The following is a 71,238-nucleotide window of genomic DNA, read 5'->3' as shown; positions in this document are numbered from 1 at the left end:
ACGGTCACAAACAGTGTGGATAAGGTGGCTGAGGAACAACAGAGCATTATTTGTTATACATGAGAACTGACGGGTGCCTGGTGAAAAGAGCAAGTAGCAGATTTATTTTAAAATAAACAAGGGGAAGTACTTATTCACACAATGCATAACTGAATCGTGACTCATTGCTGCAGGATGTTGTGGAGGCCAAAAGCCTACACAGGTTTAGAAAAACTCAGGGAAAAGAAGTCCATGGAGAGCTATTAAATGAGATAGTTCAGATGCTACCTATAGCTTACAGTCCCTAAAGCACTGGTTGCTGGGAACTAGGCTGGGATGGGATAAGCAGGAAATAGGTAACTCTGCCATGTTTCCTACCTCTTCCCCCAGGAATCTGCATCTTGTTGGTGTCAAAGAGAAGACCGTGTTAGATGGGCTTTCTGACTTAGCAGGCATTTATGTTTTGCAACACAAGCTTATTTGTGAAACAAATTGTGGTGGTATTGATGACACACCTATGGGGAAGATTGCTTTGAGGGGATCTGCTCTGTGTGTGTGTGATGTGTGTGGATGCCTCTGGTACTGAATAAATTGATGGTCAGTTATACGTCTGAGTGTGGGAGTGCCATTACTCATTTGCTTTGCTTCCAGACTGTGTGATAGGCAATTGTGAGCAAAATCACAACTGACGAGTGCTGCTTTTGTCACATACTTGGGGTTTTACTGTGAAGGTGAAGGGCATAGTGCTCAGCCAAGGACCAGGGTCCAGCTAGTTTTGATGCTTGATGTTCTTCAAAGAGGTAAGTGAAGGAAAGAAAATGCAAAAGGCTATTTAAATGTCACCTACAATAGGCTGTCTAAATACAGGCTTGACATCTCATTGTTGGAAAGCCATGGTCTGACAGCCCCAGCAGTAGATGGAGTGAATAGCTCCCTTGCAGAGCAGCAAGAAGCCTAAATGTGACCTTGAAAGTTTCTGCTCTCCAGCTTATAGCAGCTCATGTGGGTCCCTCACACTAAGGGTAGTCCTTGCTGTGACCCCTACCAGTCTATGGCCCACCACTAACCTCAGAAATGTCTGAAGACTGGGCAGAGCACTCACCAGACTCTCATAACAGTTTTGGATAGCCTGGTTTTCCTCTAGCATCTCTGTCTGTTGGCTACGCCTCTGAAACACAGAGGGATTAAAGTGATTAGACCTCAAATTGGTAAGGAGGTTCTTGTTCCCATCCATTGCTCAGCCTCTCAGGAAGATCGCTGCAAATTTCATCTCTGTGTTTATTTAATCTACGTAATCAAATCCGTAAGTCCCTGTAAAGCTTTTATGTCTGAAGATGGCTCTGCCTGCATGGGAGGAACGGGGAGATTCGTGACTAGGCTAGAGAAACAGTGAGAATTACAAAACTGCTGCTTTTATTCTCCTAAAGCAACTTCATCTAAGTGTATCCCAGTCCCCACTGCAAAGTGTGAGTACATTACACCAGGGAATGGTGGCCAGGTAAATGCAGGGTAAATAATTTTATAACCACAGAAGAGAACAAGCCTCTAATATTGTACAAAACACAAACATCCCTGCAGAGCAGATGGGCCTTCAGCTGTGAAAAGCATTTTTTTTCTGAATTTCAGGCAGTGAGGCGGAGAGACCTGAATGACAAGAAAGGTGTGATCAGGTAAAACCCAGGAGCCAAACTTGAGAAGATGAGCAAATACCACAGCGTGGTGGCTTTTCTCCCACAGAGCTAAGTCTTTGTTGTTGTATTGGTGATCTGTAGTAAAACATTTTCTTCTCTCTCTTTGCCTTGGCTCATTGGATGGAGATTAGCTGAACCATCCAGTTCTAAAAACATGGAAAAATCGTGTTTTTTCCTGTGGTTCACTCTCTCCTGGCCTTATGTGTAGAAAAGGGATATGCCCATGTTTGATCTGGCTTGTTTCTCCTGTCAATTCTCTGAAAATTTTATAGAAATTGGATCTGGTCATGTTCCCCCCTAAAAGTCTGGAAAAGTTACTGATCAGTCAGATGAAAGCAGCTGTACAAATTAGCTATCAGGTTCTAAATGTCTGGCAGCCTGACAGTGCTAGTATCAATCAAGTTAGCAGTTTGATATTTTACTCATTCTGCTAGATTAATGAAAAAACTGAATTGCTCTGCTTATGAAGAAAGCCACCAGAAGTCATCTTCTCACTACTTGAGTTGCTCTTTGCCCAAGGAGACTTCGCTAACATTTTGTTTGCAAGTGCTCTGTTGTGGAACTATGGCTTATCTCCCCATGCTATCTGAGAAGGTGATTTGTTATGCAGTATTTTGGCGAGATGAAACAAATTACAGGAAATCTAGCTTAGATGGATGGGAACTCTGGCTGACACTGGGTGGCACTGAGTCCATACTGAATCCCTCAGGTTTTAATTAAGGGGCCTTTTTGCTTTCTTGTTCAATTTCCCTGCTTTAAACCATATGGAATTAACTGTTCTTGGATGAGGGAGGGATGAGGTGCAGAAACTCCACCAGCTTTGTGCTTTCCTTGTCCTGACGGAGCTGAGTCCTGAAAGGTATCACAGCTCTTGCTGCCAGTGGTCCCTTCTCCAGGCATTATGAGGTGCTGCACTAAGCCCTAGACTTTAAGTCCTTAAAATAAGAAAATCATTAAAGAAACCCCATATGTCAACAATAAATAGAAGTAGTGTATTTTCTTAGGCAATTCACTTCTGAAAAAGGAACCCTGTTCTCTGTTAGTTCTGAACTGAAGACCATGGCAGAAGACCTTGTCCTGGCAGAACCCACCAGGAGACTGATCCTGTCCTGCCCACGTGCTCCTGCTGCCAAAGTGCTTCACATCCAGCCCCCAACAGCGTGGCACCACAGCAAAGACACTGTCACTACCAGCCATATCTGAGTTGAAGGCCATCGAAGGGGACAGGATGAAGGAGAACTGATTCTGGGGAAAGTGACGTCCCTTTTAGCTTTATGCCCTCTGCAACATAAGAAATCCTCCTGATACAATAGTTCTACAACCTTCCTTTTTACGCTGTTCCTACCAGCAACTCCACAGAAAGCCCCTAACAGAATATACACACTCACAGCTCCCAGAAGTTTTGTTTGAGGTGACGTTGTTAAAAGTTAAATCCCTTATTCCACAACCAAAAAGAGATTGCAGTTAAAGACAAATTACTTAAGCCATTGACTTTACCATGTTGGCCGCGCTGCTTGAAAAGACAGGATGGGGAGCTGTGACTGCTCCTACCTCCTCCTTGTGACTTGCTACCTCCAGAGCCTGCTCACTTCAACAATCTGAGCACATAAAACCCACAGACAACAATTCCAGTGACTGGAATGTCATACGCCGGGATGCGAGAACTGTGCAGAGCCTCCAAAGACGCCCTCTCTAGCCACCTTTCATTGCATCCAACTGTCCTGGGACACCTCTGCACTGTGGGATGTGCACTGTGTGTCATCCCGTGAAGGCTTTAGGCTCGTTTCCTTAAGCTACAGTAAGACCCCTTTAGACTAGATCTATGTGGCTGTCTTGTCTTAATGGAAAAAAAGCACTACATTTCTTACATTACTATTTTCTCCAGGTTCAAATAGAATTTGTTCTGCTCCGTAATGCAAAATTTTACCAGTTTGAACTGGCCTGATTGCTTATCCAATTACATAATTGTTTCAACTACAGAAAGCTAAATAAAGAGTTTCCAGAGATTTTTTTTTTAGGGTTTAAAGCACTACAATTTAACTGAGCTTTAAAAAAAAAAAAAACCCTTATGCTTTGGAAGATGTTAACTTTGGCTCCTAAAAGGGATTAGCCATAATGCTAAACACATGTTATCATAACTCAGGAAAACAGAGACACACAGACTCTTTTTTTTTCAGTGATTTTGGACATTGTCTCCATGTGTAACTCTATACATAAATAAGAATTCTTTCTCTCTCACCCCACCCATGCATTTTTAATATTGTCTCTGGAAAGAGTTTCCTTAAACACTTCAAGGAAGCTGCTGCTTCTCCAAAGACTTTTTCCTGCCTCCCTCCTTAAATCAAGAACTTGGGTGGCCTCTTTTCTGATAAAGGGCGTTAGCCCTGCGAGCTTTGGGGTTTCAGCTCTTTCTCTGAGCATCTGTCCTGGCTTATGTCTGCACACGTGGTGAATGAAGCAGGTGCTCTAGAAAGACTCCAGGAGAAAATGTTATGCCAGCAATGTTCCCATAGCAATAACGGCAATGAGCAGAAATTTAGAACTACCTTGGCAGCAACACTCATGAGCACTTTTGATCCAAAGACTGCTGCATTTTAAAAATTGCTGGTTTAGGAATGTTTTGGAGCCCAGATAGCTCTGGCAATGCCCCAGTAACCTCAGTGCAGTTGCTTCTCACTCTAGTAGGGCACAATTTGGACAGTGGGTCACTGTTCCTCTCAATTGCACTGATCTATCCTTGATTTAAAAGGTCTGAGAGGAGAGAGTGTTTAGTGGAAAGGATAGTTAGGGGTCTGGAGCACATGATGTACGGGGAGGAACTGGGCTTGTTCAGCCTTAAAAAGAGAAGGCTCAGGGCAATTTTACTGTGTCTTCAACTACTTTATGGGAGGGTATTGGAAGATGCAGCCTGACACTTCTTGGAGGTACATAGCAATAGGACAAAAAGCAATGGACATAATTAGGAGAGTGAGAAACACCAATCATATAAGGCAAAACATTTTTTACTATGAGGACAGGCAAGCACTGCGCAAGCAGGTTGCCCAGAGGATGGGAAACCTCCATCCTGGAAGACAGTAAAAACCTGGATGAGGCCCTGAGCAACCCATGTAGTTGGTCCTGCTTTGAGTGAAGAGCTGGATTAGGTGACAGCTAGAGGTCACTTCCAACCTGAATTTTTCAGTGTTTCTATGATTTCTCATGTATTGTTCCTTTTAATTTTCTTCTGTGCTGGGTCCTTGGGCTCCTTGTAGAAGGAGTACGTCCTCAATGTGTAATCCAGAGTCACCACGTTGCTGCGGGAAGAACAGAAAGAATTGTATAAACCTCATCCACATGCAGCAGGCCCTTCCTAGAGCTGCCAACCTCTGCTCCCATCCACTTGGGATCCGTATGGGTACCCCATCAAGAGAGGGACCTCAGCACTTTCTTTCATAGGAATAAAATGCACTCTTTTCTTTCAAAACGTGGGAGACAGCATCATACTGAGGAAAGTGTTTTATGCAAACTCTTCTGTGAGGGGTGTTCAGAGTATTTAAGACATGGGGCACCCAGTGTCAGTCTCCGTCTAGTGGTTCATCACTTAGACTTTCAACCTGATTTTCAACCTCTGTTCCCAGGACTATCTGTGCACTATGTGTGAATTCATCTACATGAATAGATCCAGGAAGAAAGTTAATACTATAGGATTCCTGACCCTCAAGAGATTGCCTTAGTCTTAACATTTGTATTTGCTCTTTCTGACAAAAACATATCTTGAATACCTTTCATGCACAAGAGGCTTTCTCTTTGAAACTCGGCGGTTAGGGCAGTGTCCTAGGAAGTGGGAATGCCCCTGTAGGTATAAATGAATAATGAACCTGGCTCTCCTATCATCCTGGTGAGTGCATTGCTGATGGCGTCTTCACTTCTAGGGGGACAACGCTGAGTTTGCTATTCTGAGGTGGCCACAGTTGTCTGCACTTGGTGGGAGTCCCTTTCTGTAGGAGTCTCCTCAGTGTGCTAGGAGACAGCCTCCAGTATCAAGCTCGTGAGATGTACTTGGACAAGGGCCTTATTTGTAGATCTGCAGGACCAGCCCATGATGGTCAAAAGTCAGAGGAACTTTAATGTCAGGAAATGAAGGACCTTTGATGTTTAGATACTCTGGCCCTTGGTATCTACTGCGGGAGGATTCCCCATTTAAATGCCTTATCAGTACTTTATTGGGTGACTAAGACCTATCCAGTGGGGATTTTAGGTACCTTATCCTTATGTAGGCTGCACAGTTTCACTCATGTACTTGGCCCAATATGTTGAGTGTGTGATGGATGCCAGCATCTGCTCCATCTCCCAGGTGGTACCCAATACACAGAGGCCAAGGACTGCTCACACAGCTCAGCTTGAGTGCTAGGTTTTTGGCTGCAACCAGGCTAGAAGATAAAATGGGCCACAGGCTGTTCCTGGTCATGGCATTGCACAGTTCGCATTGATACAGCTCACTTCTCTTACTGCCCAGGATGTGGTGGCTATGACCAAGAGGCCTGGAGGAGCAACGTTGACCCGCTAACTGTGGACGCTGTGAGGAAACCATGCTGTGGTGCCCACCAGCAGCTTAGTGATGAGCATGATCATGTACAGTGCTCAGACCCAGGGCTTGTCCTATTTATTCACAGAGAATGAACTTTCAGCTCAAACTACAGAGGCCCATACTTCTATTTATGGAGGTGGCAGGTTTACTTTGCAATGTACCAGCATCCCTTGGGTGATGTTCTCTTTCTGCTACATTTTCTTGCAGGTAAGGATTGATAAAAGGTCTCATTTTTTAATTTCTTTTTAGGATTTACTCCTGATGGTGAATAACAGGTATACCAATGCTGGCCCAGCTATGAGCACAGACTATCACCTACACAAAGGTAATCGGCGTATTGGATTATAAAGTCTTTGATGACAAACAGTATCTTTCCAGTGGCTAGAAAGGTACCTTCCAGCCAAACCAGTCTGAACCCTCACCAGCTTAGTGCTCTCTTTTTGATCTCTCTATCCCTGTCTCTTAAGTTAGGGCTTGCTTGAGAATTTATTCATACTTGTGCTTCTACCTCCAGTGCCAAAAAGTGGGTGGTTTGACCAAATCCTTGCTACTTGAAATCCTGCTGAGATACATCTGAGAGAGGAAAAACCAGATGAATCCAGCAGATAATGTTATAGCTGGAAGTGAAAAGAATCAACATTCTTCCAAAGTTTTGAATGGGAAATACAACTACTGATTGTAATTATGAAGATGAGCAGCTCTAAAAAGTATCTAACACCTTCAGCTCATGCAGGTATTTCAATGTCAGCACATAGCATGATATATTCCATGTATGACAAATATCATAGCATGATATGCATGTGGTGGATTATGTATATATATAGTTTGCACTAGGGATGCACCATACAAGTTACATCCAAGCATTTCATTCATAAAATCAAGACCATTCATTTTCTCACAATTTTGCAGGCAGAGAGCAGCTCTCCTCGCATTCCTCTCTGCCCAGCTCTAGCCCAATTCACCTCTGGGAGTCCTGGAAAAAAAAACTTTTGGGCCCTGATTCATTGTGATTGCTTGACGGAGGGTCTGCATCTCCAGAGAGGTCACCTGAGCAGAAGTCTGCCCATGTGGAGCTCATGGGGCACCAGCGCCCAGGTCAATACATCTCTGGAGCACAGATGTCAGCTGGGAAAGGCCAAGTCTGAAAATTACTAGAAATGTTTCATAAATAACATGGAGGATAATTAATGACCCTATTATAAAGACACAGCTATGGAAACAATTGCAAATTGATTTTTGGCAGACTTTTTTGGCAGAGTTGATCTGAAATAGCAGAGAGGGTCTCCTGGGATCTGGATCTGTTTGCTGCACTACTTCTGGGGAAGCCGAAGGTCTGTACAGAGCACCAGATCACTGCTGACCCACAAAGACAGGTGGCTTGGGACCAACCTGTTATTTAGTCTTCCTCCTCTAATGGGATTAAACTTTCTGGCATCCTATGCAGAGCATGAGCCTCGAAACTTCACCCGCCCTTTCTATGGGCAAAACCCAGACTCATACTGACAAATGAGCAAATGTGCAGACTTCTGTTAACGTGCTACAGGGATCTGCACTGTGTGCAACCCACTAATGGCACAGTTGGTGGACTTGGGCTTTCAAGACTGAAAAAAAAGAATGGAAGAAAAGAATGATATTCATTTCAGTATTTACACTCAGGACTTTATCAATTGTGTTAAGATCTTTGAATTTTGAATGTCTGCTCTCCTTTCCCTCTTTTTTCTCATTGCTATATTTTTGCCTTTTTCTTGTGTATGCTTTTTTCAGAAGGTAAATTAAAATTGAAAGCAACAGAGCAATGAACAGAACGTTGGAAGTAGTGTTGCGGCCCATCAGATATGGATCATTGTGTTCACATCTGTGATTATGCCACTAACTGATTTAATTCCCCAGAAGACAACAAACAACAAGGACAAAAATAACCCCCAGTATCAGACCATCGAAATATTTCTTTCTGGAAAGCTGGACTATCCCATAGACATGAACAAGTATTACTTTCAAGTCTGCCAAGCACTCCCTTGCTCTTCCTTAAAATCGCTTCTCCTGCTGCCCCTTCCAACCCCAGACTCCATGCCACTTTTCCTTCCCATGCCTCTCAAGTTTAGTCCCATGACTTGTTTGATAGGCTTACTGATGGCTTTTCCTCTGTGCAATCCAAGGACAACATTTTTAAAAGTGCCTTGTCATTTCAGGTGCCTCTTGGATATTTTAGGCGTCCAAGTGAAAACCCGTTAAAAAATTCAGATCTTTCAATCTTTTCATGCTCAGAAGCTTTGGCCGTCCTATACAGTTTGCACTGCATTGTAGGTCCCAAGTGATCTGCCATCTCATAAAAAACCCCAAACAAACCCAAAACCAGAAAAAAAAAAAAAAAAAGAGAAAGGAAAATGATGCCTTATGTGTCTATGCAAGGAAATGATACACATCCACCTCCTCTCTCAAGCAAGAAAACCATTTCAGAGTGGTTGGTTGAGTCACAGCTGCCCGTAGAGGGCTGAGCAGTGAGCTCCAGACCTGCTCACCCAGGACACCACAGAGATGCTGGCCTGTGTCATAACTAGCAAGTGGAGCTGAACCGACAGCCAGTGGCAATTTGACCACACAAAGATACACATCTGTCTGTCACTTCGTTCTGCATAAGCCCACTTTGAAATAACCATACACAAAAGCCACTGCAGCCATAGCAACTCTTTTTTAAACAAACTGCTCCTCAACGTAGTTTTTATACGTTTATGTAACCCCTTCTTAAGCAAATGTAGGGGTATATATGTGTCTATAGTTACTATTTAAACAGGCATATATACATATTGATCTATATCTGTGTACGTATATGTGCGTGTATATATATATGTACATATACGTAATGCAGAATAACGGTGATGCTCTATAAGGCACAGAGTTCTGTGAAGATGCTCGATGATTCAAAGTACTGCTCATCACCTTGTGAGGGGAGTCCCTATCTAGAGAAGGTTGGATCACTGCGTGTGCCTGTTCAGCCACCAGCCTGGCAGCAGACTAACCCAGCAGAAAAATACGGCATCGTTGTGTTCGGTGTTGGAAAGCTGATCTGGCTGAGGGGAAAGCCCAGTGAGTGCAAGAGTTAGTTGGAGGGAGCAGACAGATTGAAGGAAGGGGCATTGTGCTTTCAGCATCCTTTCATGAAATCAGTTCAGTGGATCCACAGCCCCAGCTATTCTCGAAAAGCCTTTTTCTCTCTTTTCTCTCTCCTGTGACTATGGAAAGAGCCTAGGGAAACAAGTCCTCCTTGTCTTAGCCTTACTAAATATCCCTCATAATGCTTACACTAGGATTTACAACAGCTTAACTAAACAGATCGCAGAACTGATTAAAGTCAGTCCATGGAATTCAAGACGCATGAATTTCCACAGTGTAACCACATCAGTTAGTTTTAACTTCTTGTCTTTTCTTGTCCCCTTTTGCAGCATGTCTAAAGCAGCATCGCACGGCCCTGCAGATTAAGGGTTCTTCAAGCTGTTTCTGTTATTTGAAGACAACTTGTAATGGGAGGGTTTCAGTGGAGAGCAGTGGAACAGCTCAGAGAGAATATTAACATACTTCTAAGTGGTATTATGTAGCTATGACAGCTAGAACAGCTTGGACATTTCACCCCATGCCTCTCGCAAGTCAGAAGATAAGAACACAATCCCCCTAAGGCAAAATATTGTCATATTTCTTACTTAACACTCTGTATCCATGAAAAATGCCTTTCAAAATTATTCAAATAATGGGAAAATAAACATTAAGTGTTCTTCAAGCATATGTTTTCCTTAAGATGACTATTTTGCAATTTTATATATACACTGTGAATCATTTAGTCTGATTATTTAAACTGCTGCATATACACCTACTCTTTTAGCACTATGAATCCACCTCAGAAATGTAAAATACTGGATTAATTAATTCAAAAGCTCAGCTTGCAAGTCCATAAAATGACCCGACTCATTTTTATATTACAGGACAACTGTTGGATCAATTAGAACAACCAAAGCTTGGTGTGAATTTATCATCTCATACAATTATTTCATATGTGATGATAGGGTAAATTGCTATTTAAGAAAAGGGAAGAAGCTTTTAGTATGGACTTTGTAAATCTGTTTCCTGAGCTTAGTTATTACAAAATTGTCATAAAGTTGTTACAAAATCTGGGCAAATGAAGGAATAGTTGTTCAGGGACTTCAGGGCATAGCCAGCAAATCTCTAGAAAGCACTGTTGTAAAATCATAGACTCTGGATTTTATTGAAAAAGTCTCTTCAGTTCCTGGGAAAAGCGTAGAGACGGAAAGGGGTATGGTGCTAGAACCAGTCTGCACTTCTGCACACATGTCATTTCTACTAGTTGTAATTGATTCAAGACTCTATCCATGCTACAGATCAGACATTTGAAATCAGTAATTTGATCTGGTTCATTGAATGTGGAAATCCTTGCAGTAAACGAAGCCAAATTAGCTAAGATTCTGCAGATATTTTGGATATGTAGCAAAAGAAAAGGGTAAAAATAACAGCAAAACCATGCTAGAACAGACAACTCTTACATAAAGAGTGCTCTGAATTGCAGACTGCTGGCGTGGCTGTCTGGGGAATGAGGTGCAAATCAGCCCTTTAGTCCCTTGGCTGAACCACCATCCCATGCACAGTTAAGCTTGAGAAGGGGAGCAAGTGACAAGTAATCATATTTTTATCCTCAAACCCATGGTGAGGAAAGGAAGAACCTTTAGCAGCCCACCTTGCAGCATACCAACACGTGGTTGAGACGTGGTGTCCTTGCACAGAGGTAGGTGAAACCTGGGTAGCAGATTGCAGCTCTCTGCACAAGGGGTGATCAGCCAGCAGCCACGTGCTGCTTCCAAGTAGATGAAGCACAGATTCTCTCCAGACCTATGCCTCACGTTCTCCTGGATTAGCCAAATCCACAGCTTGGAGGGCAAATAGAATATGCATGCTCAAATTGAACTAGCCAGGTTGCCCAGATACCAACCCAAGCCTTGTTCGGTCTACCAGTAGGATGGAGGGATGGCTGTTGGAGTTCCCCCAGCTCTTTGGATGCCTGTGATGTAAGACTGTCAGACTTTGGCATGTGGCTCACGGGACAAGAGGGTTACCCTCTCTCACCTGCACCGCCAGCTGAGCATGGATCTGAGCCTGCACTACTGATCACGCCTGACTGCTACTGAAAGTGGTCAACATGAACGTCATCTTCAGCAGCAAACATCCTGAGACTTACAGGGTGGACAGTCGGAGCCCAACCAACCATTTGGGTGTAGAGCATGGTGTCAGGGAGGCCTGGTCCTCATCCCTGCTGCAAAAGGAGCAGCAGTCAGCCTTGCCACTTGCTTCAATGGCCATGGGACAAAGCATTCACAGCAAAGCTGCAGTGCAGCCCAAGAGCTGCCGGAGCGTAGCAATGGCTCAGCCGCAGCTGCTGCAGGTCAGAGAGCTCCCACTGCAATGGCTCTCTGGCCAAGCTGACATTCCCCTTGCCAGCACTATGTCTGAAGATCATTTTCAACCTGTGGAATCACCTCAGCTCTGTTTTCCTATATTACAGGCTCTGCTCTGATGCTTTTCTCTTCCCACTCCACTAATGGCCTTTCAAATAGTCAGCAGTCCTGCAATGAGATTTTCTAGACATAATTTGCCCCATTGGGGGAGCATAGAAAACAAGATACTGTAACACACCCCAATACATGCAGGGTCTGCTGAGGGCCTAGAAAAATTACATTGCAGTCCTCCACGAGGCTTCTGCCTGGAAAACAGCAGCTTGAACCCGATTGTGGCTTGGAAGGACCACTTGCAGCAAATGCTGTCATGATGTGCTGATCCAGATGTGCTGGCTCTGTGCATTTGCCATCTAATGGCATTGACTTCCGAGTCTCCATTTGGGATTCTCTGCAAAAGGGTGCTTTGTGCTGTTACAGACCTTCATAAAGATGTTGTCAGACGGTCCTTACTCAGTGGAGCTCACATTGCCTGGAACTAAATTTAGCCCTGTGCTTCTATGTTGAAAGATGCTGTATAGAAATGCAAAATTTAAACAAGGCAAAGATCTAAAATATTAAAGTTACCCTACCATATTCAGTCCTGTCCTCTCTGTATTCAGAATGTTTTTGCCAACCACCCTTTCCATATAAATTGATTTAAATACAGAAACCTCAATGTCATTATTTCAAAAGAGAGGACCCAATCTTTTTTCCAATTATAGCTAATGAATCAATCTCACTGACTGTAGGGAGAACACCATCCAGGTGTTAGCTATAAACTCAAAAATCTGAAGTTTTCAAGTCACCTTATTCTGCAAGGTTCTACTCATGAACAGCATATAAAGCATCAATAACTTGTAAGTAGAGAGCAACTGGTGAATAGACAGATGGTCCAGTACATGGTTAAGTATTTTATAAAATATAATAGCTCAGTAAATTTACTTTTAAAGAACTTTTTTAGTTAACAAAATGCCTTTCCTTGACGTGTTCATATCCATATAACTCATGTCTTTCCCTGACACGTTCATACCCAAATAAATCATTTCTGTATTCAAGCTAATAATAAATTAGTGCTCTTTTATAAAATATTCAAATATGGAAAATTAATATAAAGTGTGACCAAACTTCTCAACAAGAGCTTTTTAAAAAATAAACTATTGGTGTGCCTGTACATCTCAAGTTTATAGTATGCTGTATTATTAATTTACAGAAACCGCGTGCTTTGATGCTGCCTGAATTGAACAGCCTTTTACTGCAACTGTTTCCTTTAATGTAAAATGTGTGGCATAATTCCCATCGCTAATTGCGACCTTGTGATAATATTCTGCAGAATCCTGCTAACCTCATTTACAATAGCAGAAGAAGCCTAGGCCAGCTGCTAATAGATGCGTGCTAAGCTTTTGCTGTGTTGTTGGTTTTTTTTTCTTTACCATAAATAGAAATGAACAGAGTCTAAATCTTAAAATGCAAGTTCTTGGGCTCGGGGAGAGTCTTTGCATTTGGGGAGAGTTTGGATCTAGATCCAAACTTTGAATTTCCAGGCCAGACTTAGTTGCCGCAGCAGAGGTTCTCCGCTTTTACTGCTGATTTGTTTTGCTCTCAGAAATGTGACCTCAGCGATGGAGCAATCTAAACCATTAAACACATGCTGCCCTCTGCCAGCTTTAGCTGTGATAGCGTCGTTAGCGCAGGAGGAATTGGTTGGGTACTCTCGCCTGCCCTCTTTTGATCTTTTCTGTAAATTATCTGGCCTTATGTTTATGGTGTTAGACACATGGAGCTGGAGAGCAGGCTCCTTTCCCCACCCAGCTCCTGTTAGTTCTAACCGTGTGGGTTTAAACAGGTTTCTCTTTTCAAAACCAGCTACGTTATGATCCATTTAGCTGTATTTAGTTTTCCGCTTGCAATACAGACAAAGTGAGGTTAAAGCCTACCTTCGTATTAACTGCATGCTGCAAAGAGCATCTGGAAACATGGCTCAAGGAGATGGCTGAATGAGGCTTAAATGCAGTCCAGATGCCATATGCACACTTCTTAAACATTTGTCGGAGTGTGGTACACACTGTATTTTTAGCTGTGATGGGAAGGGAGAGACAAGCCAAGAGCACCTGTAGGATGATCGCAAGGTGGGAGAGAAGGACTTGTTCCCGCCAACCCTCCAGCCAACAGCCTGCCCGGCCGCTTCGGGCTCACGCGCAGCCCAACACCATCCAGGTACCGCAGCTTCGCAAGCTGCCACCTGCCCCCGCGCCGCCCTAACGCCCAGGACACGTATTCTTGGCTCAGCCGGGCTATGAGACACACGCATCCTAAAGCTGAGTGAGAGGTCCGAGAGAGCACGTTCCCACCTGCCAGGGGTAAGAACAGGCACAGCATGGGCTCGAAAGGTCAGCTGGCAGTTTACTTCAGCTCCAGAAATTGTCACCTATTTTATTTGATAGCTAAGCCTCTGCCAGGTGTCTGTACCATGGCCGTACTGCTCTACAAGAGTGGTGGCACCATCCGGCAGGAAAGACAGATGACTGCCTTACACACATATGCAAAACTCACACAAATTCTGCCTTTTTGCCATTTAATTGCATGGTTTTATTTTCTTGCAAGAACGGCATGTATTTTTCATTCATACTGCAGTGCTACACTTCAAGCAATAAAATGGCATCTTTGCTGATGATTCATTTCATTTTACAGAGTTTGGGACATGGAGACATCCACCAGGGACTTGGTGTCTTCTTTTGGGGGCAGATAACTTTATCTATCTTTAATTCTGTTTTCCCCTGTGCCAAGTGCAGTGGTGACCACCTTTCCACCTACCTTGGAGACCTTGTGAAGCTCACTTAGAGAATAAAGAAGTGAGATCCTTGTAATTAAGGAGCTACAAAGATGCTAATTATAGAATCATAGAATCATAGGATGGTTTGGGTTCGAAGGCACCTCAAAGACCATGTAGTTTCAACCCCCCTGCCATGGGCAGGGACACCCTCCACTAGACCAGGTTGCCCAAAGCCCCATCCAACCTGGCCTTGAACACTTCCAGGGATGGGGCATCCACAGCTTCTCTGGGCAACCTGTTCCAGTGCCTCGCCACCCTCACAGTAAAGAATTTATTCCTAATATCTAATCTAAATCTCCCCTCCTTTAGCTTAAACCCATTACCCCTTGTCCTGTCACTACACTCCCTGATAAACAGTCCCTCACCATCTTTCCTGTAGGCCCCTTCAGGTACTGGAAGGCCACAATTAGATCTCCCCAGAGCCTTAAGATTCAGTGTTCTTTCAAATGCTGCTTGAAGTGGGGACTTGAGTTTTTAAAAAATATTATTATGCTAATGCTATATTTGATTTCTTTTTTTTTTTCCTAGAGATTTTTTAAGTGTCAAGTGCTATGCCTTAAAGTTGAAGCACAACACTTCTAATGGAGTGACTGACTTTTCAACAACTTCACTGAACAGCACAGATGAAATTTCCAGGCGAGCTAATTAATACACTGGTACAGCACCAGTCAGGCGTACCTCTAGCAGCTTAACTCTCAGCCAAGAGGATGAAATCCTCCAACCCTCCCCGCACCCACAGCTCACTAACAATAATGGATTTGGGACCTAATCAGGCATTAAAACAGAGGATTAGTGAGCTGCAAACTGCAGCGATCACAACTCAGTTTACAGTGCATGCAGGGAACTGGCAAAAATTACAAGGCATGCTTTCAGTAAATTAATGTCTACGTGTCTGAAAAACCCATGTAGGCAGCAGAGACTGTTGGACTTACACTCAATGCAGTATACGATGATTTTGAATGATCAGCAGCAAAAGCGACACACAACAATTGCTTAATGGGAAATTATAATAGAACAAGAAGCAAGTATACGTAGGTGAGTGTGAAGCACCAAATACAACTTGATTGTGGTACCACATGCTATTGCCATACATTTAAACTACCACCTTTCTGAAGATGTGGGATATGTAGCATCCTTCTATGAGTTCTAGCAGGTCCAGGGAGTGTAGGGCCCACCTTTGCCTGTGCTCAGAAGGGGTACTGTAAAGAGAGGATATGCTCCCAGCTTTTCTGCTTTGATTACACTCAGGGCAAGGAGAGATTTAGGCAGAAGAAAACAGCATTAAGAGAAGCAGGAGTTGGAGGTTTCAGAGCTAGAGAGATGTGTAATTGTCTGCCTTGAGGATCCTTTTCTTGGCTGGGTGGATCGTGAGAAGCAAAACTTTTAGATGGCCATTGGCTATGCCTACAGTAGCAAATAATTTGGTGCAGTTAGACTGTCTCTGTGAGGACTGTACTCACACATCAATCACTGAAAGGTGCTGAACTCCCTCCTCCTCTGGCTCCAGCTGCAGGATGTGTGTGCAGCAACTTGGTGGCTCTGGAGGGACACACAGTTGCGGGCCATGCCACCTCTCCAGGGCCATTGTTTCTGAGTAGCCGGTCAGGCACCTGGAAGGGCCATCAGCCCTGCTGAATGAATGAAGGAGCCGTTCTACCATCTCTGTTTTACACATACCACGTTTGTTCCATGGCTGTGAGGCAAAGTCATCCATACTGGGTCAGGACTGGGCAGGCGTTTTCTGATCATTGCTGATAGTTTCACGTAGGGTCTGTGTGAATGATTTCTCTTGCAGCTCATAGCCCCGGAGGAATTGCTTTTAAAGGTGTGCCAGCTCTCCTGGGCAGTCTGGTGGTGTTTATCACTTCCCTGTGGATCTGAACCCAAAGGTGTAATTCCATCAGAAGCTTTGTCCCCCCTGCCAAGCAACACATATAGAAAAGCATTGTGCTTCCTGTGTTGGAAACAGGAGTGTGCGTATGGGGGTGCTGATGCCAGTTGTGGTGAGGAGGAGGTAAAAAAGGTATCTTACCCTGGACCCATGTCAAAGCACTGTCATTTCTCCAGGTTCTCCACTATGGTGATGGAGTCCATGTGAGCAACTGATGCCACATTGTGCTTGCATGGTAGGTGCACGTCTGCCATGCTCTCACTGAAGTGTAATGGGACTTTAAGAGGATCACCTTTATTCTCCTGAAATCTGTGGACTATTTCTTACCAGTGCTCTCATACCAAGAGCAGTCATGAGGTTAGCAACCTCCTGCTTAACCTCCTGCTTCTGCCACCAAATTATTCTGCTATCCAGGAAACCTTTGTTCCTCTCACGGAATAACAAGCACTACCACTTCCATAAGGGGCCCAAGTCGCAACTCTCAGGAGGCTAAAGGAAAAAGAGAGCAGTTGGCAAATGGATAGTAAGAAAAAGATCTGATAAAAGAAATCTGGGGTTCAGCAAATGGGATTGACAACAGAAGGGAAAGCAGCTGAAGACAGGAAAGGATTTCAAACTAGAGTGTCAGCAGATGATGGAGCAGTGGCAAAGAGGTGAAGGCTGGCAGATGCTGGCAAATAAGAAGGTGCCTATGGCACTTGGCCCCTTACATATAGCACAAGAACCACTTCGGGATCTTGTGGGAGCTCTGAATGGTTTGAGAGTCTTCTTTTGGCACATGTGCTAGGTAACATGCTGGAGGATCTTAAAGCAGTGCAGCCCACGCTTTGGAAGACAGTGCTCCCATGAAGTGCCGGAGTGAAATGGCATTTCACTGCCTCTCCCCAAAAGACACCTGGTTTGTGCTCCTCAAAATCACTCGGAGAACCAGACTAGCCATAGAAGCAAATACGAGCTTTGCTTCAAAACCACACTATTGGGCTAGGCAAAAGCAGTAAAGGCAGCCACTGAACCCAGGGCACATACGTCCCTTGCACATCTAGCTTTTTTGAGAGGTGGATTACAGCTCCCTTATCTTCCACACCCAGGAGAAGAAGAGAGGGACCTAAAGTATATCTTACTCCTCCTGGCAAAGGATGTTGCCTTTTTTATGGGTAGCTCTTTCTACACTGACAGCCCTTCCATGTAGGGGTTCTGGGAAATGGCTTTTCTGTGGTCAGCAGGTAAGCAAGTGGTCTAATACCTTTTTAATGTAGTGTGTAGAGGGGATGAATTACTTCCCCTGCTCAAGAGAACTAACAGTATTGTTGCGTGCACGAAAGAGAGACAAGGGAGAGCTGCCATCTGCTGTTGGAAAGATTCTGGTTCGTCTTTTAGCCCAGGCACTGCTCACTGCTGCAGGTGCCAGTGACTCCCATCCCACTGTTCCAGCAGACAGAGCAATATTTTGTGGGGGGGGGTCCGGGAAATCCGCACCCATTGTGCATTGGGGAGAAGTAAAGTTTGCCCTCAAGTGCTGCTGTTCTCATTTCTAACTCAGGAAATGAACGATGGATTTTACTGACCTTTCGAACCATCTATACCAACAGCAAAGCAAAGCTGAAAGGTATGGCAAAAAATACTATGCTTCCAGGAAGGAGTGTAATGGAATAATCAACTACATTTTCAAATTTAAGCCATAGCTAGACAATTAAATCACCGTTTTAGACCTGATATCTACGAGGTTTTGTGGTTGTTTTTTGGTTGTTTTGGTTGGTTTTTTTTTTTCCAAAAAGCTGAGCACTCTCTATTACTATGGAAATGTAAGAATTGTTGATGTCCTACACTTCTAAAATCTGGATAGTTAGGGTGAGAAAAAAATTATTAATCATCTATTGAAAAGACAGCTCATTTAATGAAAAGTCGCTTTGAACCAATCAAAATTATTTATTGACATCTGAAAACATGTTTACTCTTACTTTCTAAATGACATTTTAAGCCAGTTTAGCTAAATGTAACTTATTCTTTTTTACAAGACATCCAAAATTTAATACAAATTAAAGAAAATATTTCAGTCATTTTAAAAGCAAGTTAATCTTGTTTAATGCTTCAATTAAAAAAAAAACCACAACTGAAAATTCTGCATACAAAGGTACTGCTTGTTTATATTTTTTTCCAAGAAAGAAAATGAACAAAGGAAAAACCATCCATATCACCCTAGTCATTTACAGGGGAACCACACAATTCAATAATTCAGGACTAGATCTTTCACAAACAAATAAAAATTCATATTACAGTGGTGTGGTGCTGATTTGCTCTGAAAGTAAATACTTTTCAGTTATTCTGTTGAGTTTTTTCATTGCAAATTGGTATTTTTCCAAAGGATAAAATGGAAAAAAAAATAATTCTAGAGTATGTGTACTAAACTCAAATAATTTTCCAGCGGGAACGGTGGCAGGAGCAGTAATAGCGGCTGCAGATGAGTGTTCAGTCAATTCAGTTGTTTGCGTTGGTGAATTTTTGAGTAGCGAGGTTCTGCTCTAGTAGATGCATACATTTAAGTGTCTAAATACAAGCTTATGGTCCATATTTGAAGCTTTTAGCATAATTACCTTTTAAATAAAGACTGTTTTTTTTTTTTTTTAAATAAAAGTGGTAGTTCAAAAAGAAATTATTGATTTAATGCAGTAATTATGGGGTAAATCCCATGGCCTGGTACATGTCAGACAACATCGTAAAACTTAGCCTCCAAACAGATCAAATTAATTTTGTCCCCAATATACTTCAGAGGGGAAAACTCTTAATCCAACTGTGATAATGATTTTAACTTATAATCAGTCGATGAGAGGGTGTCATTTAAAACACGAATTAAGGATCTCAGCAGCAGCAGTCACATTCACACTCAGCTGGGTGGAGTCAAGAGAAGTGAATTCAGAGGCAGGCAGGTGAAACCCACTTTGCAGGGCGGCCGTGCTGACTCCTCCTGATTTGAAAACCTGCCCAAAACACACCAGCGCAGATTTTTGTTGGGGTGATTCTGTGGGTTTTCAGCTGCATTTGTCTGAGAGCGGAGGCAGCAGTAGGTACATCCAGCAGATGGTGCAGCCGGTTGCTTGCTCTGCAGGGACTCGGCGTTAGCAACTGGTTTTTCCAAGGTGGGTTATAAGGTGTGCTGGAGAGAGAAATAAACACCACCATTATGTGGCAAGTCCTTAATAAAGTTACTGATGTTACTCCAGGAAGAAAGCACGACAGTTTCTTCTGTCCCTGCACTGAGGTTTCTAAGGTCTATGGCAGCTCCTGATGCTCACCAGCTCTCCCACCGCTCCACTTGCACTACTGCAAAGACAGCTTCAACTCAGCAGGGCAAGGACAAGTTTGCAAAACTCACACACCCCTTCCCCTCTGGATGCAAAGCGTAGTACGGAGAGGAGCATCTCAGCCTTTGTGCAGTCTGTAGCCTTTTCCTTTGAGCAGACAAAGGTGAAAATGTAAAGTTGTGCAAAACAGGCTCAGTAGCCGAAAAAAAAAGCTGAGCTCCCTTCAAAACTGGAAAGAGAGCTGGAACCCCAGAGGTCCCTGCAGCACAAAGTTACTGCAGCACAGGGTGATGACGCTATCCCAACAAGTGTCAGACGCTTTGGGGTGATTCACAGTCTCGCTGAGCTGGTTGGATATCCTCAGAGCTGCAGGCTGCCACAGGATGGCCACGGAGGGTAAGAAAGCAGAAAGAAAACAAATTAAAAAAATCTTTCAGAGACTCTCCAATAAAATTTCTTTGGCTCTGCATCTGGGCATTGTTCCCAAATTCAGCCTCTCGCCCTCAGATAAAGCACTACAGCCTGGAATGAGAGTCAGATGCGTGGGAGGGGAGTGCACGTATCTGTGCCTGAGCTGGAAAACATATGTACTGCAATGCCTAGAAAAAGCTTTTTACTTTGGGCCTTGCTCCAGAAAACCTTTTTCCTTGCTTTTACAAGTGTTCCTGGTGGCTTGGGACCGCCCAGATATTAAACCCAGCCCTGAGGATGGGGACGCTGAGCAGTTTTCTTCCCTGGGCCGCCCAGACATGGGAGCAGCCAGTCCTGGGCACACGGTCTCCAGCCCACGCCTCTGCTCCTCAAGCGGTGGGCGAGAAGGGGTGGTTACCCCAGGATGCGGGGTGGCGTGTGCCCAGTGACCGGACCCACGGCTTCTGGCTTTACCTGCTATGAGTGGATCAAGTCCCAGCCTCAGCAGGGTGGGGGGGCAACCAAATACCTTGGGGGCAATAGGAGAGGAATAGGAGGTCTGCTGGCTGCCGCTGGCCTATCCCTACCATTTTATTGTGAGGTAATATTACTGGGTGGATTGATTGTTACTTTTTTTAAAGTCTATATCCTGGAATTTTGTAATTAGTTGAGGATTTCAGCTATTCTCAAATTAAAAGTGGACATGAACCACCACCATCAAACCATATGCCCTTAGCCTGCCAGATCACAGGAAGATGCTGGAAAAATACTTTTGTTTTTCACCTCACGATTTTAAAATCAATCTCTTTCTGTGGAGCAGGAGCTGGCTTTGGGATCTAAACCGGTGAGGCCGTTGTAACCCAAGGGAGATGGAGGTGAAGACAACCACAGTGCCCCGGGGTAAGGCCAGAGACCCAGAGAAGTACTTGGCAAAGCAGGGAAAGGGGAGAGAACGGGAACTCGGTCAGGGCCGCAGCCAGACTTGGCTGCGGGAGGGCTGAGGCTCCTCCGCCCCTTGCTGCTCCCCGGGGCGGGCGGAGGCCGGGCAGGCCCGCGGGGGATCGGGCCTGCCGTCACGGCTGGGCACTAGCAAGCCTCTCCCGCCCGCCGCAGGAGCAGCGCCCTGGCCGAGAGCGTCCAGCGGCTCCGCTGTGCCCCCCACACCACACAGCAGCCATCCCCCGCCGGTAATGGGCCACATCCGGCACACCTAGGCCCCGCCCTCCGGCCGGTAACGGCCTCCTCCCTCCCCGCCGGCCCCGCAGCCCCGCCCCGGCACACCTAGGCCCCGCCCCTGGCGACCTGCTGGCGCGGCTCGGCTCGGCTCGGCTGGGGGCTCTCGCCGAGCGGTGGCGGCGGGGCCCTGGATCGGTGGTAAGGCTGTTTCCTCGGGGTGGCGGGGCCCCGAGCTGCCCCAACGGCCAGTGCCGCTCGGGTGCTCCCCCCGCAGCGGGGATCGCTGAGGCACGGCCGCGGCCCGTCGCTCCTCGGGGCTGTGGGGCGAGGCGGCTCGCCGTGCCCCCCCACTCCACCTGCCTCTTCCTCCTCCTCCTCCCCGGGAGCGCGGCTTCCCGCGGCGGGCAGGTGCCGGTGCCCGTGCCCGGTCACCGCCGGGGGACTCGGGCTGGCCGGGCCGGCGGTGGGAAGCGAGGGTGGAGGAGCCGCTTTCCTCGGGGGAAGCGCCGGCCGCTCCGGGTCGGGCTCTCGGCCGCCGCCCGCCGGGGCGAGGGGGGCGTCCCGGGGCAGGCCCTGGCGGCGGGCAGCCCCGCCGTGTCCCGGCCGGCCCCTCCGAGCCGGGGTCCCGCCGCTCCCGCGGTGTGTGCCCGGCCGGCCCGGTGCCACCTCCGAGGTGAACTTGGGGGAAAAAACCCTAAGATTTGTTCTGTTAAGCACAGAAAATGCCTAATAGCGGCCAGTGTTCGGAAATGGTTTTAGTGTAGCTCCTAACCCGCCACTCAAAACAGCTTGTCGGTCAGAAAAATGCTCGAGGAGACATGATTAATTTAAAATGTTAAATGCAGTTTTGCCTGTATCGTTTACAGATGCCAAACTGAACTTAGTAAATCTGTCTTAATTGCTTAAATAGTTGGAAGCACCATATTTTTCACAGGATTAAACGGCCAGTTCCCATGTTGCTGCAAATCACATTCACCTCTCCAGTAATCTTTCGGACAGGGAAAGCCCATGGAAACAAAAAGAGCACTCTCTGTTAGAGTATGCATGAGATGGATGAAATAGTTACAGAAAATATTTAGGAAGTGTTGGATATTGTCTGTAACTACTTCGGTTTGCCTCCTGTGTGCTCAATCAGTACTCAATGTCCAACGAGGTCTGTTAAGTGTTTTCTGACTGTTGTTCACTAATTTAATGACACGCTCGTGGTGTGGGCAGATAGTTAAATGTAAATTTTAAACCATTTTGCCTATGGCAAGGCAATTTTCAGTTGTATAATACTGGAATGTGTTTCTTTTAACCTGAGCAATCTTTCTCATACCTTATCAGCTATCTTTCTTAATTCCTACAGAGCCCTTATCACAGAAGTGTTTATGTATCATTCTTTCTTTGCAGGCTAATATCCTACCCAGAAAGTGAGGTTGAATAACATGCACATGCTGATTACTGGAGGAGAGGCTGAAGGACATCCTGTTTTCATTTAGCAGTGTTGTTATTCTTTAGGGTGAAATGAAGAATTTGATTCTGTTTTGGAAATATTCAGATTTCTAATGCAAACTGAACTTCAGTAGCCTTTTTTGCAGTACAGATTTCAGCAAATGAATTTTTCTTAAAGATGCAGAACCTGTCACTAGTAGAAAGTCTTACCAACACAGACACATCTCACCGGAAGTCTCTGAAAGACCTAGCAGTTGAAGTAGGTGGTATGTGTCTCCATGAAAGTGACTGTAACTTGAATGAAAGGACAAATAATGAAGAAATTAGTAATCTTGAAGTAATGCAGCAAAGCCTCCCTGTAGTGAATAGCAGAGGAAGAAGTTGTGAGGGATGTTCTGAGAGCAGTTACAGTACCTCAGAACCCAGTAGTTCCTGGGGTGACTTTGAAGGCTTCAGAGAGTCCTCAGACAAATCAGAGAGATTCAGTCATGATCTTGAAGTTTTGGTAAAGTCAACAAAAACTCGGAGAGGTGATAGGGATGTAAGCAGCGGGCATTGTAACGCTTCTGCTGGTCACTTTTGTTCTGAGCCATCTCTACACAGTGGGATACAGGAGGCTCCGAGCTCTCTAAATGAGGTATGTGTTAATAGTAAACCGAAGACCAGAAATGTTTGTGTTACTGCTTCCTACAGCTCAAGATTTGTATCTGAATATCTTCTCTATAGAGGATAATGCTGTACAGAGAGAGAAACTGTCAAGCTGCTTTGCAGCTAGCTCAAGTGGAACAAAAGCAACTTCTTTACAGTGTTTGACAAATACTTAAGTTATCCTGCTGGAGAGCTTTAAAGAATGTAATGCGCTACTTTGCTTCTAGGCACTCGGAGTAAGTAAGCAGGTAGAAATGACGAACCTTGCCCTGAAGCACATGCAAGTTAAGAGCTAGACAAGAATGAGCATAGGAAACAAAAAGTGGGGATGGTGTATAATAAAAACAGAGTGGACAAAAATTCGATGAGTTGCCTGCAAGTTTATTGAAGTAAATCAACATAACATTGAGTTAGAAATTGAAAAACAACAAAAAACCACTTTGTTATTTAATACACTGCCTGAATAATCCAACAGTCTTTCTGGAATTTTACACTGATTGTGGGTGGAAGTTAATGACTCAAATGAATATAAATAATATAATTTATTTTTTAAGATAGGATGTTACCTTCTCTCATAGAATGTTAGAAGTAATACTCTGAATAAATAATATAATGTGTCTTTTTCGGCACAAGAAAAGGTTCAGATTAAGGTCTATACCTTGTTGCAATTAATGTGTTTCCATGTTTACCAAACATGCATCACCAAAGCAAAGCAGAGTAACAAAAGGAAAATAAGAATGTAAAAATACAAACCAAAATGCCCTCATTCTTACTACTTTTATCCTAATTAAAACATTTGAGAAAAAAAAAAAAAGAGCAATTGACTAAGACTTCCATGGGTTAATCAGTAGCAGCAATAGCTTACTGCTTGTAGTCTGTTAGATGAGTTTTAGTATGCGTAGGGAACTGAGGGATTTCTGGAGACAGGCTTTCTTGCCCTTGTCTGGGAACTTTGCCTGTTGCAGAGGTATTACTAGGGAAAGCACAAAGATGTGTGTTGGGATCAGCTGTCTGGCACCCATAGAGTGGAGATCACAAGATACCTGGTTATTGGTATGCATAAACAGAATTTAATTTGTTTGTAATGCTGGAAATTGGGGACAAGAAGTCTTATGTTGAAAAAACAGTATGTAATGTCTGGAGCTCAAATAGAATATAGCAGATTGTTTGGTTTCTTTCCAAAAGTGGTCGATCTTAATCTTACTGAAGCCTTTGCTTTATTTTTGCATTTATTAAAAGCAAAAGGAAATGTCCAGTCCAAGCTAAATAAGTTAACCATGCCTGGAGTTTCAAGTTGTCTTTTCTTGTCTCAGGGTAGAGAAACAGCTGCAGAGCTGTTGGAGATTCTCTGGGTGTAGAATATACGTGTAGCTTGTCCTTTATCCCTGTGCTTTTTCTATGGTTTGTTTGAGATCATAAACTCTTCAGGTTGGGGGTCTCTCTTCTGTATGGTCAACAGAATAAAACTCCAGGTGGGTTGGAAGGGACCTCTAGAGATCATCAGAGGTCTGACCTTCAGTATCTAATGTTTCAATTAAACAATGTCGGTCTGGAACAGAATCATGTATTTTAAGGTGAAAACTATCACTAATTTCCTTGCAGTAGCTGGATATTTTGCCTGCATGATTGAATAACTTTTTTCGTGTGTTCTTTAAATACTGGCCTTTGTGAGAGGGACTAGTGCACTTGCTTAAGCACTGGAGTGTTCTGATTTAATAGGATATAGAGGATTTAGTCAAAAAGCATGGATGTGAAATTTGTGCATTCATATTTTTATAATTAGTACAAAGCTACAAGTAAATGGAAATATACCCAACTTTTGTTTTAGAAACACCCACTGAAGTAGACAGTAATAAAGGTAATTAAAAAAAAAAAATCTTGCTTTTTTCATCTGGCATGGCTAAACTATAAGCCAGTGACTCATATGCATGTCAGAGTAACATCACAGGAGATTTGAAAAATAAGGCAGATCTGTGCTTCCCTCCCCTCACGCTGCTGTGGCTGTAATCTCCCTCCACCCCAAGGCCAAGAGCAGCTGCTTGACTTTTCCTTACCTCCCATCCCATTTAGGTTTTGGTACCTACTTGGGAGCTTGTTTTGGTTTTTTTTTTTTTTTTTTCCTTGACTGTGACTCTCCATGTATGCTATAGCAAGTGTGGTTTCACAGAATTCTGCTTCTCAGGCATCTTTCTCCTCTGTATAGTATCCCTAGTTGTAAGTTAAGTCTACTATAATAATTTACAAATTGATTTAAAGTATTCTGACACTTTGGGCAAGATTGAAAAGATTTTACCCAGGAGTTTTTGAATGCCCCGGCTGTCGCCCCTCAGGACAGGCAGTTTCGCAAGGCCTTACTTCAGGAGGGGGCAGCCAGGGGCACAAATTCTATTTCTAGAAGCATCCTCAGAAGTACAGAAGCTTTCTACCAGTTCTGTTGATTTTTGCCCACTCATCATTAGATTAAATCCGTACTCTCTCAGTATTGACTGCACTTGTCTGAGTTCTGTATAATGAAACTGCGGAAATATCTCTATTTCAGCTGCTTGAGTTACAATTACACAAAACTGTCAAAATACAGAGTATCCATACTTATGTTTTTCAGATTAAGCTGTTGATTGCTAGGCAAAGAAAAACAGTCTGGTTTCCTTCCCTAGTTTTCACACAATGTTGCTGCTCCTGGGTTGCGTTCCCTCTGCAGGGTGTTGAAGTCAATTAGTTGCCTTGATTTAGAAAACTGCAGTAACTCCTTCTTTGAAGGAGTAAAAGGACAAAGCTTCTGGACCAGATGGCATGATAACATCGCTTTAGGATAGGATGTAAATTATACACATTTTTCCTTGTATATGTATTTCTTAGTTTTCAGATAACCCCATTACTTCTAGTAGGCCTGTTGGGATCACTCATGTGCCTATGTTCAGTCCTCCAAACCTCCTCCTCATCACTGCCGGAGGAGGAACAAGTATGTCGGTCTGGCTCTGATTTTTAATATAGGCTGGAAAAAGTTTGGTGCAAATGCAAGAATGTAGAGACATACTCACCCCAGCTTTTATGCAGACTTACACAGTGCAAGTATTTATTGGTAACTATAGCATTTAGTAGTTGTGTTACGTTTGGCTGAATTGAGCGTGTTCGACTATGAAGTTAGCAAAACAAGCTTTTGAATTGATGTATACATCAGTTTTGACCTGGACTGAATTAGCCGAGCAGACAAAGGAGTCTTGAGTGCTCATAGACAAACCGGTCTATAACTTAGTAGCTGGGAAGCTAGAGGCTGAGGTTCATCAGAAACTCTTGAACTCTTGCTTCTCCTTCTCTAATTCTAAGTAAATACTCAAAACACTGAACTATGGGCTCAGTCCCTCTGTGCCATTAATATTAATACAAATTTTAAAAACAATCAATAATACAATCTCTAGAAACATCGTAGACTTTGGACTAGGTCCTTCATGAACTGTGGGGATGGCCTGTATAACATATGTAATAAAACTCTGTTTTTCCTAGGCAAACCACAGCTATGAGGATATATTTAAGGTGGGCTTTCCAGAAGTCTTTGTATCACAGTCCAGAGAGAACATAAGAAGCTTAGATCAAGTACTTGATACAAATAATGAAGATGTTGGGAATCCTGAATGTGTGAAGAATCAACTTTGGTAATGAGTTTAGATGAACAGGTTTTAAAGAAAAAAAAAAATAGAAGTTCCTCAGCAATTACACTGTTTATTTCATAATTTAAAAATCAGTGGTACTTGCAGGTGAACTTAAAAATCTTTTTAATCACCATGCTCTTCGGCACATAAATCTTACCAATTTTGTATTGTGTTGTTAAAGGAAATGGATTGTGTTTTAGCCATTGGAAAACAAGGAAGAGAATACATCAAAATTATGAATTCCTGCTTAGGGGTTTTCCTGCTGTTGGTGTGCCTTCTTATGACTAAGCCTCTGGAATGCCAGAACACCCATTAGGCAGCCTGTTCTTCCTGTTCGTTTGTCCTTTCTTTACGACACATCTGACTTATTTCTCCACCATCTGAGGCAGGAGCGTTGTTGCTGCTTCTACTGACAACCTACTCACTTTTTTTTTTTCTCCTTCTCCAATTTTCCCAGGTGGCAACTTCTTCTCATGGTTAACCAGATGTGCTTCAGAATCTGTGGTGCATCTGACTTCTTTCCTGGAGTTATATTAATAAAAATTAGTATCATTAAATTAGCTTTCTCTTAAGACGCCTGGAATGCTTTGAGATTTGTTACATGTTTTTGAAGGATCAGCAGCTTCTCAGCAGTATTGTAGTTATTTTTGCATACATCTGAGGGTTTGTATTTAGAAAGCTAGGTCAGACCATGGTTTGGAAATGTCCTAAGAATCACAAGAAATGTAAAAACATTTAATGTGGGCATCCTTTTGGCAGGTTCCTTGTATATGCACTATATTTTAATCAGCTTCAAACTTGTGGAGAAATAGGATATATATGTAAAAGGGACTGCAATATTATAACAGAGTAGAAACTACAGACAAAAGAGCCCTGATGTACTGTAGTGACTAAGATCAATGATAATAGCATCCTGTACTAAGCAAGAAACATCTGGATTTATATAGAAGAATGAATGCAATGTAAGAACCCAAAGCACTATGTAGAGGGAACTCTTAATTCTTCGCTGCTGCAGTGGAGAAGCATGACTGATAGGAAGGAGAAAGGTTTGAGAGACAGAAAATGCAAAGTGCAGAATTAATAGGGCTGAACTCTACCCACATTCCAGAGAAGCAATTGAATAATGCAAGTTGTTGGCATGTAACAGTCTCCAAAATATACTTCTAATGCACTTCTTATCTGAGAAGCCCAAACATACAGTTATGTTGACTTACTGTTTCCGTTAATTGTCATGCGAGCTTATTAGTACGTTGGGTTGATAGTCTGAATGAATGTAGAAAGAGTTTTAAGATAAGTTGCTTTTTATACTAGGGTAGGCTAGTACATGACCGTATGCAGTGAAGATAACTAAGTTATATACGTTCACTGGAAACTAACACCTTCTAACCTCAAAATTGTGTTTTCTTTCTTAGCATTGATTCTGGAAACATATGGAGAACACTTAGAGACTTTGATAATACCACCAGCTTAAGACATCCCTGGAGTAAATCTCATTGCCAAGAAAACCTCTTGAGTGTTCTTGGAATAGATGCAAATGAAAAGGTAATTGAACAACGGTTTGCTAGTGCGCCAGCATAAACACTTGGTTACGAAACTGATTTTCTGTGAGCTATACGTGCAGATGCATGAGGAACTAGATCTGGGTGAGTCATAAGTTTTTTTACAAGAGAGCCTTTTAAAATGACAGTCAAGTTGTTTTCTCATCATTATGTGTAACTAACTATGAAATGAAATAGGATCAAATTTTGATCGTCTTTACATTGAAGTTTCCACTATGGAGTGCCCTGTTGTTAGGTGGTACGTTCAGCTCTACTATAGATGTAGAATTAGCTTTCAGATGTGTGTGTGGTGAGGTGATTTTCTTCTTTGCTCAGAGTATGAGAAAATTGTTAGCATCTAGTATCTTTCCATTAAGTGAAAATCAGATTTGAATCAGAGAGGCTGTTAAAGTAATTACTGAATATTTTTACTGTATACAAACTGAAAGTGTGTTCCGCTTCCCTTTTCCTCAGATTATTCTGTCTGTTTTTGCAAGGCTTGAGGGAGAGTATGTTTTAAATTGAATCAAGACCAAACCAACAGTATTGAAAGATCTCCAAAAGACATGTCTCTGTTTAATCTCTTGTTTTGAGAAGATAAAGGTATCTGAGATGGTTTAGTACTCAGCCTAGTTATTTAGTTAGGATAAATTAGTCACATGTGGTTTTCAGAAGTAACTGTTTCAATTGAAAATTTGATTGCTAAAGCATGGGGGGTACTGCATTCAATTTTGATTTTATGAACATATTTGACCTTTCATGTAAGTTATATACAAACAGAACAACAGGTATAGGAAGGTACTCTGCACTTGAAAGTCACTTTTATAGAACTGTCACTTAAGAGGAGAGAATGGGAGACATTTCTCCAATGTAGTTAAATTCCCCTTCTGTTCCTTTCTTCCCACAGATACATCAACATTAAATCAATGCCCAGGTAGCTTAAACTTATGTCGTTACTTCTTTTCTGCTACTGGAAAATTGTATTGCTTTTAACAGTACCTATGAAGGTGTATTTCTCAGCTATTTTCTGGTGTAGATTAAGGTTAATTTTAATTGGAAATGGCTTTTTTATTTGTTTAAGTCACAATTAGATTTATGTGTGTAGAACTTGTTCTGGTGTAAAATTGTTTCAATGCAGGGGAGGTGGGCACATGATAAATCAAAATACAGCTTCAGAAAGTAAAATTTAGTGGTTATTGTTATTTGAAGGTGTGGTGGGTTGACCTTGGCTGGAGGTCAGGTGCCCCCCAAAGCCACTCTATCACTCCTGCTCCTCAACTGGACAGGGGAGAGAAAATACAGTGAAAGGCTCCTGGGTCGAGATAGGGACCGGGAGAGATCGTTCACTAATTACCGTCATGGGCAAAACAAACTAAAAAAAAAAAAATTAATTTGATAATAAATTAGATGAAACAGGGTAGAGCAATGAGAAATAAAACCAAATCTTAAACCACCTCTCCCCACCCCTCCCTTCTTCCCAGGCTCAACTTCACACCTGATTTTCTACCTTCTCCCCCCCCAGCAGCACAGGGGGATGGGGAATGGGGGTTGTGGTCAGTTCATCACACTGTGTCTCTGCTGCTTCTTCCTCCTCAGGAGGGGGACTCCTTACACTCTGCCCCTGCTCCAGCGTGGGGTCCCTCCCACAGGAGACAGTCCTCCATGAACTTCTCCAACGTGAGTCCTTCCTAAAGGCTGCAGTTCTTCACAAACTGCTCCAGCGTGGGTCCCTTCCACGAGGTGCAGTCCTTCAGGAGCAAACTGCTCCAGTGTGGGTCCCCCACAGGCTGCAGGTGGAATCTCTGCTCCCTATCATCAACGTCCATGGGCTGCAGGGGAACAGACTGCCTCACCATGGTCTTCTGCTCCAGCACCTGGAGGACCTCCTGCCCCTCCTTCTTCCCTGACCTTGGTGTCTGCAAAGTTCCTCACATTTCACTCTGGCTGCAAAAACTGCTGCTCCTTTTTTTTTTTTTTCCTTCTTAACTCTGTTACCCCAGAGGCGCTACCACCATGGCTGATGGGCTTGGCCTTGGCCTTGGCCAGCAGCGGGTCTGTCTTGGAGCCGGCTGGCCTTGGCTCTATCGGACAAAGGGGAAGCTTCTCGCAGAAGCCACCCTTGCAGCCCCCCTGCCACCAAAATCTTGCCACGCAAACCCAAACCAGAAGGAAGTGTCTCTCTAGGTTATATTCTTTGAGATCAGATAGAAATTCACGAAGAAAATGTAAATTATGTTTTATTAGGACTTTTTGGAGAGCCAGGATGACATTTTTGAGGAATCAAATGTTAAAGATAATGAAGACTTCAGATTTGATGGATTCAATATTAATGACTGCAAAGCACTGATCCAGACCAAGGTAAGAATTGCTCTGAAAGCAAGGGCTTCAGGGAACCACAGAGTGTCTTTTACATGCTCCTCATGTTGTAGCCAGCTGTTCTAGCATATGTCGTAGAATCATAGCATGTTTTGGGTTGGAAAGGACCACAGAGATCATCTAGTTCCAAATCCCCTGCCATGGGCGGGAACATGCTCCACTAGACCAGGTTGTCCAAAGCCCCATCCAGCCTGGCCTTGAACACTTCCAGGGATGGGGCAGCCACAGCTTCCCTGGGCAACCTCTTCCAGTGCCTCACCACCCTCACAGGAAAGAATTTCTTCCTAATGTCTAATCTAAATCTACCCTGTTTTAGTTTAAACACGTTACCCCTTGTCCTGTCACTACACTCCCTGATAAACAGTCCCTCTCCAGCTTTCCTGAAGGCCCCTTTAGGTACTGGAAGACTGCAATTAGGTCTCCCTGGAGCCTTGTCTTCTCCAGGCTGAACAACCCCAACTCTCTCAGCCTGTCCTAATAGGAGAGGTGCTCCAGCCCTCTGATCATCTTCATGGCCCTCCTCTGGACTCACTCCAACAGCTCCATGTCCTTCTTATGTTGGGGCCCCCAGAGCTGGATGCAGTACTGCAGGTGGGATGTCACGAGAGTGGAGTAGAGGGGCAGAATCCCCTCCCTCGACCTGGTGGTCACGCTTCGTTTGATGCAGCCCAGGACACGGTTGGCTTTCTGGGCTGCAAGTGACATTGCTGGCTCATGTTGAGCTTCTCATCAATCAACACCCCCAAGTCTTTCTCCTCAGGGCTGCTCTTAATCCATTCCCTGCCCAGCCTGCGCTTGGGATTGCCCCGACCCATGTGCAGGACCTTGCACTTGGCCTTGTTGAACTTCATGCAGTTCGCACGGGCCCACCTCTCCAGCCTGTCAAGGTCCCTCTGGATGGCATCCCTTCCCTCCAGTGTGTTGACCACACCACACAGCTTGGTGTTGCCAGCAAACTTGCTGAGGGTGCACTCGATCCCACTGTCCATGTTGCCAACAAAGATGTTAAACAGCACTGGTCCCAATACCAACCCCTGAGAAACACCACTCGTTGCTGTTCTCCACTTGGACATTGAGCCGTTGACCACAACTCTTTGAGTGCGACCATCCAGCCAATTCCTTATCCACTGAGTGGTCCATCAGTCAAATCCATGTGTCTCTAATTCAGAGACAAGGATGTCGCGTGGGACAGTGTCAAATGCTTTGCACAAGTCCAGGTAGATGACATCTGTCACTCTTCCCTTATCTGTCACTGTCCCGCTCTACCAACGCTGTAACCCTGCTCCATGATGCTGTAATATGCTCCATGATCTTGCTGGGCACAGAGATGAGACTGACTGGTCTATAGGTCCCTGGGTCTTCCTTTTCTCCCTTTTTAAAAATGAAGGTTATGTTTCCCCTTTTCCAGTCAGTGGGAACTTCACCGGACTGCCACGACTTCTCAAATATGATGGAGAGTGGCTTAGCCACTTCATCTGCCAGTTCCCTCAGGACATGTGGATGCATCTCATCAGGTCCCATGGCCTTGTGCACCTTCAGGTTCCTTAGATATTCTCAAACCTGATCTTCTCCTACAGTGGGTGGTTCTTCATTCTTCAGTCCCTGCCTTTAATTTCTGTGACCTGGGCAGCGTAGCTTGAATACTTGCTGGTGAAGACCGAGGCAAAGAAGTCGTTGAGTACGTCAGCCTTCTCCGTATCCTGGGTAACCAGGTCGCCTGTTCCCTTCTGGAGGGGACCCACATTTTCCCTCATCTTCCTTCTATCACTGACATACCCATAGAAACTTTTCTTCTTGTCCTTAACATTCCTGGCGAGATTTAATTCTATCTGTCCTCATGTAATTATTTGGATGCAGAGTTGTGTTTTGCTCTTTGAAACCTATCTATCTGACAGCTTTAGAAAGGGTACAATATAACGTACTAAATGCAAAGAACAGCGATATATAAAATGTAGTCAGGATGCTCTGATGACAAAGGAAGATTAGCGTGTCTGTAGAAGGATCAACATGTCAATCACCGAGAATGATGATTTTAACTCCCTCCTGACATCTATGGGAAGGGAGACATTAGAAGCAAAGCTGGTAAGAGAAGAAGTTGCATTCAGACTTGCATTTCATATATTCAGAATGAGTCAGATTTGGTTTGCTCACTTGAGGAGAAAACAGGAACTGCTTAAGGAGGAAGGCAGAATTGATGTTATAATTTTGAGATTTGAGAATGTTACTGTTTTTAAGCTGTGTTACAAAACATAGAGAAATGAAATTGAAATACTTTGTTGTTAGTGCATTTATGTCTGTGGTCAAACCGACCTTAATAAGCTCTGTTTCTTTCTTGCTAAAGCAATGGAAGTTGGAAGGAAAATTCTGTCTTTTCCATTGCTTTAAAAAAAAAAGATCAGTCACATTGTGTTTTTAACAAACTATTTTGGATTAATGTTCTTAACCCAAGGTCCCTTCCTCAGTGGAGAATAAACTTGAGCAGTGGTTGTTGCTGTGGAGATGCATAGTTTGAGGCACGCTTTCCTTGCTCTGTTTTATTCTGTTTACTGCATTGGACAATGAAGATGTATACTGTTCTGGGAACCTTGTACGTAAGAGATGTTAGACTGGAGAATTCAGAAAGAAAACCAAAAAAGACTGTCCAGCTTGTTCCTTCATAATTCAGTTCTGCTTCCTTCAATGAGTACATGAGGGTGAGATCGCAGTAGCTGACACATACTTGGAAATGTGTAAAATGTGGACAAGGTTTAGGCAAAGGAGAAGTGGTTCAGGTCAATGAAGAAGGAGTAAAAGTAAAAAGAATCATGATCCCAAGTTAAGGTAAATGGACAGTATTTTTCTGGAGCAGCCTCTGAAGGGAACGAACAAGCCCAGCAGGTTTTGGTGTCTCAAAGTAAGGCTCATTAGGAAATGTATGTTGCCATTTCTAATTTTAAGTAAGTTAAATCATATAGTGGGATGTTTTCAATGGATCTTCCTAGTTATGTCCTTTTTTTCTTCTTACGCTAATTTTATTTTTATGAAAACTGTATAAAAATTAGATTGAAATATGCAAAGTGATTAACTTACTGTAGGATGGAAAAAATTAACTTAGTTTTTCTTTTTCACTCAGCTTTCTGTATCACCGGATTCCAGACATGGTCATCTTTTTACCTGTAACCTCTTTTTGAAAACCACACCGTCAAATGGAAACATGCAATATATAACAATCCCAAGGAAAAAGCACATTTTTGCTACACAAAACCTAAAACCGAAATTTTTCAGTAGTGATGTTTGTTGAACCAAATGCACTTTTTAATCTTTTTTGTTTTTTTCTTTTTGAACTGAATGCAGTTTGCTTTCATTTTGTTACTGGCTTGGTACTATAGAGCACATATGTTCTTTAGGGAAGTGACATATTACTGTATATGAGGTACCTAAAGCCACATTATTAGAAGTTATTTATCCTATTTAGTTGTGAAGTCAAAGGTGTAATTTTGTCCTGTGAAGTTTTGCTGCAGGGTGGTGTCTCTTGCAGTAAATCCAGCTGCAGTCACACTTTAATGATGCTCTGGTGGACTACTCTCCTGAACTACTGACCTCTCAGGCCTTAATGCCTCTTCAGTCAAAACCCTTGTTTCCCTGCCAAAATCTAAATGCTCCTCAGGTGTTGTGTAACCTGTGCCTTGTCACCATCTCCGGCTTGGATCAGCTGAGATCTGTTACTTTGCCACTGCTGACCCTGACAAGAAGAGCCTTCTACATCTGGTGGCTTCCGCTGGGCTGTAGAAAAATAAAACTCTTAATTTAAAGCCTACTGTGGTAATATGGGTAGAGTCAGTGAAATGTTTTGTTCTGGTGTTGGTTTCTAGCTGAAATAAATCACCTCCCTGAAGCTAATTTTAGCAGGACTTCTTGGATTCATTTGGCTACCAAACACTTACACCAGGCATAACCGTGTGTGTTCAAGCTCAGCAGTGCTGTAGTTCAGGATGTGCACCGCGCAGTGCTGTAACTTGCTGCCCTTCGCTTCACTCTCCTTCACATCATCCGTGGCACTTCCCTGCCAACTGCAACAGCTTTGTTTATTCGTTGGTAATAACTTTTAAGCAAGTTACTAATCTATTTACTGCTTTGCCATTCTGAATATGGCTCTTTATTTTAAAGACTTGCTAAGCCCTGCAACTGCCATTTTATGTGTTAAAAGCAGGGAACACGCTTGGATATTCCAAAACTATGTCAGTTAATTTAATGACTTGCCTATTCTGTTCTTCAAATTAAGACTACTATAAAAGCACTGGCAGACTCCAACCCTTAATCTAGTTAACTGTTCAGCAGCGAAATTACAATTGTTGTAATAACTCAGAACTTTAGTAACGTTTATGATACCTCAGTGCTATTACATGGGCTGAGCTGTGTGTTGGTTACTCAGTCAATGGAAACAGGCCATTTGGAAAGGTGCTGTTTGAAAGCGGCTCAGCAGCTTCCCTGGCCCGGGAGGGACACTGAAAACTCCATGGGGATACAAGAGCAGGGTTAACTTTTACGCTTAACACTGGATTTGAATCCGTTTTCAATTTCCCTTGTGAGTCTTTCAGAGCACTTAAATGTGCATTAAACAGGTTGCAGTTATAAACTCACAAAATAGTAAATTGCCAATAAATGATGACAGGATAGTTGAGGTTGGCAATAAACATTGAAATCAATTTTAAGACTAAAACGTCATTCATTGTTGTGCTTTTGGACAAGCAGGGCCCTGCAGAGGGGCTGGAGGTGGCAGTTTGTAGCAGGTGTGACACCAGCTGAGGCACCGAACCCCAGAGGCTCTTTTCTTCTGGGCTTTCAAGCTTGCTTTTGCGGGATGAAGGTATCAAAGATTGTTTTGCACCGTTACCCCAGGGGAAGGGTGAACACATGGTCTTTCCCTCACACTAGCCAGTTTTACAGCCCTGTCCAAGGTACAGATTGGGATAGAAAAGGGTTTCAGCCCTTTATGGTTCAGTGCGAAGAAACCTACTGGGGTTCCAAAGGTGACAGGGCTCCACATTTCAGGTTTTTCTTTTTGGACAGATGCTTTGGGCCACTTGAGCCCGTCCTGCCTGTAAACACTGACTGTGCAATACAATGGAGAGAGTTTTGAGTCCTGTCTTCAGTCTGAGATTAACAAATTCATCTCTTCAAATAAAAAGACTAGCAGATTTGAAATTACAAAGTAATTCAATTCAGTTTCAAGTTTGTGGAGTCCTGGCCGCCCTCAGCACAATTTGGACACAACCTGTGTATTTGGGGCTGTTCACAAACAGAGAGTTGCACTCCATGGCGCTTTAACTGACAAGAGAGCATCCTCGGGGAGGGAAACCAAGTGTTAGCAGCCCGCTTTCTGGGGTATTGCGTAGTAGCAATTAGCCTCTGGGAAACGAGGGGTGCCGGAAACCCCTCTGGTGTGTTTTGCACAAAGAGTAGTGGTTCGTTTCCTGTAGTCATTTCCTTGTTCCTCCTTCCCGGCGCCCCGCCACGCGTGCCAGCGCTGCGCACCCACCCTCCCGCTGCACGGCTGCCCTGGGAAGCGGCAGGTGTTGCGGCTGTGAAAGTGGTGCACCCAGGAAATAAAACTTCGTATCTTACTACGCTTTAAGCTACGACTTTCATCATTTTTAATCTTAGTGGTGAGCTCTCAGCTGTGAAACACTTGAGTTTTGATGAACTAAACATGTTACTGTACTCTACTCTGTTTGCGGAAAGCAAACACCGTAGACTTTTGACATTTGCTTAGGATTTTGGAAAGGTGAAAAACTAAAGCAAGGTAAGAGTTTGAGAGAGCAGAGCTAGGCAGAAATGCCTTTTCCTTCCACTGAGATTAGAGGGAAAAATATACCCATAGAACAAAGTTTTAAAAAGTTCAGCAACATAATTACTGAAATGTTTCCTTTGTAGGAGGAACACTGTAAACAGCTTCAGAAAAAAAAAAAAGAACTACTACATTGCAAAAGACTGGAAATATTTCAATGCATATTCTGTTGAAAGCTATAAGTACAATTTTAGGGCACTTATTTCAACTAATAATCCTTAAAATTGAGCAGAGTAGGAAGGCAAAGTTTTGGGAAGTTTTGTTTTAGAAACAGCATATTGATAGTATTTGTAGACTTATTTTTCAAGTCCAAATAAAATGTAGAATTTGGTTAACAAAAAAAAAAAAGGGGGGCATGCCAGACCTTAGGATGATTTCCAAGTATACCATAAGCCCACCATTGGTTGGACATATGCAGAAGACTTGGGAGTAAAAAAACCAACCAAACAAAAAGTCTTTGAAAAGAACTTTTAAGCTTTTACAAGTGCAAGGTTATCACAGGATTTAAAAGCACTCTGATCTTTTTAATAGTGAAAATCAGTTTTAATAGTCCTCCCATTTTTTTAATGGAAGGACTTACTGTAGTACTCCTACTGCAATTAAGATGGCAGAGGGAATTTGGCTACAAATGAGCTGCATTCAAATTAATTGTTACCACCCGAAACTTCCCTGTGGATCTGCGTTTAACTCACCAGATCCACTCTGGAGGATTTCAGAGACGACAAACCCAGAGCAGCGCGCCAGCAGATGCAACAAGCTTGCTTCACCTAACCAAGTTCTCCGTTCCCTCTCCTGAAATACAGGTGGAGCCTGAGGAATTCTCATCCCGAGGTGCAGCCGGGGTGCCAAAGCACAGCCAGCCCAGCTTTGTGCTCTGCTGGGGTCACTGGCTCCTAACCAGGGAAAAATGTATGGAATGAAGTTGCAACATTTCTTTCTTTTTCAATCAAGGCAAGATGTCTGTGAATGCCGGGCAAATACTTAAATGACAAGAATCTTCCAGCTTCCCTGAACATCTGCTTTAATAATACATACTTTTATAGACACGCTTCTGCATCTCAATAGCTTAACTCCTCACTTCTAATATTTTAATAGCTCATAATTAGTTTTGCCACTAATCATAGCCCATCTTCCTCATGGAGCTAATGGGTAAGTTTGGTTTTTGTGTGTTCAATTCTTGCTTGAGCTGAAAAGTCTTTTTAAGTCTTACTTCCAGTGTACAGAATACTGAACTCAACAGAGCACTCAGGGTAGTACTTGCATCTCCCCAGTTAAGCCCTGTCTTAAACCAGCATTGCACCAAGCTGTGCTGTTCAGCCTCTTTTAAGCCCAGATCCTTCATCATGGCTGCCCTGGTTTCGGCAGCAATAGTTAATTTTCTTTCTGGCAGCTAGTGTGGTGCTGTGTTTTGGGTTTAGGACGAGGACAATGCTGATAACACTGATGTTTTTATTGCTGCCAAGCAGTCAAGGACTTTTCAGCTTCTCATCCTGCCTTGCTAAGAGAAGGCAGAGGGTGACCAAGCAGCTGACCCAGGCTGACCAAAGAGATATTCCATACCATATGACATCATGTCCCATTTCTAATTGGTCAGCTGGGGGTCTTGTGTGGTAGCCAAGGGTCTTGCTCAGCATCGACTTCTGTGTGATGGCCTTTGTCTTCCCAGGTAACAGTTACACATGATGGAGCCCTGCTTTCCTGGAGATGGCTGAACACCTGCCTGCCCATGGGAAGCAGGGAATGAATTCCTGGTTTTGCTTTGCTTGTGGATGCGGGCTAGGAGCTAGGGGTGTTACATAGCATTGACTTTGGGTGGGAAATGGTACTGTTCGTCACTTGTTTTGTACATATTAATACTATTATTAATAATTTTCCTTTTGGTGTTTGTCCTATTAAACTGTTTGTATCTCAACCCACAAGTTCTCTTTCACTCTTGATTCTCTCCCCCATCCTGCTGGGGGAGTGAACAAGCAGCTGCGTGGTGCTCAGCTGCCAGCCAGGGCTAAACCACAACAGTGGCTAAAACTGATGGAAGTATTTGCAACCCTACACCACCTTTAGAATCTCAACATGAGCTGAAAGCAACACACTTCAAAAATATTTTCTTAAAAGACCAAACCCAAAGACCCATCAGCACAGGAGCAGGTCCATTCTGCAGTACAGGTAGTGTCCTGCTCAGTGACGCAGTCACAGTGTAACGTCACGCTAGTAGCCACCTCACAGCCCAACCCAGACTTCCCTGAAGTTGTTACCTCTAGACCTATGCTTTTCACTCTGTGGTCAGCTAGCTCCAGGACAAAAGGGAAGAATTCCTAGTCTGGCAGTAGCAGACAATGCATTTATCTCCTCAATAAGTGAAGTTCATTGTGGAAGACTCAGGATCTTGTTTTAGAGGTCCACAACAGGAAGGGGTTGGAAACCTGGGAACCTGCAGTCACTGGTGTAATTGGTGTTAGCACAGACTAAGCAAACAGCGTTCCCCTAGCACCGAGCAGCAGTTTTTTTGTCCCCGACTGAAAAGTGTACAAGTCTGAAGTATCAACAGTACATGCATCAAGGACACTTGTATCTGATGCTTGCTTTCAAGCGTGGCCACCCCTGCAGCAACACTGAGAACTGCACAGGCAGGGAAGACTACACTGGGCAGTCCAGACAAAACCAGCCCAGCGTCACCTGCTCACACCACGAATCCCCCACCCCACCAGCTGGAAGAAATGCTCTGTAGGACACCTCCTGACACAAAGGGGAGGCGAAGCCCTGTATAGTATTTAGTATTTCTGGGGAGAAAGGAGAGGGGGAAAAAAAAAAAAAAAAGAGAAGAACAATCACTTAGGGAAAATGTTACATCTCCATGAGTAAAAGACCAAATGAAGGGTGGCAAGGTACCGCGGGTTTTGGTTTTGAAACGGTCAAATACTGAAGGCTTCAAAATATAAATGGTTAAACTGCAAAACTGTGGCTTTTATTTCCAAACATACAATAAATAGGTCCACCACAACTAGCCTCTAACATCATTTTACATGGAAGGATTTTAAAATTAGTTTGTGCATATTTAAAAATTAAACTTCCCTTTGCACATAATTCCATACATAACTGAACTGCATTGCACTGTGATGCAAGCAACCAATTAGAAACAGAGCTTTGAAGCAAGCACTTGAACAAAAAATTGCATTTTGAATTGTTGATAAAACATCTACCAACAATTTAATCTATTTCTGAAGTAAACAAAAATTTTTAGCATGTAAATGCTGAAAAGCAAGTTGTCTTATGTTTCTGTAGGGGCTGCAAGGTAAGTGGATTTATTGTTTGCTATTTGCTACATGATATGATTTTCATACCAAAATATCTTTACTGCATAGTAACATTCCATATTTTCAAATGCAAAAAGAAATTAGATGCAGTCTTTTTATTTTATCCCTCATCGCTGAATTTAAAGACATTTTTAACCACAACTCTGCTTCATCACAGTGCAGAAGGCCCTTAATATTTCAAGGATTTATTCAGTCATATCTTTAATACAAAAGTAGAGGCTGAGGAAAAGCCAGAGTAGTCTATACACAATGCACAATCTGTGTACATTCTGAAGCTGTACCTCTTCAAGAACTATTTATACACTCTTCAAACAAATCCCTTTATCCAGCAATTCAAAATACTTTAGATCAGAAGTTTTATATTAGAATCAATACATTATATGCATATAAATACATTTATACCCTTCGGTTGCTAAACAACCCAGATGGCTGCAAGGATGTGACCTGAACTGGTTCTCCATTGGTTTGGGATACCAAATTGTATTGGCAGCTGTTAACCACAATAGTCACAGTAAGAAATGGGAGATCTTTGCACAAGGTAGGTGTGCCACAGCATCAGTTAAGACTAGAAATACCAGGTGACACCCTGGCCCCTTCAATAGGGCCAGGATTTCAACTTCTGTGAGATGCAACACACAGGCAACATTTTTTAACTCTGCTGATGCCCCATTCATAAAAAATAGAACAACAACAACAAAAAAAATCCCAAAAACCCAACAAACCAAAGCAAAGCTTTTACAACTGCAAATTTTCTTACAAGACAGGTGCTGCAGCTTTCAAGAACAGAGTAAAAGTTTTATAATTAAAAAATTAAAAAAAAAAAACACAACCAAAAACTAATGTGCAAGTGTGTAATTCAGAAGACGATAGCAAGGATCCATACAGACCTCAGTTCAAGCTGAAACACAATATCCAAACTGTCTTATAGAAAAATAGTTCTCACTGCAAATCTCATCTTCAGTTAATGAGTGCGCTTGTATATACTTATATACACACCTGCCGCACACACGCACCCCTCCTTCCCAGTACAATCTGCAGCACCAGCAGCAGCTGCCCCCAAAGCTTCCAAAGCCCAGGCAGCCCCAGCCCTGGTGCTACATCCCAGCGGTCGGACCCCTGAGCTCTCACAGACACAGCTGCACGATGGTTCTTAGTCACCGGTGCTGACTCACCACATATCAATGAGTGTTTCAGGAGTATTCAGAGCAGTAAGCACTGGTGTAGTAAGAAGTGTTCTCAACTTTGTTTCTTAAAGGATACAGAAATGTTGACTCTCTTGAGTATCCTCCAAAGGTGCTAGAAGTTTTGACTTTGAAGCGTTTCTTTCCACAATGCCAGGTATATAAATGTGTATCTTTTTAAATAATATTGCACATAAAAATAATCTTAAACTTTGTAGTGAAAGCAGGATTGAAGGACACTGTTTTTCAAAACAGATTAAAAAGCTACCTGTACATAGTAAGTTTTAATTTAAAGAACGCCAAGATTATTCAAAATCTAAGCACATAATACTGACAGAAAAGTGTTAAATTGCACAATCTACATATAAATTACATTTGTAAATACTTAAAAGTTTTTAAACATTGAATACCCTTGATTTCACAAATCAGCTAGGTCACTGTCAAAGGATCAGCTTAATGAGTTAGAAGTACTTTCCCCCAGAAAAAATAGAAACAAAGAGATCTGCAGTCTTAGACGAAGCACTGGAAAGAGTTAAAGCGTTTCAGCTCAGAGGTAGTGCTAAACACATCCAACTAGAAGTCCATTATATTTGAACTATGATGAAATAACGTAGTAAAATGTAGAAAGACTATAAAATTTACAAAAATAAATAGTTCTGAATGCTTTAGAAAACGCAAGAGGCTTTGCTGACAAGTGTCTTGATCTGCTTTTCTGACCAAAAGAAAGCAAAGCACATCTCATTTTTAAAATATACCCATCTCTAGTAATGCGTCTGCAATCCATGCAATCCAACTATGCAACTTGACATATGCCAGCTTGGCATAGACTCTGATATTAAAAATAAAGTGGAGGCTTTGAAAAAGATCATCTCATATGAAATTTGTTTTGCATGTAAATTCTTCTGACAAATTAAAAATTGCACATAAAAAAGTTTATTGAAAGAGGCATGAGGGGTGATAAGGGTATGTGACTATTGTTCCACATACACCTTGGAAGGAAAAAGATGATTGCACAGTTCTGATAAATAAATATTTTTTTTTTTTTTTTTAAAACTTGCCACTTTTTTGGTTTGTAAGTTTTGGGATTATTTAGAAAATCCCACTATGGACAAATTATATTTAGTTTGTGTTTTAAAGAATTCTTTACAACTTTTCCAGTGGCTTTTATCCTGAAACCAAACGAAAGTGGCAGTTAAAAAGTATCTTTGGGTAAAACAAGTATCAGGATCCAACGAGAATCTCCATGATGTGGTCCAACTCACTCAGATCTGTTCTACATATCTGAATGTTGCTTGCTGAAGAAGAATTACAAGACGGAAAGGTTTTCAATGGTTCTTCTGTAGCAAGAGATGGTGGTCTGGGCGGCATTAATGGAGGGCAACAAAAGTCCGAATCATACATTGAAGTGTCAATATCTTCAAAAATGTCATCTATTGCCAAATCCTTCAAGTAACTAGTTGAATTTGAAATCTCAAAGGAACCAAACACACATTCAGCTCCCTTCAAATCCTGTCTATCATCTTCTAGTTTTAGACCAGTATTTTCTGGAAACTTTGGCTGGTCATCTCCAGTAGGAACCAGACAAGTAGGTGGGCTTATATCTTCTACAAAGTCTAAATCCTTCAGAATAGATGAAATAGCAGATGACATATCATCATCTGAAACTATCAGCAGGCTATTTTCAATTGGGTCTTCTACAGACCGTAAGTCACAACAGTTAGACTCTTGCTGACTAATACCTGAAGGCAACTGAAGAGAAATCCCAGATGACTCCATCCCTGCGTAGCTCTGAGTACTAGGAGTAATGCCAGGGCAGACATTAATTGGCTGCTGATTACTCTCTTGTCTCATTTCCTCTTGAATTTGCCGTACTGTGTTGGCTATGAGGACAGAGCGGTGCAAGTTCGGTTCCACCAGCATTTTGTATGTCTGTAACTTGGTGAGGCACATATTAAGCACCAACTGCCTCTTAAGCGGATATGGCAGATTTCGACTGGAATCAAAGGCACTCGAGAGACCAGCCATGTTCTCCTCATAGTCACTCAGCTTGCGTTTTAGACCTCTCCCCAACATGAACCTGAAAGAGAGAAATTATGAATTAACCTTGGGCAAGACAATCACTGCTTCTGCAAGATCTCAACAGACACTTTTAAAAAGTCTGAGGCATACGACGTATCGGTTAACTTAAACTCTAATGCCATAGAACACTGAAAGACACAATAAAATCCTCAACAAGACACTGCTTTCATAAGATACACTTTCCAGCTCTATTGTTTCACAACAATTTATTTTTTTTAAACAGAAAACATGAAAAATATAGTAACTGTTTTTTTAAAAATGTCTAAGTTTTGGTTTTAAGGTTTACTTTTAACTCTACTATGAGAATGTGAATAATTTAAAAACTTTAATAGGTGAGCTTTTTAGCCTCTTACCCATTTAAATTATGTAGCATACAAAAATTCATTAATGAGAAATATCTGAATGTCCACTTGAAATAAAATAGATGCTTATCTTAATGATTAAAATAGCTATACAGAATATTTCAATGTTTTCATTTTAACATTTGTTACTAGCTCCAGTAGGTAAGATTTTAAAGCTAGTTTCAACACTCATTTTGATCTCATTAAGGCATTTTTCATGTCTTGCTCAGTGTCTCCAAGAACTCTACAGAACTCATTTCTCTCCCTCCTCTTTGGTGACTGAAAGTTGTTTTACTACAGTTGAACCACCCAGCTAGACCAAGAACAGGGCCTCCCATGGGATCCTTATATCCATTCCATAGCTTAGCAGTTTAGCTAAACAGTGGGAGGAAATTTGGCTGGGCCACAGAACTCACAGGATGATGATCAGTGCTCGTGGCTGCTGGCTCACAGCTTGCGACTGACTTAACACTAGGGCATCCAGCAGGAGGCTATCAAATGGCATTTTAAAAGTGACCAATTTTGGTGAATAACTAAAAGAAATAGAACTTAGTTGCTTTCAGTCTGCTTTGTGTGCTTTTGCATTGAAGTACGGTAGGTCTAGAACACTGTGGTACAAAAAGCGTATGCATGCACACCTAAAATACACGTGATCCAAACAAATACGTGCTTGGATACTTTGCAATTACCATTCAAAATACAAAGTGTTTTATTAGGGACAACAAGCACTATGCAATCACTTGTATGAACACAGAAAAGGAGTATACCATGCACAGGAAACACTGGTAGAATCTTGATTACCCACATCTCAATGTGCACATGGAATACAGACACCTCACTCCCAAACAATTAAAAAAAATTAAGCAATCATAAATTAGACACCCAGTGGCAGATTAAGGGCAGATCCTTCATACACAATGATCCAGAACCTGCATGCTGCACAGGGCCTCTCAACCTCCTTTTCATGTGAGCACTGGACACTGCCAGCAATAGCTCAGCTGATTGCCGCAGCTGCCAGCTGCTAGCCTGTTGCTAGACTTTTGGGGACAAGGAGACGGCAGCAGGATAAAGCCTCTTCTACTTTTGGGATTTCTCCAGATTTGCAGGAAGCACTGCAGGGCTCCATGGCTACATCCATCTGCCTAGACAAGGCTGTTGGAGAACTCAGCTCCTCTGGAGGAACAGAAAGTGAGCAAGCAGTGCATACTTCTCAGTCAAACACACAGGAAAAACACAGTTGGTAAAGGAGTTTTAAATTTAAGACTTCTTGATCATACCCACTTTTTCTTTTAGGGACATAGCTGGATGAAATCAAATTTATCACAAGAATGCATTTTTACATAACAGGTAGTAGTCTGGCCTATAGTTCAGTTTACTAACACATTCACTATCAAAAAAACCAACCAAGAAAACCTTTTAATTACTTGTAATTTAACAGTGCTAGATTTTTTTTTTTACTTTGGAAGTCTATGTTTTAGTCCAAAGTTTTCTGCTAAAGTGCCACAGCACCAGCCAAGTCTCTTTAAAAAATAGTGCAAGGTGTTTGGATGTGGTATCCCTATTTACCTAGGTGATCTTCCCACACTTTCCACTCCCCCATTCCAGCACCCCATTCTGAACAAACAGAACCAGACAGTACTGAGCACTCAACTACAAACAAAATCAGCAGAAACCTGGATACAAAGGTCAGGCATCAAATATAATAATAAAAAGTATTTTGAGGGGGTGTGTCTGTCTGTTGTCAGGCATCCTCAGTCAAACTATCAACAACACTGTCAGCAACCAATAATTTCAGATAGAATCTATGGAAAAAAATCACAATTATGTAGGATTTCCAGTAAAACTGTTGCTAAATATACCAACTCATAACATCATGAAGACAATTAGTATCTGCAAATCATAGAAAACTTGTAATCAAATTAACTCTCCATTTTATGTCGCATTTCAATGTTGTATATTACCTAAGGCATTACCCCATACCATTACTACAAAGAATAAAAGTATACATCAAAGTGGCTATTTCTTCACTAAGCACCATCCTTCCCATATGCTGCACACCAGTTTGTTTTCCTTTTTTTCTCCCTACTAATTAAAGCAGACCAAAATTCACACTCACAAGGGAACTAAATTAAGACCATACAGGGAACAGTAATTCTGACATTTTATACATTCAGAATGCTTGGTTTTGACAATTTACTGCTTTTAATATATTTTAAAATATATACTTACACTTTGTTAGACACACAGGAAATACTAGACTTATCTACTTGAATTATATAAATAATGCTAATTTCTAGCATCTCAAAAATGGGGTAGTATTTAAATTCTGTAAGCATGCTTAAAGAGCAAGCAAACTACCATATGAGAGTATATATAGTATCACAAAAAAAAAACTTAAAATGAAATGTTTAACTTCTAAATTCATACAGTAGTCTAATTAGACTAAATATTTCATGCTCATATACACAGACACCCTCCTTTTCATTCCTCAAATTTCCGTCATAAAATTTGTCCCAGAGCATTCTAGAAATATGTAATAAATCTTGAGCACGACAGCACCACAAACTATAAAAATGAAGTGCAAGAAACATTACTTCCTTCAACTTCAAACATTTCTACTTAACAGCCTCCCCACTCTCTAGATGTCAAAGATTTTTTTTTATTTAAATACACAAACATTCTCCTATCTTATGTTTTACAAATTCTGCCTGTATAGTACGATTTTTGCCTAATTGCAAGGATCCGTAAAAGTTCAGAAGTTACATAAAAATCTGGAAAAGGCTAATGAAACCCAGAGTACCACTGGTACAGTGGATTTAAAAATTACTAGTGTCATGGTTGCTACAGGAGACATTACATTTCAGTTCTTGTCAAACACACTCAGCTGCTGACCTACAAAAGATACAAAGCCCCTTTGTTACCAGCTAATCTACATTTTATCAGGCCTTTTGCTTTACTTTCTAGCGTAAGAATTTCTGACAGGGTCATATCCTTAACAAACTACTCCCTTTTTTCTAAATAACTTGTCCTTTTGTAGCACTGCATATTAGCACACACGTCCCAACCCCGAATTTCACAAACCAGTCAAATGCTCTCTTTGTAAGAGATATAAGATAATATAAGATGTTGATCACATTATTTAGTTATGCAGTGCACCCCAACTTCAATATTTGGTACTAAGGAAAACAAACAGAAGTCCACACAAAAATCCACGCTACTATGCCCAGACAACCCCATATTACTGGGTGACTGCTGAGCAGTTGTCAGTTCAAAGAAGCGCATGTTGGGCATACTAAACCACGAAGAATGTCTAGAAACTGCACTCTCTTTACTCCAGACTAATTCCAGGAACCTATTCAGATCTCAAAAAACTGGATCAAGTAACAAGATTTTGGAACATGCCAATCTGATAAGTCTGTAATTTATAAGTAAATAAACTGAACAAAAATTAAAGTTTATGCCAACTTCAAATGTGAGGTCTATACGCAGCTGTTCAATAATTAAAGAGGCAAGCTGTAAATCACCCTTTTCTTGAACTTCAAGAAAAAGTTCAACAACAAATTTTTTTTTTTTTTTAGTCCAGATGCTCTATTTTAGAATCTTTTGTCATGAAAAAAAACCAAGAACAATGAGGAATCTCAATTTTTTCCTAGCATTTTCTCATCTTCTCTCATTATAGTAATGCAAACTGAGCCACAGGCCATTCACGGCAGAATGCTTTTTTAATTAAAATTATTTTGCAGATATAGAGAAAAGGAAGCAAACTGAACTCAAATGTTTAGGAGCGCCAAACTCTCCATTCATGCCACTGAAGTACAAAGGAGTCTGTACGTAGAAATTCTGCCCCTGACGGCATGTTCCTCAGTTCCTTCCAGTTCCATGGAGGACATTTCACAGAAACTCCTCCCTGCTAAGATGGGAAGAAGCATCCATGCACTGTAATCCTACACCGTACCAGAGTCTGAAAAAAAACTTGAAGGGAAGAGGCACATCCCTGGCTGGCAAATCCATGCAGGCCTGGTCAGAGCATGCAGCTACTCAGAAGAAACATTCCAGGCTACCAAGAAAAATTCACATTGCGATGTGTTGTGGACAATACAGGACTCGTGCCACCATTTCAGAGGAAAAACACAGCTCCATCTGTCACAGGGTCTAATAGTGCAGTGCAGCTGCCACTGACACATGGTTAGGAAGTACAGCTGGAAATGGTCACAAAGAAGAATGCAGCATGTGAAAATCCTCAATTACTTCTATCTGGGCAAACTACTTCTTAATTTCCTCTTCCTCACCTTCCAAAAAAGGTTTTAAGAGCCAGTTAAACAATGTTCAGAACTCAGAACCACACAGAGCTTTAATTTTCAGTAGAAAAAAGCTTAAAAAAACCCATGAGCACATAAAACACGACTGCCACAGTTAGTATTGTCTGATCACAAACTTTTCATGCACTATAGTCAACCACACAAGAGTTATTCATTTACCATTAAAGAATATGTTTAAATAGCAAGATTATCAATAAAGTATTTGGCCTGCACTACGCAGGTCAAAATCATTTCATGGTTAGTGGTCACTTCTGGCTTTTCTTTTTAGGATACTGTTAAATTCAGACTTGTTTGCTGCTTTTCACACAGCCACAGTGTTGCATTTTTCAGCCTAAGACTGTCTCAAAGTGATAAATTTTTCTTATACAACAGAAAAATCAGATTTGAATAGGTGTAAGCACCTCATGAGTGAAAGCTGCCTGTCTAGTTTTCAGTAGTGCAACTTAAGTATTATAATAAAAATTAGAGACTCCTTGTTACTGTAATTTGGGTAATTCCCTTTCAAAGTCTCCTTTAGCTTGTAACTGTAAAAAGCATCTAACAGTAAAACCAGACAGAAGTCTCTCTGGATTGTAAACTTGTGTTAGTGACTGGCCAAAGCCGACTGATAACCTGATCTTCTGCTCTCCTCTCTCTTACATGGACACGTTTCACAAGCAGGAAGTGCAAAGGAAGACAAATATGCCTACAGTTATGGTTATTTCTCAGAATTATTTGATGTATACCACATACTATTTTTAAAGATAACCTTTCCCCTACCCAACTTACATTTTAGCTTAGGCAACATAACTCCATTAATAGTTTTAATTAAGTAGTGAACTAGCTCTTGCCTAGTGTTCCATGTATAAGCAGCTGCACAAGAAAAAGGTAAGGCTGAAGGTACGGTTAACAGACACAGCATAAATCCTTTCCTCCCATCCGGACTTAACACTGATCACTTAAACATGACTTACGTAACACAGTAAGCTGTCAGACTACACAGAACAGTGTATCTGATCTGGTATCCTCAGCAAGTGTTGGAGATCCCCATAACATCACATCTTGGCTGTTAGCAAAAATTAAGATGAAGTGAGGGAAAGGAGGATTAAACACCTTAGAAAACACCAAAGAAAGTAACTTGGATGTAAAGACCCTTTAAAATACACAGAAAAGTATTTAAGTCCATTGCCTCCCCACTCCCCCCCAGCCCTACCCCAGTTTAGCCAAGATGAGTAACTGCTGGAGAAGGCACAAGCGGCTGAAAGTCTGCATATGGGGAGGAGTACAGTCCTACCACCTTACTCCCAAACCTAAACTCCTATGTGGCAACCTTTTTACAGCAGTTAGAAATGACCAGAAAATAGCTGCTCAAAGAAGAGAGAATTAACGTCACCTTTTTGGTCACCAGATCCTGACCTATAACACACCTAAGTCTGTTACCACTAAAGCGACTGGAATGCAGAACCAAGATATGCTACTGTTCAGACTTTTAAAAAAAAAATCCAAACCCAGAACAAACACACCCCCAAAAACCAAACCCCAAAACCACACAGAAAAAAACCCCATCTATTGATATGCCTAACATCCTTTCCCACATTTTGAAAATAAGAGTAGGCTGAATAGTATTCATTAAGTAGAGGAAAGGAATGAGAGGAAGACTGAGTCTAGCACAGAATTAGTCTGAAATCATAACCTTCCCGCTGTCATTCCACTATTTGTGGAAGTAGAGAATAAATATGTATCATACACTAGTATTTCAGGAGCCGAAATGACATTTACAAGGCACTTGGAAGTAAGTTTTACCTCGATTTCAAAGTTAGTTTGAACACAACCCCCCCCCCCAATCTGTTTATGTTATATCTAATGGAATCTGGAAAAATCCTGCATTTAAAGGCTATCTTTCCAAGTTCCTTACATTTTATTTCATAAAGCACTGGTAAGAGCTTTGCTTTACAAACTACCGCAGCTAAGTTTCAGAGCACATTTCATTCTGGATAAGAAATTCCTCTCTTAGGATGTGTACCTTCCACAAGCTAAAACAAATGGATCTGGGCTGTTTACAACAGTAAATGAACCATATTCTCAGCAGCTGACATCTATCACTAGAGGCTAATATAGAAAGCTGCTGAGGCAATACCAGTGTCAAGTAGAGAAAAACTTCCAACCTTAAAAAAAACCAAACCAAACTACTGTCACTCTTCTCCTTCCTCTCCACACTTGTGTATTTAGTTCCACATTTATTAATAAAGCTCACAGGTGTATATTTTTAATAAGAGTGTGTGTAGCAGCTTTTTTTTCAGGAATTTTGGGTGGATTTTTTTTTTTTTTTTTAGCAAAAAAAGGGCCTAGAATCATTTAAACTAAGGTTCAATAGTAGTTAGCAAAAGCTAACACATGATCAAGAGTTACTAAATCTAGAAACTCCCATAGTAAAACTGTAATTAAATGAGAACAAAGGAATCCAAACAAGAACCAAACCACCACAGTTCCACCAAAATATCTCACTGGACAGACAAATTATCATTAGAACTGCAAATGTGATGACATACCTCTTCACAGCTTGTTCTAATCAACTGAACAGCTCTCAATCCATTTTCTTTACAGTATCTATTTACTTCAAATACAGAGATACCAGATATATTCACCTGCATAACACTGACATGTATTTTAGTGTTAGTGATCTAAAAGATCCATTAATAACAGAAGTTGCAGCTTATTAACTATATCAAATCAGCATGCCCATGGTTTAACAGTAAAAGCAACCAAGAAAAAAAAAAAGCACTCTCTTTTCCTCATAGAGGACCATGCATTTACTCTAGCTCTCTGTATGGGATATTTAGGTAAGTAATTTTCAATAACCAAATCAGAAATCACTTTAAATTTTCTCTAACAGAGTAGCACACACTAACTTTGGATACTTCAGTATCCAAAGTGCCTTCTCCTCACAAGACAAGACTGTAACACTCAATTTCAGCAGCTGAACAGTGGACCTCACTATAAGATTGAGGCCTTATTTAACAAATTTCAAAAAAAATGTAATCTTACGGCAGTATTAATTCTTTGTTACATTACAGTACTTCCTTTGTTATAGAGGAAAAAAGTATAAGTAGTTACCCTTAGAAAACAGAAAGGAGCGCAGGCAGGAAGATTCCAAATTTTGCATAAAGTGTGCTCATCCAAGAGTGTTGAACTATTCAAGAGGCCAAGCCATCCACCAACGTAAGATGATGTGACTTAAGGGGAAAAACAAAACAAAAACAAACAAGAGAATATTTCATTACTATAAGAATTATTTTTTTAACCAGAAGTATGAAGCACAAAGTTAAATACAACTTTTTAAACAGTCTGTGCTAAATGCTGTTAAAAGTTAAACTGAATAAGAAAAACCGATGTTCATGAATACACTGAAATAAGAGGACCCACTAGTTTCACCTAGAAGACATTAAACATGGAAATTATCTTCTATAAGTTAATACTACAGAATAGAACACTGACCCTCTAAGTGTAAGGCTTTAGGATAAGAACTTGCATTGATACTTCTTCAAGTTACTGAACACCAATTTAATCATCTCAGAAATCGTGTAACAGGAGAGACAATACCATGAACTGTAAAGAAGTACATTTCAGAATTATCCCCTAACATTTACAGGCTGGAAAATATTTTTACAGGCTGGGTTAGTTTATTAAATTCCCTGATTTCCCTCATTTTCAGCATACACAAAACCAATATGAGATGATAGCTGGCAGGATGTCCTATGATTGCACATAATATTCAGTGTAGCATCATTTTCATCAAAACCCTGATAAAGCAACATCTGCAATTTGGCTACAGACCACATGGATTAAATCATGGATTAGATCAAGGCACTGGAAACTCTGGGAAATGTGAAAAGGCTGAAGTGACAGAAAACTATGGACTGGGCTAGGAGATGTGGAAGGAATTGCATGATCCATGCTCTTGAGGTCTCAACTCCACCTGAAGAATTAAAGTTTTTTTAATTCCAAGGATTAAAGCCCTTATACAGCCTACCAACTGGACTGTATTTAACAGGTATGTACGTATATTGTACACACACAAACACATGCAGACACCTGCTCCCCAGCTACAGTAAACCAATTACTTCACAAAACTGCCACAAGAGCGAGGATCAGTACTTATCCAGATAACTACAGTCCTTTGTGATGAAGGATCAAGAGTTCATATGGTATTTTACAAATCTTAAAAATAATACATAGTGAAAGGCAGTCTTACATTTAGACAGATGAACAAGTAAATGAATATAGTTCATTTTACATAGCAACTCATAGCCTGATGCTAGAAAAGGACTCCTCCATTTACAGAATCTCAGAATCATAAAGATGCAGCAAAATGCCTGTGACCGAAGAACACCACATCTAATCCACAGCAATAAATACATTAATATCTCCCTCCTCCTTCTAGAAGCTGACTTCTTTCCTATCTTAAGGAGATCCATGCTATTTGTAAATTAAAAACAAATAGATGAATGAAGACTCATAACCTATTTGCTTGGAAACAGCAGGACTTCAGAAGGTCACTACTGAGGTTTATTAAAGTGTACTTCTCAGGTCACAGGGGAGGTGTACATTCACTGAATCCTTAAAAAAGCTAACAAGCATACTGAAATGTTGAAGTTCTAGATTTCAGCACTTCAGTTAAAAAAAGTTAAAAGCATTTGATAAAAAATTGATACTGTTAATTGTATTTTAGAAGTTCAAGCTTTTGCTAAAAGGAGCTGATGTCCAAGAAATTATCAAATTTAATTCCTTTAATATGTACTTTAAAGGACTCCTGCAAAATTAACTGTTGAGGTTATGATTTTTCCCATATATAATGTCACACTGGGACAAGTGTCAGGAAGAAGTACAGAGGTAAGGTCACTAGGTTTAGTTTTTACAGTCTGTTAAAAAAATACAGAAGACACACAGTAGCTGTAAATCACTAAGAATTATATGTGCAGATTATTTTTTTTTTCGTTTTCTTTCACTGCTGTCCCTCATAGTTTCCTAGTACCTGTTTATGGGTCACTTTAGAAAACTGAGATTATAGGCATTAAAATTTCAGCGTTCATGGTATTTTCCATATTGCAGTTAACTGCCTGAACTAAAGAATCTCAGCTGAATGAAAAACAAAGTAGAAAACTACTGTACAGAGCTCCTACCTATGTTTTTGGAAACGAACCGTTCCACCATAGTTTGAAAAATTCCAGGCCTATCTAGGGCAGAAAGTACTAACTGCATCTATTAGGGAGATGAATTTACAATATGCGTGAAGAGGCCAGGCTTGTGCTTCTCCGGCCTTACCCACCTACTTGTAGTTCAGACTAACATACACGTTTATTGCGACAAACAAAACCTGCTATTAAAAACGTAACTGCAGCGAATACAGAAGTCGTAACTCTCAAGAGGCAGCGATCACGAGTGCCAGAATCAAAAGCTGCGATTCAGGGAAAGCCTCTTTCCTGCCACCCTCCCTGCAGCCACTCCTGCGAGTGCACAAGTACTAATAAAACCCAAGGGAGCCTGCCACCATTTGGCCTTTGTGGAAGGAGACTAGTTGGTACTTCCTGCAGGCGGCCGCCCGCGCCTCCCCCCGCAGCAGTGGGCAGCAGTAACCAGAGACAACCTTGGGCTTCCCGAGCTGCGAAAAGTTACACTCCTCCCCCTTCCTCCTCCCCAGCTTACCAGAGACCCCGGCCAAGCTAATTATAACTGCGCTAACAACTTCCACCGCAGTCCCCGCTCCTGGCGCCCCGGTCACCGGCCTCTCCAGCCCCGGCTGCGCTTCCACACACCCTTCTCCCCCCCCCGCCCCGCACCCAACCGTAACTCCTCCGGGCATGTCGTGCCCGCACTCCCCCCTCCCCACCTGTCTCCGCCAGCCCGTCCCCGCGCTCCCGCCGGCCCCCGCCCTCCGTGCCCGGCCCACCCCTCACCACCCCACCCCCCCCCCCCCCCCCGGCAGGACCCCCTGTTCCTTCAGGAGGGTTCCGACTGCCCTCACCTCGGCCGGCCGCCGTGCCCAACCGTCCCTCTGCGTCCGTTACTGCCCCCCCCACCCCCGCCGGGTCGTCTACCCTGCCTCCAGGCTCGCCAGCCCCACGCCCGCGCAGGGTGGGGGCTACCCTCCCGGTCCCTACCCCCCTCACGGCACCTCCCGCAGAGCCGCCGCCCGGCCCGGCCCGACACGACCCTGCCCGGCGCCCCACCTGGGAGCGGAGGAAGTCCCCCGTTCCTTCGCAGCCTGCCGTGCCGTCCCTAGCCAGCCGGCCAGGCTCCCTTCGGCGGGGCTGGGACTCCGACCGGGAGGAGGCGGAGGCGAGCGCCACCCCCGCCGGGCCCCGGCAGACCTCCGCTCCGCCCTTCCCTCCGCCCGCGGCACCCACAGCAGCGGCGGGGGGGGGGGGGGGGGGGGGGGGCGCTGCGTGCACCGCACCCGCCAGCTGGCTGCCTTCTCATTGGCCAGCGGCCCTTTCAACCTGCCCAGCAACCATTTTCTGACTGGCCGGCGAGCCGGGAGGGTTGGACTCCGACTGGCCCCGAGGCATCGTCCAATGAGAAAGCCTGAAGTGCTAAGGTGGGCGGGGCCGCGCGCCGGCCTCACCCAATCGGAAGACGGGCGCCGCCGAGTCCCCCGTCCCCCGGCGCGGCGCTCCGGGAGGCGGCCCCACCCGCGCAGCGCGGGTGCCGCTGACGAGAGCGGCGGGGGGGGGAGGAGGGGAGGGAGAGGAGCGCGCGGGCAGGCACGGGTCGGCACGCGGCAGGGCCGCACGCGCCGCCGCCCGCGGGCAGGGCAGGGCAGGGCAGGGCAGGGCGCGGTGCGGCCCCGCCCGCGGCGCCAGGCCCCGGGGCCGGCGGGGACCGCGGTGGCGGCGGGCGGCGTCCCCCGGGCGGGCAGGGGCGGCTGCCCCACGTTGGGGCTCGAAAGTATCCGCCGGGCCACCGGCAAGCCCAGGCCAGCCCTGCACACCCCTCCGCCCCCACACTTTTTTTTTTTTGGTTTAAACTCTCAGTCTCTGACCGAAATTGCCAAATTTAAGTACGAGGACGCGGCCGGGCCTCCATAAAGCAGCACTCTTCCAACTCCCGTTTCCAGGGCAGTTGGGAAACAAGGCACATACATCTCAACCAGCGATAAAGCTACATCAAACATTGCACAATTCTTCCATAAATACTCACTTGATTTTTTTTTTCTTTAAAGATGAGGTGGGTTTGGCCATGCTCAAACCTCTTATATTTGCTTTCCACGGGCATTTGCGTAATCAAGTTATATTGGCGCAAGAGTTTGTGCAAACCAGGTTTCAAAATCTGACATTCAGGTATTTTTAAAGATTGATTTTGAGCCTTTGTCGACCCCCGCCATGAGGTACCTGATGAATCCCCGAAAAGCGGCTCAGCTCTCGGAGCTGGGTTTAGATCAATCCCTTGGACAGTAAAACCAAACAAAAATGAAGCACACTTGCACAGACAGGTTTTTCCCATACAAATGTGAGCAGAGACGGAATTCATGCAGGGATTGTACATTGGCCTGATAAATACTTACAGAAACACTTGCAGTCACCTGGTGGAGATAAACTACAACTTTGATGAAAGATCAGTTGCTTTTTGCGATTGTTCAGCTCAAGAAAACCGATAGTTTTATGAAACCCCTCGGATCAAACAGGTTTTAACCCTCACGTCTCCCACGGGGGCAGGATGACGAAGGAAGGGGCAATGGGCGGAGGGACACCCGAAGGCAGGATCCACGGCTGGAGGCGAGGGGACCATCTCCAGGCCACCCCTCTCCTCCCGCCACCCCTTTCTGGGCCACAGCTGTGCTCTGACCTGGCTGCCGGGGGTCACAGAGCACAGAAGGGGAGCCAGCGCTGCCGCAAGAAGCATTAATGAATCCTTTTTGACACGCTGCCGGGGCTGTGCCGGAGAGGAGCACGCCTCCCCGCATGGCTGGGGGTGACACCCCTACCCCCACAGCCCATCTGTTCCACCATGCAGAAGCAGGGGTCCGGTGGCAGGGTTAAGGGGGAGGAGCAGACCAAATGCCCCCCATTCCCCTTCCTTTCCCTTCCCACCACACACTGTGGCTTAAGCGGAAGAGTAACTCCAAGATGTTCAGGATTCTTCTGCTCAAGTCAGCCAGGGACAACCAGGAGTACTGCACCAGGACCGACCCCTGCCATATGCTAGGGATTATCTCCAGGGAATAGAGGATAGGCTACAAAGGTACCTGGTGTACAGGGGACGTAGCTGGAATGATTATGTCTAATGCAGCACATAAAGGGGCAATTTAACCCACACCACTGCCACAATGTTTTAATAACTTCAGTGAAAACTAGGTTTTCTAGACTTGACTCCAGCTGGCAAAAACTACAGGGTAAAGCACATTTCACTCTGTTCAGCAGACACCAACGCTGGTCACTTCGCTTTCCCCACCTTTGCTTAAGGTATTACCCTAACATGGTCGGCTCTCTTGTAATCAATTTCTGTTTGGTTTAATAGAAAAGGGCGTGCATGCCTTCTACAGCAGGTGTTTCTAGAACCATCAGTTCTGCTTCACACGTGCTCTGACAAGATCTGTGGAAAAAAGTTAACACGAGGTTGTTTAAATACACACACCAGAACTTTCGATTTATGGCCTAATGTTTAGAGAAGTTAATAGAAATTACACAAAGTACACACTATCTGCAAAGGGTTTTGTCACTTTTTCACTCATGTCAAGTGTCAACACCAGGATTCGTACAAGAGAACTGGAACCCAGTTCAGCTGAGTGGTGTCTGTGTGACCTGAAACTCAAATCTGAAGCTCTGTTTGTCTCACAGGCTTTCTTGAGAATTCAGAGATCTGAGCTTGCATATAAGGTCTTCCTTGATAGAAACCTTCTTTAAAAGGCCCTTACTTTCTCAAATGAAGTCATGTTCTAGGACTCTTTAATGTTCTCCCATTTTGCCCTAAACCAAACTCAAGAGAAACAAAAAAAGACTTAACAATGATTTTTTTTTTTTTATGATTAAAAAAACATGGTCTTTCAGTATGACTATACTCACCACAGCAGGCCAGGATACCACTCTCATGAGCAACGTTTTGCTTTTGCAGCAAATTTCACATGAACCAGAAAAAATCCTAACCCCGAACTCAATCAGGGTCTCTATGTAACTCATCTGAAGGGACTACTGGAGGTCTGCTACTTCTACTTACCTTCATTCTAGGCACCTATTGAAAAACCACAGTTCTAGGGACACAGGAACTAATGAAGGCTGGTTTCCTATGGATTTATGCCTGTGATTAATTACCTCTGTGTCTTAAGGTACAAGCTCTAATTGAAACTGGTCTCACATCTGGAAACTTATAAATGTCTTTCTCTTATCTTAATTACCGGCTATCCGTACAGAACGCAGTTTTCTTCTGCGTTCCTCTCTTTCACCTGCACACTAAAACAAGTAAATTCTAAAAATGTGACACAGACTGAGAGATCTGCCAGATTTTGTTGAAATTAAGTAGCTATTCTGAAGCTGAAAAACAGAACGATCATATATGCCATACTTCCATAGGAAAGGGAGAAAGGACAGTGCCTACTGCATCCAGCTTTGGTTTGTTTTACCACCTCTTTTTGGTGGTAAAGCCTCTGTGAACTACAAACTAATCCTACGCTTACTCAAGTTAAAAAAAAAAAGCACCATGACTCAAGATGGTAATTTTTTTTAAAAAAACCCCACATTATTGAATATTTGTCAGAGTACTAAATAAGCTGTTACTCTATTTTGTCAAAAGAATCACAATTTACAAGAAAAAGCACTTTCTCCCTGTACCTTTCAAGCAAAGCAGAGACACAAAAGCAAACGACGTTACTGGGCTTCAATTAAAACAAATAACCATGCAAAAATTTTATCTTAAACTTCAGTCAGCTCACCAGACAAAAAAACCCCAACACCCAGTACTTTCCATATCGAGCCTTTCTCTCAGTAATGATCTCACATGCAGAAAAGTGAATTTGTTACAAGTACTGGTTTTCTCCTCTATTAAACTCTTTTGGCTTTTGTTTTGTTTTTAAGCAACATAACCTGCTTTTCCTTAAGAAATCTTGTTTTGGAAGCTTACACAACACAAAGTTGAAGTTACAGACAAATTTTGGAGATCAAGAAAGTGTAATGTAACTGGCACATGAAAAACACAATACACTGTTCCTTTATTGTAACGCTTTACTATTGCAGTACTTACTTGCCACTTCCCACATGCTCCTAGGGGACTTCCAAATACAGAAGACATGTGAATACAATTTCTTTTTAATTCTGTTTTTGCAAGAAGTCATGTAATCACCTGTATCTTCAATTATTCTTCCCTAAAAAGATGACAGTTGAAATTACTGAATGTTTTCCCTACAATGGAAAGTTGCCTCTAGCTTTATATTTTCCTGTTGACATGTTGGTTGTGCATCAAGTTTTACCACGATAATTCTTCAGGTCATAAAACACTCATTTTGGGGGAATCTCGGTTAAGCAAAGGAGTAATTGTTTTTTTAAAAAGCTACCATACAAACTTATGAAAATCATGTCAGATAATGAAATTTTAGTATTTTTCACTGGCTTTTAAAAAAAGTCAAGTCACTACAGACATCTGAAGTAAATCTCTTTCCTGACAACTTGAATTATTCAGGGGGATTTCATCTCTTTGTGGAACTTCTTTGAAAAAATAGGAAAATTTATCTTAACTGTCAACTTTGCAAGAGACACCAAAAGGAGTTTAGACAATCCTTGTGAAAGCTTATAGCTGAACGAGCCAAATTGACAAAAATACCTATTTTCCTAAGATGTATTTTTCATTTCTTTGGAACTTGGGGGTTTTGTACTTTTAATATTAGTCAGAGAGTGTGAAATCACACTCATTTGAGAGTTGATGAGCAATCAAAATTTGTCATGATCAGTCATGGGTTTTTTGCATAAGGGACTATAATCCTAGGCCTGAGACATAAACATACTTTCACTTTGAACAAAAGTCACTTTTGAAAGCACTTTTATTTGCCTTATCCTAGATGTCAGCAAATAAATGGATATTTTTTCATCCTAGCTTTTGAGAGAGTGCTTAGTTGTATGAGAATATGGAATAAATTACAAAACTGTAAAGCAGTCATACACTCAAATCAATATTGTGAGGCACAAGACATCCATAATGGTCTGATAATTACAATATAAAACTATACTATCAGTCAATTTACAATAATGCTTTTTAAAATGCCTCCTAAAGCAGTCCAGACATACCTGAGACTTCAAAACCACTCTAAGGACATCTTTGAAAACAGGCAATTCCTGGTGAGCGTGAAGACCCACGTGCGAATCCCTGACCTGCTCAAGGCTGAAACCCCTCACTGCCGTGCCTCTGAGGTGGTCTGGAAAAGTGATTTTCCTCCAGAGAAACAATTCCCTCTTCGTTTACCAGACTGGTCCTTTAGGCAAATATGGCTACGTTCATAGAGACAGGCAACATCTTTTGCTAACCTCACAGAGCTGCGGAAGAGACAGGGGATTAAAAGTAAAAACACCAAACACCAAGCAAACAGGGAAGCAAAAAGCAGGCAAGCTTTCACATGCGCAAGCCATCATTAACACAGCCTGGATCCTCACACTTCTTGCCTTTGCTGAATGCCTGAGCCACACAACCTCCATGTGTTCGGGATTTTCTGGCAAGGGAGAAGAAGAAATAAAACCACCAACATGGAAGAGGACAGATATTCAAGGTTACCTGAGAAGGAGGCAGATTTGATGTTAGCTATTTGCTTGAAAGTACTTTCTTTTGTGCAAGCGTACAGCTGGGTTATTTCATTCTGACCAGCAGCCTTGTTTCAGAAACAGCGGTGATTGCTGTGCGAGTTTCACGGCTCTTTTCCCTAGGAGCACATAAAAGAAAAAATGCTGCTAAAAGTGGTGGCAAAGACTTACAGAAGCCTTTCCTAATTTAACAGAGATTATTTCCCATTTATATGTAGAAATTAAGAAAATCACCATCAGCAAGTATCAGCATCTCTTGCCATTTGTAGTAACAGTTCACAAAGTAATTTAAAATTCACTGTCTTACAGGCACCCTATCATCTCTGCTGTCTCTTAGTATCTAAGAAGAATACATACAGGGGAAATAGACTGTATTAATCTTTAAATGATGCACATTTAACTAAAACCTCTTTGGACTAGCAAAGAAATGACAATGCGACTCAAAAATAAAGCTTTTTTTAAAAAAACAAAAACAAACAGGAGTGAAACTACTGAGAACAAGCAGCAGAATTAGACTGAGACAAACCAATAAAGCAGTAGGGAAACAAGCTGATTTTACACTGACTGGTCCTTGCAAAGTCAGACCAGTTCCAGGAACGCATCAGTTCTGTACAGCGACTGTAAGTTTCAGCAATACAAATTCCTGCTGAAGACCTGAGCCAAGACATCAGGCGTGTAAAAGCACGTAAGATTTGGCATAAGTTTTAAGAATGTAATAAACCAGGATATATATTTCTATTTAAATGCTGAACTACATAAATGCATACTTACCTAATACCTTTCCTGTTAAGCCAAATATTCTCTACAAATTGCTCTAACTAGGCATAGCTACCTCAGTAAAGGAACGCACCCACATGCCTGGGACAGTAAGATATATACACACACATGCATTTGACATACACAGTTTCAGAGTTATGAAGAAATTACACTAATTCCTACCTGTACGATGGAGACTGGTGCACACTAAGGAGGTGGGAGAGAGCATCTTTTAAAATATCTTAACGTGCAATTGCTCATTTAATGAAAATGGAGGGCAAGGGGAGGCAGAGGGGAACACCCGCAGTTGTTTTGAACCACAGTTCATAGCAGTTTTGGGGAACTTTCCCAGAGGGACAGAAGATATTCAGTTACTCGACTCTATGCTAACATTCCCTTTACAAAACTTTGAAAACACCTGACTTTCTGCTTTACCCTAAGGCATCTGCTCTCTGATTCAGTGGACCTATTCACACACAGAAAAGCAACAAGAAAAATTCCCTGCAGATTTATAATTTTGAAGGATGAATCTCTGATACTGCAACAAACATTGCCAAATAAAACTGACTGTTATGTCACTGGGAGATATGACAGTTCGCATCAATATTTGTATCTTCCTGAAGCAGGATATACTACTGCAACACTCTTCAGTTATGAGTGATCTCTCTATTAAGACATGTAGTATTGGCTTGTTTCTTTGGTCCAGTTGTATTATATGGACTAAACTTGCAAGTATCTATATGGTATTTCATAATTTAATACAAAGTTATTAATCAAGCTTTGAGGAAGCAATGTTTAACAATTGAAGTAACTATGGATTATCTTATGTCCAAGTTTAATACAAAAACCATTTTCAGATTCACGGAAGACTCACACCAACTGCGTGGTTTCATGTGACTGAGTTAACACATATTTGACTATCAAGTTTGAAAAATTTAGCAAAGCAGTATCATTTTTCCACAAACCAGATGCTTCTAAAGCACTCAAACTCATAAGCTCAGTGGTCTCCTTTTGTGGAGGTGACACTGGAGTGTCCTTAACACCCTCTGCCCCCACCCTACCCTTTTTAGGGGTTTGATAATCTGAAGAGGATAGTGCATAGTAGCTAAGGTCACCTGTGGGAAGGCAGAGTCCATCAGACACAGACACGTACTTTCCGTCTTCAGCGACTTGCTTGGTTCAAGTCTACAGAACACAACCGAGTTACTGTTGGATGCCTTCCGCTGGCAGAACCACTGCTAACACATTCCAGAAACCAGTCACTCTTTTCCCCCTTCTCTACTTCCCTGCTAGTCCGGAGCTCTTCCTCAGTACCAGCTTGTGAAGGTAAACATTTGTCATTTTACAACAAAATCATACACTGTACTTGATCTACCCCGTTCCCACCTAAAACGTCTCATAGGAACAGACTTAATTATGCATACTCTAAAATGAATGTGAGTACTTGAAGAAAAGAACACCACCCCATGTTGTATTATCTTTTGTTGTTAAAAAAAAGCCAAGAGGAAATCCTTGGTAAGAGTGGAGCATATTAATTATGACAAGACATCATGACATACCAGTTGAGATTTAAAGGCCGCTAATAACACTTTTTGTAGTAATTAGTGCAAGATAGTTATCTCATATAAACAAATATTTGATGGTAGACTTCAGTGATAAACAATTCACTTGATGACATTTACATATAAATACACATAAATAAAAACCTACATAATTTAGGTTTGTAGTTAACAAAAAATATGGTCTGAAATGAATTAAATGTAATTGTATCTAGCTGGATCAAAGCTCTTCCTCTAATGATACTCAAGTACACGGGGATATGAAAAGCATAATTGTACAATTCTCAATTTAGTAAAGTACTACTCTATAAAACAGAATCATGAAAACAGCTCTTACATTTTAATGTAAAGTATAAAATAGTATATTTACATTTACATACACTTTACTGAACTACATTGGGTAGTTCACAGTAAAAAAACATCCCTTTTTGAAAATCTTTCAAAAAAATACATCAACTGCAGATATGATCAAAAGTTACTAAGTTAGCAGCTGACATAACATCTGTAGTAAAAATATACTTTAGGAAAATACCTGGAAAAATCTAAACACCAATAAACACTTTAAAACTATTTTTGAAGTAAAAATTGTAGCAAAAACCAGAATAAGCTAGCTAGGATAACAGGAACTATTGCAAACTGCTCTTTAAGAGCCATGTAGCAACTTAGAACAGAAGCAGCAGGTACAGTAGGAATTACGTGGTGTAACAAAGTGGAAACCAGAGTAAAATAGGGAACCAGCTATCCAACTTCTCTCTATGTTTATTACCATTTTTACTGGGAGAAGTATAAGAAAACAATGAGAGACTCCCTCTCATTGAGCATGTCCTCCATCAAAGCCTAAAACAAATTGGTAAAAGGAACCCAATTTTAAGAGCCTTGGACCCCAAACTTAAACATTTACCGTATGTACTTACAGTTCAATGGACAATAAATTGGATTATTACACTACAAGTTGCAGGTTAACTTTAAGAGTTAACACTATTTTGCAATATGAAGTGCTTTTTTAATATATATATCTATATAATATATAGATATTTGTAAAATATACGTGCAGATTTGATAGAACAAACTGTGGAAATAGCTTTCTTGAGTCTTTCCCCCCCCCCCCCCCAACAGATCTTTATCTCCTACACAAGGAGTCTCATGATTCAACAAGGATTTCCACAATATGATCAAGCTCATTAAGATCAGATTTACAATTAGAGTTAGAAGTTGTAGTTGTTGGAGAAGAAAACGTTTCAAGCCCATCACAGTGTCCCATTTTTGTGTTGCTCATCATGCCTGTTAACATAGTATCAAGATCATAGTAGGAATTGTCAACTTCTGAAAAGAGATCTTCAACAGAATTAGGACTTTTATTCTCCAGTGTCTCAAATATTTGATCTAATGATTTTTGAAAGTTTCCTTTATTTTCTTGTGGATTCTCCATTTCCCACACATCGCTCTGCAGGCTTCTCTGAGCTTGCACTGAAGAGGCTGTTGACATAGTTTCTGAACTATCTTGTGCCTGGTCACCCTCAAAGTCTTTACCGAAAGTACCATAGCCTGGAACATGCTTTCCCTCAGCTTGTTCCCTAGATGAACGACAGAGGATATCTGTTGAAACAAGACGATCCAGGGATGCCTGCCCTGTACTCTGTGTATTTATCATCTGCCAAGTCCCATCTTGAGTCATTTCCTCTTGGATCTGCCGTACTGTGTTGGCTATAAGTACCGAACGACAAAGGTTAGGTTCAACCAGCATGTGACACAGCTGAAGTTTAACCAAGGACATATCTAAAAGTGACTGCCGCTGAAGATTATATGAAGGAATAGCCTTAATACCAGCCAGAGTTCCTTCAATATCTTCTTCGCCATCAAAACATTTTCTCTTTAATCCTCGCACAAACATTGTGTCCTGTTAAAAAAAAAAAAAATCTTGTATAACAAACAGCTCAAGAAGGAGGTGAAAAAAAAGACTAAAAAAACAAAACAGAAAGCTTTAATCTTAAACAGCAAATTCTTTTAAGATAGAAACATCAGAATTGTCATACCAGGTTATAGAATGGCCAGTGTGGTACAACAGAGGTCAGGAACATATGGACTGGGTCCCAAAGACGGCACTCGGGAACCAGGGGTGAGCAGGTCCACAAGTCATGGCATCGTAGAGAGGCATGCGCTCCCAGCTCCTGGCTCCCATTAAGCTCCACACTTGATGGAAGTCAGGAGCCGCTGCTTCGCACAGAAGCAAACATCTCAACGGCTGTATTTCACCTATTGGAGAGGCAGTTTCTCCTCGCTCCTCCTGAGTTTCTACTGGCATGCTTAACCTCTAATTTTGGAAATAAAAATACAACCTGGCACACCATCTTTAAAAGATTTGACCCCTCCAGAACATCAACATGCCTAACAGAGTAACATGAAAAAAATACCATGGGCAGCATACTTGAAAAGGTTAGCTTATTTTGGCTACAGAGAGAGTAAGATCTAGATTTGTTCCATATAACTTGAGACATTCAACTGGGGTGCCTAAAGCAATCCTTCCAGTTCCCTTACTCAGGTCAGTAACCGAACTGTGTAATTCCAATAAGGATAGGCACAGTCATCCTGTGTATGGGCTTCTGTACCTCTTTCCCAGTTGACTATAAGAAAGCAAAATTCTTGTATTCCTAGTTTAGGTTCACCAGCTAAAAATAAGTGGGGTACATGCAGGCTTCTCATTATTTATATAAAAAAAAAAATCACTTGCTGAATTTTTCAAAGCTTGACTTTCAAGCACTAGCTTCCAGATCTTCTTCTGAATTGCACTAATTTTGACAACAGTGCCCCATGCAAATATTGCAGCTGATCTCTTGAAATACAAATTAATTTTTTTTTAATGCACTAGATGTCACTTTTAGTCTTATAAAAATTAGGCTGCAAATGAAAGCTAGTACCTGATCTTTACATTTATGAACCTTTGTTATGTCCCCTTTAAGACTTCTGAATTCCTGTTTGCCCAATATTTGAGGATTTTTTTTTAATATAGTGACCCAAACAAAACAAAATTTTTCAACTAAAAGCTGATAAAACCAAAATACTTTTGCAGTGCCCTTTTCCATTTCCCTTGGTAAGCCCTAGCCTCTGCCTTGCTTTCTGGTTGCTATGGTATGTTCCACATACTTCCAGAGAGCTTTCTCTCAGCTTTCTCAGAGTCAATAAAAATCCAAAGTGCAACAACATTGTTCCTTTCAAAATATATTACATACTTATCTACTCTGAAAACCTGGGGATAGCACAGTGGCTAGACAAACATTTGGTCTAACTCTGTACAATACTTCTAACATTGCTGTTCATGGTATTCATGAAATAACCTTTTTTTTGGATTCGCCAACTCTTAAAGATTTTTCCACTGAAGGTACAAAGCTCTTTAGAAATCATAATATGCAGAGGCTACAATACAGAATATATAAACTTGGACATACTGTCATTTTCATAGACTTCTTAAAAGCTATCCATGAATTACCAATATATTAAATGCTTTGAAAGTTTCTTTTAAAGTTTTCTCCTGTAACCTAACATATTTGTGTTATTCCTGTTAAATAAAACCCAAGTTTTTGCTTGATAGTGCCTTTTCCAGATTTTTAGATATTTTTACAACTTCCTATTGGAGGATATCCCATTAAATTTTTCTACAAAGTTTTATGTACAGTAATTTCTAAACACACACACCCCTCCCATGTAAAACTTGACCTTTAGAGACATCTTTTGAGACTACTAATCAACCATGGATGATTATGTCATCAAACACTAACCACTCTGTGCAGAGTTTGAAGCTTCTTTTATTTCAACTTATATTATTGTGAAGAATAATTAAAACTTCGATTGAATGTTAACCTGGTTTTCATACAGCTACTATTCTAAGGCACACCAACAGAAGAACATAACACAACAGAAAACTTGAAAACCTCAATACATCATACACATTTGGGTTTGTAGAAGCAGAGGAAAAAAATATTTAAAGATTCTTAAAGGTAAACCTTTCACAGCATTCACTGGATTTTTTTTTTTTCTGTAACACTTCTAATTAATATCTCATCATAAAAACCAGTTCTTTGTTACCCTGTTCCTGAGACTGGACAAAATACTAGATTACAGTTTCATTTAAGCAGCAAAAAATTACATACCAGTAATTGTGTTTGGTGTAGTCCTTCCTCTTCTCCCATGCTACTGAGCAAGAGTCCATACAGTAGAAGTTAGAGCAGCACCTACCAAGTACCGGGAAGCAAGATGTCAGCCAAGTACAGGAGATGCAGAACAAAATAGTTTCCCATTTCAGAAACTTACACACCTCTATATTCTGTCAATTGCTTCAGTATCTCTATCCTCACAACACTCCTACAAATTTGAATAGTACTATTAAACCCAATTTACAGCTAGAGCACAAAGGTGATTTGCCCAACAATATATGCAAAATCTGTGGCAGAAGGAAACTGCCAGTTTAAGTCCAAGTCCTAGGCTATTACCCTGACCTTTGGACCAGCCTCTCCCTTATCCCTACGCCTTTGCCATTTAAAGAGCAAACAAAATCTTTAGCGATCATCTGAAAATTTAAACACGCACAAAAGCATACTGAAAGCAAGTCTTCATTACTTTTATCACAAAACTCTACGGTTTTCACCTTTGTTGTATAAAAACCACGTATCTCTGTAGCATCTAGAGAAAAAGGGCAAGCATGTACAAAGATAAAACTGAAACATAACAAAACCAGGGAGAATTTTCCTTTACCAGCACAGAAACTTTATGACTAAGATTTACTTTGCAAGATGACAATAATGAAAGTAATGACAGTAATCAAATTGTTTCAGTTATAAAGGCTGAGTTTTTAACACACATTTAAGGCAAAATAAGATTTGATATACCAAATACAACTACCAAACACATGCAACAATTCCTTTAATTACTGAAACCTAAAAAATGTTCCATTTCAATAGGCTACAAAAACTTATACGATAATATACAAAAATAATTCAGATACTGAACTGTCTTGCACTGTCTAAAAAAGTATCTGCCACTGAAGTACATATCTAGAAAAGAAACAAGTAAAGAAGATGCATAAGAACATCTATTTTTGTTTTCTATTGTGGCTGGTAACAAAATTTCCAAGAGTGCTTGCTTTCAAAATTGGGGGGAGGAGATGGCTGACAAAGGACTTGGGAGGCTGGACACACACAGAGAAAACATGTTTTTCTCAAGAAGCTGCATACTTGTTAAAATACCACAACAAAAAACCCACCTTAAACACTCTCAAGCCAAAGTCTTTTGACTCAATCCCAAAATATTCAGACTAAAATGCTGTTATGTCACAGAAACTGTCTGTCAACCAACTCAGTCTCATTCTCTTTTACAGACTGAGCTCACAGCAACATTCAAGACAGGGTCATGAGGCGGATGAACTACAACTCCAGTGAGAAACCAAGATACCAAGTCAATAAAGTACTTCTTTGTCAAACACCTTATGATGCTATAAAAGTTCAGAAGTTTTTGCTCCCCAGGCATACTTTCAAAACAATCTATAAATAAAGGGCAATCTCTTTGAAAGCCTGTATATGATAACTATTTGAATCTCCAAATTCCTACTAGATAAGCTTTTAGTTTAGAGTAGGTGACAAGGGCATAAACTTTGTTGAAAAAAAAAAAACGCCAAACCTTAACCAAACAAAAACCCACAAAAAATCCACAAGAATTACAGATAAAGATGATGCAGTCACAACAATAAATGAAAATATTTTCTAGCGCTATTTTGGATATCTGACAATTTTAGAGGAAGAGGCTTTGGCTGTTTGCCTCCCAAAAGGGCAGACAGATACAGGAAGGGACCGTTGATGGGAATGCACGAGTTCCTGGTAAAAGAGCCATTATCACATTGACAAATGAAGAGACATAGAGGATGTTGGCAGACCACTCCAGTCTGTAATCTATTAACATATTAAAGGAAACAGTTTTGCCATGCAATATAATAATGAGTAAGACCTGCTGCATGTGATTCCAGGTTCTTCCCTAAAGCAGTAAACGAACCATAGCGTAAACTGTTAGCATAAACTTAAAGAATATGCCCCTCACAGCAATTATTTATTCAGATTCTATTAACTGGCATACAAGTGTGCCTCAGAACCTAAGTTCTCAATAAAAAAAAATAAAAATTAACTTCATAGGCATTATCAGATGCAATTAAAGCCTCCCAAATAAACAAACTTCCCCAGACTTCCCTGCACTATCTCCAACAAGCACTCATCTCAAGAGAATACTAAATTTAAAACTTAATTAATTAAAATGTAAGTATGTTTCCCTATTGATTTACATATTAACATACTCAAAAAGGTATTAGCCATTGTATAAAACCTCTTGGTACATGAAAGCAAGATTGCTGCTGCCTTAGCGTCAAGATGTTCAAAATTCTCTGATAGTTTCAAGCAGCATCTGTCTCTGTCAAAGAGGCAGTATCTCAGCTAGCTATACCATCTCCCCTCTTCCACTACTGAGTGTCAAGAGCCCAAACTTAGTGTGTTTAACTTAACCATTTGAAATAGCTGTACAAAAAAGCTGTCAAGGAGACAATAGATATCTGTAGCATAATACAGAATGAAAAAGGAGATTTTATGGCATTTTTGTTTGGTTGCTTTAATAGTAGCACAGTATTATGTAATTCATTAAAAGTTTTGCTTTTGGGATTGACAAATTCCCAGTCTGCTTTTACAAATAAGGTGCTTGAAAATTGATCCAATTCTTACTACAGCATCAACTTAAACATTCCAGATTCACACTCAATTCAGATTCCTGTAGTAATATGCTGCCAAAGATATGTGTCTTAAGGGAAAAAGTCACTTCCTCAGAGTTGGGGTAACAGAGAAGATAAGAAATTTTAGTACTGTTCATCTTTACAAGATGACAAGGACTACCTCGGCCAGTACCTGGAGATTCACTTAAACAGGGTGCTATTTCTTTTTGGACAGACCTAAGTATAGTGATGATGGTTAGCATGGGAACGTAAGAAGGTATTGTATCTCCCCTCTACCGCTCTAATCCCCCCAACTCCAGAATTGTCCTTCATAACAACTGTGAGAAGTAATTTAAGCCATGTGTAATGATGAAGATGGAAAGCCAGGTACTCCTCTTTAGGCGTGTGCATATGGTGGTGTTGGGTTATAAAGCAGGCTGCAGACACAGCAGAGGGCTGGTAGGGCCAGAAACATCCCTGTTGGGGCCGGGACAAAGGCACCTATGAAGCACTGGGGTTTGGTCCACCCCCCCGGCGTAGGGGGCTGGCAGGCATCTCTCCAGGACACGAGGGCTTCGGGAAGGGGCACAAGCTCCCGAGGACAGGCAGGTTAGGAAGCTGGGGCGGCTGCACACCCAGAGCAGGGCAACGGCAGGCGGTGCGAGGAGCAGAAAGCTGGTGGAAACGCAGACGACGGAGGCCGGGGGAGGGGGGGGGGGGAGCTGAGCGGGGGGGGGGGGGGGGCGGCCCGCCAGAGTCGGCGGGGAGAGGCGTGACCGGCGGGCGCGGCGCACGCAGGCTGGGGAGGGAGCGCGGCGGGGGCCGAGGCGGGGTTGAACCGCGATGCGTGCGCTTAGGGAGCCGGGGGAGGACCCCAGCCACAGCACGCAGGCGGTGGGAGGGCAGCGGCGCCACGGCGTGCTGCCGTGCCGGATGGGTGCCCGGGGGTGGAGGCGCGGGCGATGAGTGTGTGCGGCTGGGGGACGGACCGAGCGGAGGAGAGGGACGCCCAGAGCCATCGGGGAAACGGGTCCCCTTGGCCCGCCCGCCTCAGCCCCCCCTCACCGCTCCAGGGGCACGTGGGTAGCCGCGAACGACACCGGGCGGCGGTTACTCATCGTCCCGCGCTCCCGGCAAACGGCCCGCCGCCATTTTGAATCGGCTCCCTCCTCCGCGGGCTGCACCGGCACCGGCTGCCCGCCCCGCCGTCTACCACGCGGAGCCCTGGGGAAGGCGGCGGCCCCGAAACCCCGCGCCCGACCCGACCCAGCCCAACCTGCCTTACTCACTGCTTCACCGCTGCCGTCGCCTGCCAGCGCAGGAGCCCCCGCTCCCGCCTCACCGACCGCTCCGCGCTTGAGAAAGGGCGGGGCTAACCGTAGAGACCAGCCCCGCCTCCCCCCGCCCGCCATCTTATTGTCAAAGCCCACAAAGGAACTCGCTTCCTCCCCCCCGCCCCCGTCTTCCCGCTGGGCGGGGCGGGCCTGCCCCGGCAGCCACGCCTACAAGGGAACGGCAGCAGCTATTGGCTGTCGCCAAACCATGCAGACGCCGATTGGCGGCGCGGTTGCCATGGCGCCCGGCCTCTCTCGCCCCCCCCAGGCAACGCCCACGGGAGGCTGCGGGGTTGCCATGGCGCCCGAGCCCTTCCCCTCGGCCGTGAGAGGTTGGCGGCAGCGGGGGCGGGGGCGAGGCGGAGCTTCGATTTCAAACGGCCGCCAAGGCCCCGTGGCGCATCTGGGCTCCAGGCCACGGGCTCCGGCGGGAACAGGTTCGGGCCTGGCCTCGCTGCAGCCCGCGGGGCGCCTGGGGAGCCGCAAGGGGGGGGTCGGCCTCCCTCCCTCCAGCCTTCCCTCCCTCCAGCCTTCCCTCCCTCCAACCCCCCTTCGGTTGGGTCCGGCCGCTCTCTACCGTCGGGCGCTGCTTCCTTCAGGGCCGGGGAGGCCCCGGCGCCAACCGCTGCCGGCACGCCCTCGTAGCCGCTCTCCCATCCCCGGTGCTGCCGCCCCGCGGGGGGTGCCAAGCCTCATGACTCCATTAGCAAGGCTTGTGGCATTTCCTGTTTGGGCCGGGCCTGGCCTCCAGCCCCGGGTCTAGGAGTCAGAGGACGGGGAAGCCGATTCCTTGGGGCGAGGGGAAGGGGTGAAGCCTCGCACCCCTCAGGAAACCGTTGTCCCAAAAGCTCCAACCGCCCTGCTGAGAAGGAGGAGAAAAAAAAAAAAAAAGGCATAAACAAAAACAAAAAAAAAAGCTGAAAGCTTTGAACGCTGCTATGACTTCCAAGCTCGATGCTGCTGCACATCTGCAAGTACTTAGGCGGACCGAGTGTTTCTCGGTGGCTTTCCCGGTCTTGCAGCTACGTGCCGGCTGGCTCCGAAGGGGAGTGAGGGAGGG

The 71,238-nt window shown here is 42.6% G+C and overlaps 3 protein-coding genes and 1 long non-coding RNA gene across 14 annotated transcripts; 2 read left to right on the top strand and 2 right to left on the bottom strand.

The window, feature by feature from the left end:
* The first annotated feature begins 642 nt into the window (after nucleotides 1-642).
* On the top strand, nucleotides 643-9,938 carry LOC142601900 (uncharacterized). Its single transcript, XR_012835473.1, has 3 exons — nucleotides 643-779; nucleotides 6,752-6,970; nucleotides 8,002-9,938. It is a non-coding gene; the product is annotated as an uncharacterized LOC142601900 (long non-coding RNA).
* A 10,191-nt stretch (nucleotides 9,939-20,129) lies between these two features.
* On the top strand, nucleotides 20,130-34,859 carry CLBA1 (clathrin binding box of aftiphilin containing 1). 4 transcript variants are annotated; one of them, XM_075753397.1, is made up of 7 exons: nucleotides 20,130-20,148; nucleotides 20,984-21,063; nucleotides 22,732-23,410; nucleotides 26,923-27,071; nucleotides 28,481-28,610; nucleotides 30,851-30,964; nucleotides 34,095-34,859. In XM_075753397.1, exons 3-7 carry the CDS (start codon nucleotides 22,952-22,954, stop codon nucleotides 34,260-34,262), a joined length of 1,020 nt encoding a protein of 339 aa, XP_075609512.1. In that variant the 5' UTR covers nucleotides 20,130-20,148; nucleotides 20,984-21,063; nucleotides 22,732-22,951; the 3' UTR covers nucleotides 34,263-34,859. The 4 variants fall into 4 exon arrangements, with proteins under 4 accessions (XP_075609512.1, XP_075609514.1, XP_075609511.1 ...); XM_075753396.1 differs by lacking the exon at nucleotides 20,130-20,148 and adding an exon at nucleotides 20,460-20,672; XM_075753399.1 differs by lacking the exons at nucleotides 20,130-20,148; nucleotides 30,851-30,964 and adding an exon at nucleotides 20,457-20,672.
* Nucleotides 34,860-39,742: 4,883 nt separating this feature from the next.
* Nucleotides 39,743-64,005, bottom strand: LOC104638138 (SERTA domain-containing protein 2-like). 8 transcript variants are annotated; one of them, XM_075753413.1, is made up of 7 exons: nucleotides 63,933-64,005; nucleotides 61,665-61,734; nucleotides 59,768-59,912; nucleotides 59,287-59,532; nucleotides 58,250-58,370; nucleotides 51,134-51,252; nucleotides 39,743-43,378 (listed from the first exon to the last, which is right to left on the bottom strand). In XM_075753413.1, exon 7 carries the CDS (start codon nucleotides 43,372-43,374, stop codon nucleotides 42,523-42,525), a length of 852 nt encoding a protein of 283 aa, XP_075609528.1. In that variant the 5' UTR covers nucleotides 43,375-43,378; nucleotides 51,134-51,252; nucleotides 58,250-58,370; nucleotides 59,287-59,532; nucleotides 59,768-59,912; nucleotides 61,665-61,734; nucleotides 63,933-64,005; the 3' UTR covers nucleotides 39,743-42,522. The 8 variants fall into 8 exon arrangements, with proteins under 8 accessions (XP_075609528.1, XP_075609526.1, XP_075609527.1 ...); XM_075753411.1 differs by having other exon boundaries at nucleotides 59,287-59,912; XM_075753412.1 differs by having other exon boundaries at nucleotides 59,287-61,734.
* Nucleotides 63,211-67,074, bottom strand: CDCA4 (cell division cycle associated 4). Its single transcript, XM_075753408.1, is given in 4 exon segments — nucleotides 63,211-64,005; nucleotides 64,142-64,257; nucleotides 64,260-64,419; nucleotides 66,254-67,074. Coding segments are annotated over 4 exon segments (1,071 nt in total). The 5' UTR covers nucleotides 66,293-67,074; the 3' UTR covers nucleotides 63,211-63,249.
* Between the last annotated feature and the right edge of the window lie 4,164 nt (nucleotides 67,075-71,238).

Source organism: Balearica regulorum, chromosome 5, assembly GCF_011004875.1.
Source record: "Balearica regulorum gibbericeps isolate bBalReg1 chromosome 5, bBalReg1.pri, whole genome shotgun sequence".
Taxonomy (NCBI): Eukaryota; Metazoa; Chordata; class Aves; order Gruiformes; family Gruidae; genus Balearica; species Balearica regulorum.
Note: the sequence above shows the minus strand (reverse complement) of the source record. Positions and strands in the feature narration are given on the sequence as shown.

What these genes read in the sequence shown, in the direction of transcription:
- CLBA1 (XM_075753397.1), top strand. Translation starts at nt 22,952, where the DNA reads ATGCAGAACCTGTCACTAGTAGAAAGTCTTACCAACACAGACACATCT. An exon ending in CTCCGAGCTCTCTAAATGAG is followed by an intron (nt 23,411 to 26,922) that starts GTATGTGTTAAT and finishes TGTTTTTCCTAG; the next exon opens with GCAAACCACAGCTATGAGGA. An exon ending in GAATAGATGCAAATGAAAAG is followed by an intron (nt 28,611 to 30,850) that starts GTAATTGAACAA and finishes ATGTTTTATTAG; the next exon opens with GACTTTTTGGAGAGCCAGGA.
- LOC104638138 (XM_075753412.1), bottom strand. Translation starts at nt 43,374, where the DNA reads ATGTTGGGGAGAGGTCTAAAACGCAAGCTGAGTGACTATGAGGAGAAC.